Below are 72089 nucleotides of genomic sequence, written 5' to 3'. Positions count from 1 at the left end.
ATTAAAATTTTCCACTTTATAAAGAGGTATACCAATCTTATATTTTGTATTTAATATATATATATATATAAAATCCAGTTTCTTAATCCAACTTAGCTTTTGCCTGAGAAATTCCATGGAATTATTTTTCCGAAAAAAATAAAGGCATAAGTAGGTACATATTTACTTTCAATCTTATATATATTTCCCTTTCTTTTATGATCCATCTATAATTTCTAATAAAATTGATCACAACATAATTTTTCCTAAAATTATATAATTTAATAATAATTTTTATAAATATTTAACTGTTGATGAGTTGCCACTGCTAAATCAATAATACAAATTTAACAATTATTTAAGCAACCGTATTCATCAACCTGTTACTATAATAATAAAAAAGAAGCATCGTTATTTATCCCTATTGTTATACCAATATAATTGATATCAATGTATTTGCTGTAAAATGTTTACAGAAAAACACTGCAGCTTAGTTATTACAATATATTTAATTTTATTTTCAATGTATCATTTTTATGTTTAATTAAATTATGAAAAGGTAATTTTTATATGGAATAAAGTTAAATGAAGATTTATTATAATTTTAAATTAATATTTATAAGTATTTTTTTCCATTTACTATGTTAATGAATGAAAAAAATAATTTTTATTAAATATTTTCTTAAAATGATGTTTATAACAATTAAAATTTTAGATTTTAAAATTTATAAAATAGAAAAATAGTAATATATAATGAACTTTCATATGCTTAAATTCCCAAAAATATAATCATAATTAATGATAAACAAATTAATATTAATATTTAAAATTAAAAAGTATATTAATTGGTCTAATTAAAATGTAGAAAAGCAGAGAAAAATTTAAAAAAATTAATAATAATAAAATATTGAAAATGGAGAGATATTCAATATAATTAATTTAGTTATATTTTTAATGTCATAATTAATAATTATATAAAAATATTAAATTTAAATTTAAAAAATATATTAATTGGTTCAATTAAAATGTAAGAATATAGAGAAAAAAATTGAAAATTTTCTAAAAAAATAAATAGAAATACTCCCTCTTCACTTTATATATTGACCCACTGTACTCTCTCTCTCTCTCTCTCTCTCTCTCTCAATGTAATTAATATTATTAATATTTTATTAGATCTTAATTTCCGTGCATTGCATCAAACGACTGTCATGCCATTTGATTTAGCTTACTGACTATTTGTTTGATATGTTCCTTAAATAAAAAGCTTATTCGCAAAATAAATAAAAGCCAAATCTTATCATATTCTGATAATTTTATTTAATTTTTTTAATTTTATAAGAATTGATCAAAATTTTTAAAGTTATTAAAATTTTATTTAATTTTTATTAATTAAATTTTGAATTCTATTTCTTAACTTGTTTATAATTACTATTAAACATTATTGTATTTATCAACTATTTCATAATTTTATTTTGATAATTTATTTTTTTTCATCAATAAGCCTAAAAAAAGTATTAGTTGACATATAAATGGAGGCAATCAATGTATATATATATATATATATATATATATATATATATATATGGATCAAAAAACAGCTGTTGGGAAGACCAAAAAAAAAAAAAAAACAGCTGTTGGATTAAAATGGGCAGATGAGAAGAATTAAATTTGAAATTTCTCCACTTTCTTCGCTTTTAAACAACAGAAAAATTAATCAGACTATTTGTGATTGGTATTAATTGATACGAATGAATCATTCTTTTTGTTGATACTTCAACTTTTAAGAAGACTTTCGCTTAAAGTCAATTACATAAATTTTTAATTTTTTTTATATCATTTGATTCATTTTTCATAATAATTATGATATAGATTTTTTTTGTGTATTTTTTTAACAATTTTAAATGAGAATATCTTAAACACAGCAATAGACAAATAATAATATACATAAATAGAATTCAACATTGTCATAATTCAATTTCGAATGAAGTGGCATTAAGACTGATAAAAGTTTAATTAAGGATATTGAAATTCATAGTTAATCTATTTTTAGCACAAAATTTAATTGAAAGTTTCCTGTTCACAATGTCAAATAATAACAATAATAATATTTAAGTTAAGTAAGTACTCAATTCTCAAATCCATCACATCTAGGGGTGTGTTGCATTTATTTTGAATGTATCGGGTTAAAAGTTATTCTTGTAATGAGTTACCCTTTATTAACCTTATTTGATATGTCAAGATTAATTGTTAACTCTCATTAACTATTCACCTCACTTATACACAATTTTGTTAACCTAGGGAGGAGTGAGGCAATGGCCTGTAATAAAAAAAATCCCTTAAGGTTGTAACTGCTATAAATAATATATTATTTTAAAAAAACATATTATTATAAGCAATTATTATAATAAAAAATATTTTTTAAATGTTATTGTAAATAATTATTGTAATAAAAAAATTTTTATCAAGCTGTCAAAATTACAAATTTAATTTACATATTTAATTCATATAGGCATACAAACACATTAATTAAATATGATAAATACATTTCAAAATTGTTACCATCTTCAATGAAAGTGTATGTTTATTGAGCATATTTTTTTGGTTTTTGATGTGGTCCAACCGCAAGTGCACGGGTCGTACAAGTAATATAGAAAAGTTATCGTTCTCAGGAGGAGTTGTGTTAATGATTGAATTTTTGATATAAAAAGTTGACTAAATTGAACTATTTTTTGAAATTAAAATAATAAATTGATGGGTATTGGAGTATGAAATCTATATGTGCAAAAGTAATTCTCTATTCAACTATGTAATGATTTGACTAAATTTGCATCAGATTAAAATAAACAAATTCAAATATGGCAATATTCAAAATGGCAAGTAATTAAATTCGACTAGAAATTAACAATGATAAAAAGGCGATTCCGGAGTTTGGGATTTCATATTCAAGCTATTTTGGGATTTTTAAATTGGTTATCCAATCTTGCGGAACTTACGGGTTTTAAGGAGATTAATTCTTAAATCCTTTGAATACCCTTTCGAGTGAGACAAAGAGTGCCTTAATCAATCTAATCCTACTTTCGTGGAGTTAGAGTTAATTAAGACCCATTAGGTTCTTTAATTAATCTGTGAATCCTCTTAATCCTTAGTCTATTTCTAGATCTAAGTTAATTAAGTCCAATTTCTTGATTATCTATCACAAGGCCTTCTCCTTTCGGTGCCTCAACCATGGATTAAGAACATCACTTAATGGGATCCTACACTAAGCATGTCATTAAGCACACAAGAAATGAATAAAACTCATTAAGACCACAAAATATGGATTACCCAATCAAAATCCACAAAATATCTCAAATATTACATCCCTTACTCCAGAATCAAAATAAAACTACTCACTATCCATGATGTTTACAAGATATTCTGAGTTTATAAGGAAATAAAGCTTTAATCTAAGCTAAGAAACAAGAAACTAAATACTAGAAATGTAGGAAAAATGTAAGAAAAGAGAGAAATCTCCAAATCTGGTTGGAAATGGAGTGGAAAATGATTGTGATTCTTCAGCTGCTCCTGCTCCTCTTTTAATTCTTCCTCCTTGTCTCTTCCTCCCCTTCTAAAATGGGAAATGGGGCTATTTATAGCATTTTCTGACATGGAGCCCTAAAATGGTGTGTTTTATGAGGAATTTTCTGAGGGAATCTTCTGCCAGCTCATTAATGAAACCTTTGTGGGACTGCATAAGTGGACTGCATAAGTTATGCAGTCCCTTATGCAGTTTTCAGCTGTTTCTGGTTCACTTATGCGAAACTGCATGACTTGGCGCATAGGTTATGCACAATTCCGTAAGATTGCATAAGGGAGGCGTGAATCTGCATAAGCTATGCACTCTCCTTATGCACAATTCGGCAGGTGTTGGAACAGTGTTTCTTCTCCTTATGCAGATCTGCATAGCTTATGCGGCAAGTTATGCGCAATTTGGCCAATGCATATTTCAACTTTAAAACTTATTTTTGACATCTTTGGCTGTAGAAGTCACTCCTCAATGGCAAAATTTCTTTTTAGTCCTTTAGAAACACCATTTTTCCTACAAAACAAAGTAAAAATTATAAATTAATCCAAAATTGACAATTATGAAAAATTAACTAAATAACTAATGAAATTAGCTAAAAGTGACTAATAATCAAATAAAATGGCTATGAAATTAAACCTAAATGATTATGCAAAATGTATGCATCAAATACCCCCAAACTCAAGCTTTTGCTTGTCCTCAAGCAAACTTTAAATGGTAATGCAAAATTTTTTAGGGGTGCCTTATCCAAAGAGCTATGAAAATCACCTATTAAAGTAACTTAACACACCTTTAGCCATACCAGCAATCCATATACCCATCCTTCAAAATGCAAAGAATCTAATGCTTATCCAAGCTTTCACCGCTTAGCCATCAAGTCAATTATCAATCAAAATTCCCAAACCAACCAATCAAAAGAGAGAGTCATGCTCAAAAGGAATTCTAGGACAATCAATAGTCAAAGTGTCTCTATATAGAATGATGAAATTAAATGAATGAGTGGATAATTTTCCAATCCCATAGGCAAATTCCCTACTCCTATCTCCACTAATGTAGCAAATACTATCAAGAGATCAAAGGTCTTTTTAGGGATATAATGGGGCCATGGGGTTCAAAATGAGGCTAAGAAGAAAGATGGGTAAAAAGGATTCAAAGCATGAGAATATCTTCAATCTTGACAACATAAGGTACACTCCTTATTTTATTATACCTTTTTTTTTTTCTTTTTTTTATTTTATTATATATATATATATATATATATATATATATATATATATATATATATATGGAGGAGAGAAATACACAATGAGAATTGTCAAGTGCTAGCATAGTTTACAAAACACTTAAAAATGGAGGGACATTTTGATACTTTAAACTTGTATCTTGCATTTTCTTTTGATGATTGTCCCTAAAAATGCCACCCCCAAACTCATTCCTTTTAATACTTTGGGTGGATTCCTTTCAATTTGAATGACAATAATAAAAAGTACATATACTAGCACTTTTACAAGATGACAAGCATTTCTTCTCCCTTTTATTGTATTTTTTTTTCTTTTCTCTTTTTTTTTTATTTTATTTTTTATAAAGTGTACCTAATATTCAATTATCCTCATGAAAAGGGTTGGAGTGTTTGGTTCATTGGCTAGGTAGCAATAAGGATTTCAAGAAAAATTAGGGATAAAAAGGCTTAAAGGGGTTTGCAAGGGTCAATTTTAATTAGGAAAAAGGGCCAAAGGTTTAAAATGAGAAGGTTTAAATCAAAGAATGCCTAATCATCTCTCTTTTCAAGCACAAGCTAGTATTTCGCCTTGAAAGGTTTAGAAAATTTGTTCTAGGATTGGTGAGACATCATTTGACTACCTTATATCCAATAACTCCCTCTAAACATTCCAATCTCTAAAGGACTAGTTGGGTGGCTTTTTGGCTAAGAAGATATAGGCAAGGGATAAACACTTCAAAACCTTGCACCTCTTAGGAAACTTTCAATCCACAAACCCAACTAAAGGTAAGTCAAATCACTCTCATAGGTAACTTTTCAATACTCAAGGGATTTGGCAAAAGATTTTAATGCATGATGCATGATTCCTAAAAATGAGCAATGCATTAACTAGATGGAGGAAATCTATTTGTCTATTTGTGTGCAATGTGTACAATTTATAAGTGATGTATAATGTGTGTGTAAATGTGTTATGTATATGTATGTATGGATGTATATGTAAAATATTTACAATATATGTAAATGGAATGGGATGAGATGTTCCTATACTCAAAATGTGAAAAATGAAACAAAAATCAAAATGTGCACCCCCAAACTCAAAATTAGACATTGTCCTCAATGTCTCAAGCAGTGTATTATAAAAAAACTCAAAGCAAAGGGAATAACCAGGATTAGTGAAATTTAAGAGCAAAAAGAAAGAGTTACCTAGTATAGAGCAGATGAGAATTCAAGATATAATGGGGATGCATAAGAAGCTGCACAGGTTATGCAGAGTAAAGTGTTGTCCAGAACAGGTGCATAAGTAGGGTGCATAAGTAGGGTGCATAAGCCGTGCGATTCTGCATGAGTGGCAATAAGGACTGCACAGGCTATGCAGAACATTTGCATAAGGGGATTACAGCCTGTGCAGTTCTGCATGAGTGGCATAAAGGACTGCACAGGCTATGCAAAATATTTGCATAAGGGGATTCACAGCCTGTGCAGTATATTCAAAAGCTGCTGCATGATGATGAGCAAGGAAAATGTGCAAACACCAGTAGAAGTAAATATATACAGTGTATGGACAAGTGTGCACAAAAGGGCAAGGAATATCGGGAAGTGGAGGTGGGAAAATGGGTGCCGAAAATGAATTTTGATTTGAACAGGACTTGTGTAAAACTGCATAAGGGGAAAAGTAGGTGTGCATAACTTATGCACTCTCTTATGCAGGTTTCGGTGGAAGATAAAGGGTGTGAAAAACTGATTATGCAAGAGTGCATAGCTTATGCGCTGACTTATGCAAGTTTCGGCTAAAAATGGAAGTATAGGAATTGTAGTCATGCAAAAGTGCATAAGCCGTGCACTCTCCTTATGCACCTCTCAGCAGATTTTGGTTTTTGGAGAGTGTGGTCATGCGGAAGTGCATAAGTTATGCACTCCCCTTATGCACCTCTCGGCAGGTTTTGAAATTTGGAGAGTATGGTCATGCGGAAGTGCATAAGTTATGCACTCTCCTTATGCAGGTCTCGTTGGAAAGAGAAAATGCAGGATTTGGAGTCATGCAGAAGTGCATAAGTCATGCACTCCCTTATGCAGATTTCGGCAGAAAGAGAAAATGTAGGATTTGAAGTCATGCAGAAGTGCATAAGTCATGCACACACTTATGCAAGTTTCGGCAGATATGAAATTTGACAAAAATGTGGCTATGTAAGTTTGCAACAGAGGTGAAAAATGGCAAGAATTGTGGTTATGCAGGATTGCATAAGCTATGCAGTTACTTATGCACAATTCAACAAGATTGAGAGAACAATTGAAAATGATTTGCAAGTGTGAAAAATACCCTAGAATGAAGAAATATAATTCTATGAAGCATAAATCATAAGAAATTGTCACCAAAAACACATCAAGATATACAAAATCCATCAAAATTGCATCACACAAGCTTGTAGAATTGAATCCTGCATAAGAGGCATTTGTGAATCATGCCATTTCAACTCAAATTCTGCAAATCAACATTTAGCACATTAAAACTCAATAAAATCTGCATAAAGTTGCATTTATCCACAAATGAGAAATGACTCCCCAAATTATGCCAAGAAAATGCAGTGTGTCCACCTTGAATCTCACAACCCAAATAAGCTCAAAACTACAAAAATGACCCACTTACCATCATATTAACATGATAAGCACAAATACTTAAAAGTTACACACCCAACCTCACCAAGAAACATAAGCCATGTACTGCAGACCCTTGTTTGCTGCAAATTTCATTTTTCTGCATAAACCAAGAAACAGACCTGCACAGGTTATGCAGTAAAGATCAATCAATTGTGGGAGAGTTGAAGGACAAAATTTCAAATTAAGAGTCACTCCCCAGCAGTTCACCAACCTTCCTCCATTGAAATACATCTACAAGGGACAAGATTCAACAATGTCAAAAATTGAATTTGGGGGGATTTAAGATAAAAACAAAAACAATGTAAATAAAAGTAAATCAATAAAAAGGAAAATAAAAGAACTTGGGGTGCCTCCCAAGAGCGCTAATTTATAGTCCTTAGCTGGACTCTTTTCATGTTTCATGGTGGCTGAAATTGGAATTTATTGCCTCTGTTTCCAATAGGTTCTTCAATGAATCTATATTTCATTTTCTTTCCATCACATGAGAAGATCCTTGTTGCTTTATCTAAAAATCTGACCATTTCTTTCTTGACAACCTTTGGTGCATCTTTTTCTTTGAGAGATGGTTACTTTACTTCACTTTTCTCCACTTGCTCAACTTGAAAGATTGGTGCCATAGGACAAGGTGGATTACTATTCAAATGTTGTGCAAATGCAGCCTCTTTTGGATTTTCATCATTGATACTCCCTTCATGGATAAGACAACTTTCAAGAGAAGCCTTCGGATAGCTCTTTCTAAAGTGCTCTTTTACTAACTCATCAACTATATCAATTCTCAAACAAGAGTCTACATCTTCATGTTGCTTCTTCTTATCATTGCCAATGTTGAAGACTAAATGATCCTCTCCGACTCTGAGAGTAAGCTTTTCACCTTTCACGTCAATCAAAGCACCAGCTGTAGCTAGGAAAGGCCTCCCCAAAATGATTGGGATATTAGAATCCTCTTCCATGTCCAAGATGACAAAGTCAACAGGTATATAGAATTTCCCAACCTTCAGAGGCACATTCTCTAAAATCCCTTCAGGATACTTAATTGATCTATCAGCTAACTGAAGAGAAATGTGGGTTGGCTTAAGATCTCCCATGTTGAGCTTCTCATAGATGGAGAGGGGCATAAGGCTTACACTAGCCCCTAAATCACATAAAGCTTTTATAGAACATGATTCCCCAATGTGGCATGGAATTGAAAAACTCCCTGGATCCTTGAGCTTTGGAGGAAGTTTCCTTTGGAGGATAGCACTGCATTCCTCAGTTAAGGCTACAGTCTCATAATCTTCAAGTCTCCTCTTATTTGAGAGAATTTCTTTTAGAAACTTAGCATAAGAAGGCATTTGGGAAAGAGCATCAATAAAAGGCACATTTATATATAGCTTCTTCAAAACCTCTAAGAACTTCCCAAATTGCTTATCAAGCTTGGCTTTTTGAAATCTCTGTGGGAAGGGAAGCTGTGGCTTGTAAGGCTCTGGAGGTATGTATTTCTCTTCTTTCTCTTTTCTTGCACTCTCTTTCTTTTCACTCTCTTGTTTTTCATTTTCATCAACATCTTCCTCATTTTCTCTCTTCTCACTTTTTTCACTCTTCTCATTATGCACTATTTTACCACTTCTCAGTGTAATGGCATGACATTGCTCTCTTGGGTTTTCTGGTTGACTTGGAAGTTTTCCAAAAGACTTGGTACCTGAGGAAGATGCTTGTTGTGCGATCTGATTTTCCAGCATTCTGTTATGTGTTTGCATCTGTTCTAGCCTTACTTTCATCTCTCTCATCTCCTCATCATGCTTAGTTTGGTTAGCAAGAATCTGTTGTAATAAAGCTTCTGTGGTGGAACTTTGTTCTTGCTGTTTTGGTGGAGGATTCATATTTTTCTGCTGAAAATTAGGCAATGGTTGCCTATTTTGCTGATATGGGATTCCTTGTTGCTGTTGTGGTTGAAAATTCTGATTTGGAACTTGACTTTGCTGATTTCCCCATGAAAAGTTGGGATGATTCCTCCAAGTTGGATTATAAGTTTGAGAGTAAGGATTCCCCATTTGTTTGTTTCCATAATTACCAACATATGCAGCTTGCTCTCCATAGTTTACTCCACAGCTGGTAGTTCCCTCTGCATAAGCCACTTGTTGTGAACTTCCAGATGATGATGATGAACTAACCAACATACTTAAATCTTCCATCTTTTTAGCCAAAACATTTGTAAGTGCATCGAACTTTGCATTAATCATGTTGAATGGATCAAGGTCATACATTCCAGCAGCTTGCCTTTTTTGAGTTGGAGCTGGTCCTCTTGGACTACTCCAAAGATGAGTGTTCTTTGCAATTTTCTCCAATAGCTCATAAGCTTCATCTTCATGCTTCATAATAAATTCTCCTCCTGTTTGAGCATCAATAATCCCTCTAATTGCAGGAGTGACATTTGTGTAAAAATTCTGATTTATCATCCATTTTGGAATGGCATGATGTGGACATTGTCTCTCTAATTCCTTCCATCTCATCCATGATTCATAAAGAGTTTCATCTTCTCTTGGTCTGAAAGCTGTCATTTGATTCCTCAATTCTTGAGTTTTTCCAGGTGGAAAGTATTGTGCAAGAAATGCATTAGTGAGTTGCTCCCAATTTGTAATGGAGTTGTGAGGTAAAGAATCAAGCCAATCCAATGCTCTATCTTTCAAAGAGAATGGGAATAGCTTCAATCTTGCTGCATCATCAGACACTCCAGGTTGTTTTTGCATATCACAAATCATAGCAAACTTCTTCAGATGTGTGTGTGGATTTTCAGAAGGATGTCCCCCAAATTGAGAATTTTGAATCATTTGAAGAACTCCAAAATCCATCTTGTAGCTATTTGCATCAATTCTTGGTCTTGCTATGCTCTCTCTTAAGTCATCAAAACGAGGAAAAGCATGATCCATCATACTTCCCCTAGGCAGATTAGCATTTACAACTTCTTCACCTTGGGCTACATTTTCATTGTTTCGATAATTTCCAGCATTACCGCCACCAATTCTGATTCTTTCATCAGCCATGTCTGCTTCTAATTCAGTTTCTCTCAAAGCTTCTTTCCTTTTTCTGGTTTCTTTCTTGTTGGCTTTACAAAATTTCTCAATTTTAGGATTAAACAATAAGGATGTGTCACTTGTGCTTCTAGCTCTTCTCATAAAAGATTAAAAGTACCTGAAAAAGAATAAACAAACACAAAATGAAAAAAAAATAACAAAGATAAAACTATAAACAACTAAAATAATCAAGAATTCAATCTTAAACAAACAACTCCCCGGCAACGGCGCCAAAAACTTGATGTGGCCCAACCGCAAGTGCACGGGTCGTACAAGTAATATAGAAAAGTTATCGTTCCCACGAGGAGTTGTGTTAATGATTGAATTTTTGATATAAAAAGTTGACTAAATTGAACTATTTTTTGAAATTAAAATAATAAATTGATGGGTATTGGAGTATGAAATCTATATGTGCAAAAGTAATTCTCTATTCAACTATGTAATGATTTGACTAAATTTGCATCAGATTAAAATAAACAAATTCAAATATGGCAATATTCAAAATGGCAAGTAATTAAATTCGACTAGAAATTAACAATGATAAAAAGGCGATTCCGGAGTTCGGGATTTCACATTCAAGCTATTTTGGGATTTTTAAATTGGTTATCCAATCTTGCGGAACTTACGGGTTTTAAGGAGATTAATTCTTAAATCCTTTGAATACCCTTTCGAGTGAGACAAAGAGTGCCTTAATCAATCTAATCCTACTTTCGTGGAGTTAGAGTTAATTAAGACCCATTAGGTTCTTTAATTAATCTGTGAATCCTCTTAATCCTTAGTCTATTTCTAGATCTAAGTTAATTAAGTCCAATTTCTTGATTATCTATCACAAGGCCTTCTCCTTTCGGTGCCTCAACCATGGATTAAGAACATCACTTAATGGGATCCTACACTAAGCATGTCATTAAGCACACAAGAAATGAATAAAACTCATTAAGACCACAAAATATGGATTACCCAATCAAAATCCACAAAATATCTCAAATATTACATCCCTTACTCCAGAATCAAAATAAAACTACTCACTATCCATAATGTTTACAAGATATTCTGAGTTTATAAGGAAATAAAGCTTTAATCTAAGCTAAGAAACAAGAAACTAAACACTAGAAATGTAGGAAAAATGTAAGAAAAGAGAGAAATCTCCAAATCTGGTTGGAAATGGAGTGGAAAATGATTGTGACTCTTCAGCTGCTCCTGCTCCTCTTTTAATTCTTCCTCCTTGTCTCTTCCTCCCCTTCTAAAATGGGAAATGGGGCTATTTATAGCATTTTCTGACATGGAGCCCTAAAATGGTGTGTTTTAGGAGGAATTTTCTGAGGGAATCTTCTGCCAGCTCATTAATGAAACCTTTGTGGGACTGCATAAGTTATGCAGTCCCTTATGCAGTTTTCGGCTGTTTCTGGTTCACTTATGCGAAACTGCATGACTTGGCGCATAGGTTATGCACAATTCCGTGAGATTGCATAAGGGAGGCGTGAATCTGCATAAGCTATGCACTCTCCTTATGCACAATTCAATAGGTGTTGGAACAGTATTTCTTCTCCTTATGCAGATCTGTATAGCTTATGCGGCAAGTTATGCGCAATTTGGCCAATGCATATTTCAACTTTAAAACTTATTTTTGACATCTTTGGCTGTAGAAGTCACTCCTTAATGGCAAAATTTCTTTTTAGTCCTTTAGAAACACCATTTTTCCTACAAAACAAAGTAAAAATTACAAATTAATCCAAAATTGACAATTATGAAAAACTAACTAAATAACTAATGAAATTAGCTAAAAGTGACTAATAATCAAATAAAATGGCTATGAAATTAAACCTAAATGATTATGCAAAATGTATGCATCAGTTTTATAGCTATCATTTTGTGCCAAATATCTTTCTCTTCTTCTACTCTATATTTATTATCAAATGTTATTATTTTCTATAAAAAGCAACACTTCTCTTTTACTTTATATTAATATTATTGTCTTCTTCGATATCATCAGTGTATTTTTACAATTGTTAACTTCTTCAATGAAAGTCTGTCATTGATAGGCAAGAAAAATCTGTGGTGCATGTTGAGCGTGTTGTTTGGTTTCTATCACAAGTCTTCCTTTTTTTCAGTCTATATTCATATTATCAAATGCCATTATTTTCCACCACAAGCAAGACTTCTCCTTTATTTTATTATATCTTATTATTTAAGAAAACTGTTATGGGAGACCTTGAATTAAAAATCAATCCCATCATCAGTCATTTTAATAATAATAAAATATTAAAAATGGAAACATATACAATGAATATAGTTATATTTCTAATGTAATAATTAATAATTATATAAAAATATTAAATTAAAATTTCAAAAATATATTAATTGGTTCAATCAAAACATAAAAATATAGGGAAAAAATTTAAATTTAAAAAAAAATAGAAATACTAAATAAAGAGTGGTTCATGTCCCCTTTACTCCTATATATATATATATATATATATATATATATATATATATATATATATATATATATATATATATATATATAATTTTCTATTAATATTATTGATATTTTATTAGATCTTAGATTTTCGTGCATTGCATTAAATGACTGTCATGCTATTTGGCTTAGTTTACTTGACTATTAGTTTAATATGTTTCTTAAAAAAAAATCTACTACCAAATAAATAAATAAATAAAAATTAAATTTTATTTCATTTTATTTAATCCTTTTAATTTTATTAGAATTGGCTAAAATTTTTAAAGTAATTAAAATTTTATTCAATTTTCGTTATTTAAATTTAGAATTTTATTTTTTGACTTTTTTATAATTATCATTGAAAATCCAATATTATTGTATTTATCCTTCTTCCATAATTTTTATTTTGATAATTATCTTCTCAATAAGCCTAAAAAAATATTAGTTGACATAATGGAGGATATATATATTCAATGGAGGCATGATGGACCAAATAATAGCTGGTGGATTAAAATAGGTAAATGAGAATAATTAAGCTCAAGATTTCTTTACTTCTTTCACTTTTGAGGAGACTTTGGCTTTATGTCAATTATATAAAATTTAATTATTATTATTATTATTATTATTATGTAGAAATCTCAATATAATTAGACATAGGAAAAACTCTTTATTTTATATATATATAGAGGTTATATTTAATAATTATATTAATTAATATAATTAATTATTACCATTACCGTTACCATTAATTATTTTTATTATTATTATTATTATTATCACAATTTTTATAATTAACTAATTAAAAATTTTAGACATATTTTAATAATTTTATAAATTTCTCATTCAATGATTCTTAAATTTTTAATTATTTCATTTAATTATAAAAATTTAAGAATTATATATATCTTAAAATTAATAAAATAATTTAAAATTATGCTATGAAAGTAGCCACATAGAGTTAAATACTTTGCTTTCTTTCTCTCTCTTTTTTTATATATTTAATAGTTTTTAATTTACTTTAATGTTATTTTATTTTTATTTATCTTATTTTAGTATTCATTTAATAAAGACATATTTTTAATTATATATCAAATGCTATATAAAATGAATTGTGGAAAAATGAAATGAAATAAAAATTTATTTTCATAGTTATGGTAAACAATAAATTTATATTAATATTCAATTTTCATTATTTGTTGATATTTTTTATAGTATATTAATAAATAATTAATATTATTAATTTAGTTAATTGTCACGACCCAAAATTCTGTGTCGTGACCGACGCATAATTTAAGTATTCTTAAATCATGCAAGTCTTATCAGAGTATCTTGAATAAATATATTATCACTTACTAATCCCAAAAAAATAGACAAAATCCAAATAAACAAAATACTGAATAAACATAATAAATATCCCATAAGTAAACTGCGGAGTTTCTACAGATTTCAAATAAAAACTTAAACTGTTTAATAAACTTAACTAATTATTAGCCCGAGAAAACATGAATTCGGGTATACCATGAGAACAAATCAAAGATTGTTCCTCTCCAGAAAATGGACTGAATATTTGGATCAGCTGCAGAATTCTACTGATCTGAAACAGATAACAAACAGAGAAAACGTGGTTTGAGCTAAATGCTCAGTGAATGATAATTATAACACACAACGGAATAGGAACAGACAGACGCTTGATTAATTTCACAATAAATTTTCTATTCAATAAAATCATGCTCATGCTATCAAAATTATTATTAAAATAATTTCATAAAAGATATATATAAAAGAAATTCATTCAATAAAAATTTTATGGTACAATGCACCAGGGTGATAATACCCCACATCACCAAAGGCCAGATGGTAAGCGCGCTACCAGATATTAGATACCTTCCTCCTCCTTCACAAATATCAATACATATGATACTAGTGCAAACTATAAACTGCAATGATGCATGACTTGACAATGCAACCTAATACCGTGATAGTCCACACGGTGGGGCTAGATAACAGAAACGGATACTGGGCACAGGTACCAATTCAAAACAGAAAATCAATTTGTACAAATCAATCAAAATCAATAAAAAATTTCAGATAGCAAATAATAACGGATAGTGCAATTCCAATAGTTTATTTCAATAATTTCAGAGAGTCAATAAGATCAAATCAATCTCAAATCAATTCAGTGTGACACATCGGTAAATTTTATAGTTAAATATCAATCAATATAAATATATTAAAGGCCTATTCCCGGAATCTTAATGGCTCTAATGCAGAGATAGTTGACAAAATCAATTATTTAATCAAAATCAAAATAAAATTCAATAATAAAATAAAACTCTAGAAAATCACATGTAAAATAATTATTAAAATATTGATTTAAAATTTCATTTCATAACAAACTTAATGCTAAGAAATTTTAAAAGGGACTAAAACGATGCCATGTACTATAATTATCACTCACTTGAAACCTCCAAGACAATAGTTATTTTCAATGGAAGAGAGACAATTTTAACTGACAGATTAAATATTCGAATCTCATTGAAAATAGAATCGAATGTGATGAATAGAGAAGTAAAAATTTAGAGATTCTCTGTGCACATCAGATTATAAATGTAAATTTACATATATATATATATATATATATAAAAGATGATGAAAAATACCTGTTGAGAGTATTTGGTATACAAGGAGATGAAAAACAGGCTTTGAGAGCAAAATTTAGCAGAAAGAGATGACTATGATATATATATTTCAAGAGTTCTATTAGGTGTAGAATGGGATAAGAGTTATTATTGAACTAGGTTGTTCAGATTACAGATATATATTTAATTTCAAAAATAATATATATAAAAAAATAAATAAGCAGGCCATCCAATAAAATATTACTTTTTTTTAGATAAATATATTAAAATATTATTAGCTAATTAAAATAAATAAATAGATAAATATTGGGTTTCCACATACTTCCCCCCCTTAAAAGAAATTCGGTCCCCGAATTTAAACAGACAAAATTCTAACCTGAAGAATCAAATAAGTGGGGATATTTGGCTTGCATTTCAGATTCTGCCTCCCGTGTGGCCTCACTACTTGAGTGATTGTGCCACAAGACCTTGACCAAAGCCACTTCCTTAGACCGAAGTTTTCTAATTTATCGATCTAAAATCTTTACTGGTTGCTTCTCATATGACATATCATCCCTAAATTGTATGGTCTGAGGTTGCAAAACATGAGATGGATCTGATACATACTTCCTAAGCATAGAAATATGGAAAACTGGATGTACATGTGCAAAACCAGGTGGAAGGGCTAAACGATAAGCAACTGCTCCAATTCTCTCCAAAATTTCAAATGGACCAATAAAATGAGGGCTAAGCTTCCCTTTCTTCCCAAACCTCATGATTCCTTTCATAGGTGAAACTCTCAGAAATACATGATCACCAACCATAAACTCTACATCTTTATGCTTAGGGTCAACATAACTTCTCTGTCGACTTTGGATAGTCAAAAGTCTATCACGAATTAGTCGAACCTTCTCTGAAGTTAACTGTATCAACTCTAGTCTAGTAAGCCTTCTTTCTCCAACTTCATCCGAACAAATCGGTGACCTACACCTTTGACCATATAATGCCTCGTATGGAGCCATCTCTATACTTGCCTGATAACTATTATTATAAGCAAACTCCACTAAAGGCAAATAATGATCCCAACCGCCACCAAAATCCATAACGCATGCACGAATCATGTCCTCTGATGTCTGTATGGTCCTTTCTGACTATCCATCTGTCTGAGGGTGAAAAGCAGTACTAAAGTATACTCGTATTCCTAAAGCTTCTTGGAATTTCTTCCAAAATCGAGAAGTAAACTGAGTACCACGATCAGAGACAATAGAAACTGGAACTCCATGAAGACTAACAATCTTGTTTATATATAATTGTGCAAGTTTAGCAAAGTCATATGTAGTCTTCACAGGAAGAAAATGAGCAGATTTTGTCAATCTGTCTACTATCACCCAGATTGCATTGTAACCACCTCGTGTACTAGGTAGACCCATAACAAAGTCCATGGCAATATGCTCTCACTTCCACTCGGGAATAGGCAACGGCTGAAGTAACCCAGATGGTCTCTGATGTTCTGCCTTAACCTGTTGACAAGTTAAACATTTAGCAACAAAGTCTGCAACATCCCTCTTCATGCCACCCCACCAATAATGCTCCCTTAAATCACGGTACATCTTAGCTGAACTTGGGTGTATTGTGTAAGCAGAATGGTGTGCCTCCTCCATGATTTCTCTTTTTAACTCATCAACATTGGGGACACAAAGTCTAGTGCCATAACGAAGAACTCCATCATCATTTAACATGAACCCTTGAGCTTGGCATTGATGAATACTATCTATAATCTCACACAACTGAGAATCCCTCTTCTGAGCAGCCTTAATTCGATCAATCAAGATTGGCCTAACTCGAAAATGTGCTAAGAATGATCCAGCTATGATTTCAAACTCTACTTCCTGATCTAGCAACTCATGTGATTCACCAATCAGAAGCCTCCTCTTGGTAGATATATGGGCTAAACTACCAAAAGACTTCCTGCTTAGAGCATCAGCCACCACATTAGCTTTTCCAGGGTGATACTGTATGGTGCAATCATAATCCTTTAGCAATTCTACCTATCTCCTTTACCTAAGATTAAGATCACGTTGGTCAAAGATGTATTTGAGACTTTTATGGTCAGTGAAGATTTCACAAGTCTCACCATACAGATAGTGCCTCCAGATTTTTAAAGCAAAAATTACTGCAGCCATTTCCAAATCATGAGTTGGATAATTCTGCTCGTGCCTTTTCAACTGACGAGAAGCATATGCAATAACCTGTCCATGCTACATCAAAACACATCATAAACCAATCCTAGAAGCATCATAATACATTGCATAACCCCCTGATTCAGACAGAAGGGCTAACACTAGTGCTATAGTTAAACGAGTCTTAAGCTCCTGAAAACTTTTTTCACAAGCCTCAGAACACTAAAATTTTACATTCTTCTATATCAACTTAGTTAAAGGTGCTGCAATACGAGAGAAGTATTGAATAAACCATCTATAATACCTTGCTAAACCCAAGAAACTATGAATCTCTGACACATTTGTGGGTCTAGGCCAATGAAGCACTGCCTCAACTTTCTTCTTATCAACACACACCCCATCCTTAGATACTGTATGGCCTAGGAAAGCCACACTATTTAACCAGAACTCACATTTTGAGAACTTGGCATATAGCTTATGTTCCCGTAAGGTCTGAAGGACAATTCTCAAATGCTGCTCATGCTCCTCTTTACTCTTTGAGTACACTAGAATGTCATCGATGAACGCTATAACAAATTGATCTAAGAAAGACTTGAAAACTCTATTCATGAGATCCATAAAAGCTGCTGGAGCATTGGTAAGACCAAAAGACATTACAAGAAATTTATAGTGTCCATAACTCATCCTAAAGGCCGTCTTGAGTATGTCTTCTTTCTTGACCCTCAATTGATGATACCTAGATCGAAGATCAATCTTGGAAAAATACTTTGCACCTTGAAGTTGGTCAACCAGGTCATTTATGCGTGGGAGAGGATACTTATTATGCACAGTCACCTTATTCAATTGCCTATAATCAATGCACATTCTCAAAGACCCATCCTTCTTCCGCACAAATAACACAGGAGCACCTCATAGAGAAACACTAGGGCGAATAAACCCCTTATCTAGTAGGTCCTGTAGTTGTTCCTTCAACTCCTTAAGTTCTGTGGGTGCCATACGATAAGGTGGCATAGATATGGGCTCAATTCCAGGAACTAAGTCTATACTAAACTCTGTCTCTCGCTCTGGGGGTAAACTTGATAAATCTTCTAGAAACACAGCAGGAAACTCCTTAACCACTGCAACATTCTCCAAACTTGCACCTTCTACCTGAATGTCTCTAACATAAGCTAGATACCCCTTACACCTCTTTTGCAATAATCAGCTAGCACTCACTGCTGAGATAAGATAACTAGAGGCTATACTACGATCTCCCTGAAATTGAAATTCTGTTTCTCGAGGAATTTAAAAGAGTATAACTTTATTATGACAATCCAATGAAATGTGATAAGTGGCTAACCAATCCATGCCTAAAATCATATCAAACTCAAACATATCCAAAGAAACAAGATCTGCAGCTAATTCTCTATCTCCAATGTGAACTATACATCCCCTATACACCATATTAGTGTCTATAGCATGCCCCATAGGTGTTGATACAGATAAAGGATACTCTAACAAAATAGGTGGTATACTAAATATCATGGAAATGTATGGAGAAACAAAGGAATGGTTGTGCCCCAGTCTTAGCCATAGGCGTCTGTTCAGATGTCTGATTAATAGTTTAAGGTGGTACCTCCCTTGTTGGATCAAGGTTTGCACCATTAAGACCTTTGGCCCTAGCTCTCCTCTTACGTTTAACAGACTCAGGCACCTATTCATTTTAATAAACAAGTATTAAATCTGAAAATGTGAGCCAAATTAAGATAGGTGAAAAAGTACGAAGGACACAGATATCTAAAGCAATGATAAAATGAAAAGACGTTAAGGATCCTATGCTCCGCAAGTTTACTAGACCTCAACCGAGCTCTGATACCAACTTTGTCACGACCCAAAATTCTGAGTCGTGACCGGCGCATAATTTAAGTATTCTTAAATCATGCAAGCTTTATCAGAGTATCTTGAATAAATATATTATTACTTACTAATCCCAAAAAAAAAGGACAAAATCCAAATAAACAAAATACTGAATAAACATCATAAATATCCCATAAGTAAACTGCGGAGTCTCTACAGATTTCAAATAAAAACTTAAACTGTTCAATAAACTTAACTAATTATTAGCCCGAGAAAACATGAATTCGGATATACCATGAGAACAAATCAAAGATTGACCCTCTCCAGAAAATGGACTGAATATTTGGATCAGCTGCAGAATTCTACTGATCTGAAATAGATAACAGACAGAGAAAATGTGGTTTGAGCTAAATGCTTAGTGAATGATAATTATAGCACACAACGGAATAGGAACAGGCCGACGCTTGATTAATTTCACAATAAATTTTCTATTCAATAAAATCATGCTCATGCTATCAAAATCATTAATAAAATAATTTCATAAAAGATATATATATATAAAATTAATTCAATAAAAATTTTATGGTACAGTGCACCAGGGTGATGATACCCCACATCACCAAAGGCCAGATGGTAAGCGCGCTACCAGATATTAGATACCTTCCTCCTCCTTCAAAGATATTAATGCATATGATACTAATGCAAACCATAAACTGCAATGATGCATAACTCGAAAATGCAACCTAATACCGTGATAGTCCACACGGTGGAGCCAGATAACAGAAACAGATACTGGGCATAGGTACCAATTCAAAACAGAAAATCAATTTGTACAAATCAATCAAAATCAATAAAAAATTTCAGATAGCAAATAATAACTGATAGTGCAATTTCAATAGTTTATTTCAATAATTTCAGAGAGTCAATAAGATCAAATTAATCTCAAATCAATTCAGTGTAACACATCGGTAAATTTTATAGTCAAATATCAATCAATATAAATACATTAAAGGCTTGTTCCCGGAATCCTAATGGCTTTAATGCAGAGATAGTTGACAAAATCAATTATTTAATCAAAATCAAAATAAAATTCAATAATAAAATAAAACTCTAGAAAATCACATGTAAAATAATTGTTAAAATATTGATTTAAAATTTCATTTAATAACAAACTTAATGCTAAGAAATTTTAAAAGGGACTAAAACGGTGCCATGTACTATAATTACCACTCACCTGAAACCTCCAAGACAATAGTTATTTTCAATGGAAGAGAGATAATTTTAACTGACAGATTGAATATTTGAATCTCCTTGAAAATAGAATCGAAGGTGATGAATAGAGAAGTAAAAATTTAGAGATTCTCTGCGCACATCAGATTATAAATTGTAAATTTATATATATATATATTTATAACAATAAATAAAAGATGATGAAAAATACCTATTGAGAGTATTTGGTATACAAGGAGATGAAAAATAGGCTTTGAGAGCAAAATTTAGCAGAAAGAGATGACTATGGTATATATATTTCTAGAGTTCTACTAGGTGTAGAATGGGATAAGAGTTATTATTGAACTGGGTTGTTCATATATTACAGATATATATTTAATTTCAAAAATAATATATATAAAAAAATAAATAAGCAGACTATCTAATAAAATATTACTTTTTTTTAGATAAATATATTAAACTATTATTAGCTAATTAAAATAAATAAATAAATAAATAGATAAATATTGGGTTTCCACATACATCAAATGTAATGGCCCGGCCCACTAGTGATATTGTCCACTCTGGGCCGAAGCCCTCACGGTTTTAAAACGCATCATTAGGTGTTACGAACCGCCAACTTATAAACCCAGCATCTCTCCCGTGTTTTGCCGATGTGGGATTTGCCTAGGGTGTTACAATCTACCCCCCTTATGGAACTCAACGTCCTCGCTGAGGTTTGCCCCACCATCGCCCAAGGTTGCACGCGGAGCGGCTCTGATACCACAAATGTAATGGCCCGGCCCACTAGTGATATTGTCCGCTCTGGGCCGAAGCCCTCATGGTTTTAAAACGCGTCATTGGGGGTTATGAACCGCCAACTTATAAACCCAGCATCTCTCCTGTGTTTTGCCGATGTGGGGTTTGCCTAGGGTGTTACATTAATATTAATCATGTTATGTTATATTATTTTATTATTATTTAGAAAAATTAATTAATTATACAATTTCTATAAATTATGATTAAGTTATTAATTCCCTAATTATGTATATGTAAGTTACAAATTATATAATTATTACATTTTAATATTATAATAAGTAGCTATTATTATTATTATTATTGTTATTATTATTATTATTATTACAAATGTCTAGAAAAGCTTAATTTAATTAAAAATAGGAAAAACTAAAAGTTAATTATATCAATTTATTAATTATATTCAGTTTTCAAATCTATCTCAAATATTATTGTCTTCTTCGATATCATCAGTGCATTTTTACAATTGTTAACTTCTTCAATGAAAGTCTGCCATTGATAGGCAAGAAAAATCTGTGGTGCATGTTGAGCGTGTTGTTTGGTTTTAACTTTTATAATCAATTAAAATTGTCATTTTCTATCACAAGTCTTCCTTTTTTTCACTCTATATTCATTATCAAATGCCATTGTTATGAAAACTGTTATGAGAGACCTTGAATTGAAAGTCAATCCTATCATCAATCACTTTAAATTACCAGTCACGTTAAATTTTATAAAATAAATTATCAATATTAAATTAAAATTTTCCATTTTATAAACAGGTCGACTAATCTTATATTTGGTATTTAATATATATATATATATATATATATATATATATATATATATATATATATATATATATATATAATTCAACATAGCCTTTTGCCTAAGAAATTATATATCAAAGGCATAAGTTGGTAGATATTTGCTTTCAATCTTATATATTTTTCCCCTTCTTTTATGATCCATCTATAATTTCGAATAAAAAAAGTAATATGTAATGAACTTTCATATGGTTAAATTTCCCAAAATATAATCATAATTAATGATAAACAAATTAATATTAATTTTTAAAGTAAAAAAAGTACAGTAGTTGGTCGAATTAAAATGTAGAAAAATAGAAAATATTTTAAAATTTTAAAAAATTAATAATAATAATAAAATATTAAAAATGGAGACATATACAATGAATATAATTAATATAGTTATATTTCTAATGTCATAATTAACAATTATATAAAAATATTAAATTAAAATTTAAAAAATATATTAATTGGTTCAATCAAAATATAAAAATATAGAGAAAAAATCTAAATTAAAAAAAAAATAAATAGAAATACTAAATAAAGATTGGTTCAAGTCCTCTTTATATATATATATATATATATATATATATATATATATATATATATATATATATATATATATATATATTAAATGACTGTCATGCCGTTTGGTTTAGTTTACTTGTCTACTAGTTTAATATGTTTCGTAAAAAAAATCTATTAACAAAATAAATAAATAAATAAAAATTAAATCTTACCGTGTTTTGATCATTTTATTTAATCCTTTTAATTTTATTAAAATTGGCCAAAATTTCTAAACTAATTAAAATTCTATCCAATTTTCATTAATTGTATTTGGAATTTCATTTTTCAACTTATTTATAATTACCATTGAAAATCCAACATTATTGTTTTTATCCTTCTTTCATAATTTCTATTTTGATAATTATCTTTTCAATAAGCCTAAAAAAATATTAGTTCACATAATGGACGATATATATATATTCAATGGAGGCATGATGAACCAAATAATAGTTGGTGGATTAAAATAGGTAAATGTGAAGAATTAAACTTGAGATTTCTCTACTTTCTTCAGTTTTAAAGTAGAGTAAAATCAATTAAACTATATCTGATTGGCATTAATTGATATGAATGGATCATTCCTTTTGTTGATACTTCAACATTTAAGGAGACTTTGGCTTTAAGTCAATTATATAAAATTTAAATTTTTTTCATATCATTTGATTTATTTTCCATAATATTATGATATAGATTTTTTGTGTATTTTTTTAACAATTTTAAATGAGGATATCCTAAACATAGTAATAGACAAATAATAATATAAATAAATAAAATCCAATATTTTCATAATTCATTTTCAAATCGAATTGGCATTAAGACTTGGAAAAGTTTAATTAAGGTTATTGAAATTCATAGTAAATTTATATTTATCATAAAATTTAATCAAAAATTTTCTGTTCATAATGTTAAATAATAACAATAATAATATTTAAGTTAAATAAGTACTCAATTCTCAAACCAATCACATCTAGGGGTGTGTTGCTTTTATTTTGAGGGTAAAAATTACTCATATAATGAGTTGCCCCTTATTAACCTTATTTGATATGTCAAGGTTAACTGTTAACTCCCATTAACCATTCACCCACTTATACACAAATATTAACACCTAGGGAGGGGTGAAGTAATGGCCTGTAATTATAAATAAATCGCTTAAGGAGATGTTACTTTTATAACTGCTATAAATAATATATTATTTTAATAAACATATAATTATAAACATAGACCTTGAATTTAAGTTAATCCAATTATCAATCACTTTAAATTAAACTCATTTGGTTCGTTAAAAATTGATACAGAAATAAAAATAAATAGATTTCATTTAGAAGCTCATTTTTCTTTTATTATTTTAATAAACATATTATTATAAAAAATTATTATAATAAAAAATATTTTTTAAATATTATTGTAATAAAAAAATTTTATCAAGCTGTCAAAATTACAAATTTAATTTACATCTTTAATTCATATAGGCATACAAACACATTAATTAAATATGATAAATACATTTCAAAATTGTTACCATCTTCAATGAAAGTGTATGTTTATTGAGCGTATTTTTTTGGTTTTATAGCTATCATTTTGTGCCAATATCTTTCTCTTCTTCTACTCTATATTTACTATCAAATGTCATTATTTTCTACAAAAAGCAACACTTCTCTTTTACTTTATTTTTATATTATTTATGAAATTAATTATAATTTTTTCCCTTTTATGGGAGACCTTGACTTGAAGTTTATCAATTCACAATATATATTTTCTGCGTGTAAATTAACATATAAATTACTTCTTAATTAAAAAAAGAATTAAAAAAGAAATAGACTATTCACTAAAATTCTCTTAAACAATTTTATATAAGTTAGTTCTTTGCCTTGAGATTTTGAGGGTATAAATTCAGTTGTAAAGAAAATTAATGATGGTCAATTGTATTAAATTGTGATACCACAAATTGAATTTTTTTAAAATAAAAAAAATTCATAATAAAAAATTATATAAACTCTCATTAAAAATTAACTGAATAATGCGTGCTAGATGGTTTTGGTAGTCCATTCCACAAAGTTATTCTTTCTTCTTCCCTAATAATCACAATGCAAGAAAAGTCTTCACGCGCCAAGATGACATTTCTGAATCACAAATCATATTCATCATTTTAAGGGAGACTTGACTTGCCATTGTGTTGTTTGTTTTTCACTCATAACTATCATAATCAAAACCTATAATTTTCTAATATTCATAATCATGTATTTCATTATTTACCACAAGTTGCAAGACTTCTCTTCCGCGTAAATGAAATAATTTCATATCATGAATCGTGTTATTTGGTTTTGAAAGCTATAAAATATTAATCAAATGGCATACTTTCTCTTTCTTGTTCCCATGTCAAAAGTTGGAGTAGTCTTTATAACATTCATACTTTATTTCCTAACGGACTACTTGAATTTATGCAATAAGAAAATAACTATCACCAAATAATAAAGAAAATTTACCAAACAAATAACATCTCCTTAGAATACAATATTGAGCTGCAACTTCTCTTCTACTCAGATTAACATGATACATTAAGTAATCATGCCAATTAGAGCTATAATGAATTATCCTATTCATTTACATTTTTAAGCTTCTATTGGCCAAATTGTATGTGTTGGTCGAGCCTAAGGGCTGTAAGTGTACCATTTGACCCAGTTCACTATATGGCTTTTGTAGTTTTCAGGCTATTGCGGGGTCTAAGGGGTTATTAGTTTGGTTAACTAACAGCTGTGATACATCTCCTAATGACAAAAAAAAAAAAAGAAAAAAAAACTGTATGTGTTGGATCTAAACTCTCTTCCTAGACTTTATCATTTCTTTTTAGGAATTCAAAAAGGAGGCTATTGCTACATATATAAATAATAAATTACATGTTATGCTTTATTGTACAACGAAGCATTAAGACAGAACCTGATGATAGCATTAAAACTTTGAATAATTATGTGCATATAAATTTAAATTAAAATTTTAATTTTTAAATAATTATTAACTAGGATTTTAAATTTTTTTATAAGAATATAACAATATATTATCTTATATTTTTAATAATAACTTATATAATTTTATATTTGATAAATAATATAAAAATATGTATTATTTAATTTTAAATTTTGAAATAAATTGATTAATATAAAAAATGTACCATTTTATTATTTTTCAGGTGGGTGTGAGCCATGTCATTTTGAATTGCATTTTGCTTAAGAATTTCATGTCATATTTAGATGAATTTATAAATTAACTCTATTTTGTTAACTTTGAGTAAAAATGTTAACTTTATTCAGAAAAATTAACTCTTAATTTTGTTTTCGAGCCTAAATTCAGATTGATCAAATCAAATTAGAGCGGTTGGATTAACCTTTCAATTTTATTAATCATTTGAATTTAAGACATTTTAAATTAAGTGTAAATTTAAAAGGGTTACTAATTATCTCGAGTTAGATAGAATCTAAGAAGTTGTCAATTGCATGTATAAATTTAATTTTTCTTTCTTCTCAAATAGAGACTGACCTAAAATTTAAAATTGATTCAATGCAATTGATTTAATTATTTCCGCATATGAAATAATTGTGAATTACATTTTTTATGGTTAAAAACTGTGAAAGAAATTAAATTATATTTTTATAAAACGTCATTTATTAGATTGATTATTCAAAATCATAAATTAACAGATTAAATAAAGTGAATTTGTAAAATTTGAGAAATTTAATATATAAAACCCTATTTGAAATTTAAAATAATGAATAGAGATTTGAGATTTTTGATCGACATTTTACTAATATTTTATATTTTAATTTATTAATTAAATTTTATTTTAATTTTTTAATTAATATTCTAATTTTGTTGAAATTAATATTATTAATATTCAAGCGGCTGTCGTGCTGTTAATTTGGTTCAGTTTACATTTCATCATATTAGTGATATGAATTAGCTAATCATTCCATTTATTGATACAAACCTGTAAGCAGACTTTAGCTTTAAATTTTCATAATTCATTTTGAAATCGATTTGGCATTAAGACTTAGAAAAGTTTAAGTTAATAGAGATATAAAACACCCTCACCTATAAGCAATATTTTTATTGGGCTTGGCTCTCTCTTTTTTTTACCCGCCTTTGTCGTATGCATAGTTATAATTATAATTTTTTTTTAATTTTTATTATTTTAAATTTTCCAGTAATATTTTTAATTTTTCACTACAGGCAAAACTTCTCTTTTACTTTATTATATCTTTTCACTAAATTTTGAACAAAATTTTATAGTTTATAATTGTTTTTTTAATATTTTAAATAAACACATTTTTATGGTTAAAAATTGTGAAAGAAATTAAATTATATATTTATGAAACGTCATTTTATTAGATGGATTATTTAAAATCATAAATTAACAGATAAAATAAAGTGAATTTATAAAATTTGAGAAATTTATTATATAAAACTCTATTTGAAATTTAAAATGAACAGAGAGATTTTAGTTACTAATATTTTATATTTTAATTTATTAATTAAGTATTTTTTTAATTTTTAATTTATATTATTTTTAATGTTCTATTGGATGTTGGCTTTTTCCATGCATTGCATCAAGTGGCTGCCGTGCTGTTTGGTTCAGTTTACATATCATCATATTATCGATATGGATTGATCATTTCCTCTATTGATACAAAATACAAACCTAAAAGGAGACTTTGACTTTAAGTCAACTATATAAATTTTTAAATTTTTTATATCATTTTCCATAATAATTATGATATAATTTTTTTTTCTATTTTTTTTCATAATTCATTTTTATATCATTTTCCATAATAATCATGGGCTTCCTGCTTAGGGCGTCAGCCACTATATTTGCTTTCCCAGGATGGTAGTCGATCACACAGTCATAGTCTTTAAGGAATTCAATCCATCTCCTCTGTCTCAGATTGAGTTCCTTCTGAGTTGGCAAGTACTTTAGACTCTTGTGATCAGTGTAGATGTAACACTTCTCACCATATAGGTAATGCCTCCATATCTTCAATGCAAATATTATTGCCGCCAATTTCAGATCATGAGTTGGGTAGTTCTTTTCATGTGGCCTTAGGTATGCCAGAAGCATAGGCAACTACTTTCCCTTCTGCATTAGAACTCACCCATGACCATTGTGAGAGGAATCACTATATATCACATAGTCTTTCTCTCGACTCTGCCGTGTCAACACCGGAGCTTACGTAAGCATAGCCTTGACTTCTCAAAACGGTTTGACATTTTTCATTCTAGTCAAACTTTGCATTCTTATGCAGAGAACTTAGTCGATGGGCTGCTATAAGGAAAATCCTTCACAAATCTCTGTAGTATCTAGCTAACCCCAAAAAGCTTCGATTTACATTTTGGGAGGCTTCCATTCAACTATTGCTTCAATCTTCCTTGGATCTACCCTGATTCCATCTGCTGACACAATGTGTCCAAGAAAGGATATCTCATCCAACCAGAAGTCACACTTGGATAACTTGGCATACAACTGCTTTTCTTACAGTGTCTGTAGTACTACTCTCAGGTGTTCATCATGCTCTTCCCGGTTCTTAGAATACACCAAGATATCATCTATAAAGACCACAACAAACCGATCCAAGTAGGGATGAAAGATGCGGTTCATTAGGTCCATGAAAGCTGCTGGTGCATTTGTTAGCCCAAATGGCATCACTAGGAACTCATAGTGTCCATACCGGGTCCTGAAAGCAGTTTTAGGAACATCTGTCTCCTTCACTCTCAACTGGTGATAGCCTGATCTAAGATCTATCTTGGAGAATACTCCAGCTCCCCTCAACTGATCAAACAGGTCATCTACCCTAGGTAAAGGGTATTTGTTTTTCACAGTCACCTTATTCAGCTGCCGGTAGTCTATACATAGCCGAAGGGTACCGTCCTTCTTCTTCACAAATAGCACTGGTGCTCCCCAGGGTGACACACTAGGGCGTATGAAGCCCTTGTCTAGTAGCTCCTGTAACTGAACTTTCAACTCTCTCAGTTCAGTAGGTGCCATCCTATATGGAGCAATGGACATTGGTGCAGTACCAGGCATAACCTCTATAGCAAACTCCACTTCTCTATCGGGTGGCAAACCCGGCAACTCTTCCGGAAACACATCCGGAAAATCACATACAGTGGGGATCTCCTGCATGCTTGGGCTAGTCTTCCTGGTATCAACCACATGTGCTAAGAAAGCCTCACAGCCCTTTCTTATCAATCTCCTGGCTGTTGTGGCTGATATGATGGTGGAAAGACAACCCGTTCCTTCACCCACAACTGTAATCACATCCCCATCTACTGTCTGTAGTGACATCCTCTTTAGCCGACAATCTACCATCGCCTGATGACGTGATAACCAGTCCATACCTAATATCACATCGAACTCATGGAATGGTAGCTCAATCAAGTCAGCTAAAAACTCATACCCTTGTATTTTCAGAGGACAACCCTTGTAGACCTTTTTCACCATGACACTATGGCCTAAAGGGTTTGTGACTTGTATGTCCTCCTCTAGCTCCTCTACTTGTACCCCTCTATCAACTGGTGGTGTGATGCACACATATGAATGTGTGGAACCCGGATCAATCAATGCACATACTAGCAGGTCATAAAAAGAAAATGTACCTCTAATGACATCAGCTGGCTCTGGCTCATCTCGAGCTCTCATGGCATAAGCACGAGGTGCTACCTAATCTCTGCCTCGACTGCTCTGCGGTAGGCCTGCGTGATGTGCCACGGTGTCGGGCCTCGCAGATCTCCTACCCTACTGTCTTCTTTGGGCGGACCTCTCGATCGAGGTGGAGCAGTGGGAGCACTAGTGTTCCTCTGTGGACAATCCTTCAGGAAGTGATCCGTAGACCCACATCTGAAACATCCACTGTCAACAATGCACTCTCCTCTGTGGGGTCTACCACAATGTACGCAAGTAGGTGGTGGGGCTGATCCCCGTGTAGCTGCACCAGGTGAACTACCCACTGATGCACCAGATTGTCCTCCTCCTCTCCTTGGAGCAAATCGAGACTTCTGTTTCTTGCCCGACCTTGGGTCTAACCCTGAGACTCCTTGGGTCTCTTACTACCCGTGTCTGTGAACCGGGACTGCCGGACCAGAACCCCTCTTGCGTTGCCTATCCTTTCGGATTGCTCTTCATTTCGACTCTCCACATCAAGGGTGATGCTATCAACAGAGAGAAATGCGTGAAGTGGTGAGATGTCACTATCAACTTTGATGTTGTCATTCGATCCATCCTCAAATCTTACGCATTTATCAACCTCTGTTGGCATCAACTCCAATGCATATTCGCTAAGTCTCACGAATTCGCTCATATTCGAGATATCATTGCCTCTGTCTCGGTGCGAGAATTCTCTTCTTCTGGCCTCCAAGTACACATGACTGATGTATTTCTTTCTGAATTCAGCCAGAAAGAACTCCCAGGTGATCTGTGCAGGCTGTACTACTCTAGATACTGTCACCCACCATCTATATGCATCCTCCTGTAGCAGTGATAGAGCACACTCCAACTGCTGCTCTGGGGTGCAGTGCAACTGCTGCAATACCCTCTCTGTCCTCTCCAGCCAATACTCTGCTGTGGCTGGATCATCATCCCTCTTACCTCTGAAGTCAATTGCCCCATACTTTCGCAGTCTCTCTAGTGGAGATCTGTGTATAGGTTGCGGCTGTGGGGGTGGAGGTGGCTGTACAGGTGGTGGTGGTGGTGGTGGCTGTGGCTGTGGCTGTGGAGGTGGAGGTGGCTGTGGCTGTGGCTGTGGAGGTGGAGGTGGCTGTGGCTGTGGCTGTGGAGGTGGAGGTGGCTGTGGCTGGGGAATGGCTCCGGCGAACTGACGGAACAGCTGTGTCATCTGTTCATAGAAGGCCTGCTGTGCCCTACTCACAGTACCTCGAGATGACTCTGCTCTACTACCACTTCTCCCCCGACTAGGAGCAGGTGCGTGACTCTCTACTTCCTCCTCTATCGGTCTCGGAGGTCCGTGCTCTGAAGGATCAGATGCCATCGATCCTATAAAACAGACAAAGAACAGATCTGCATTAGTGTCACCTCGACTCTATTTAAAGGCCCATGCAAGTGATGCAACTATTTCTTTCTATCTATCTAGGTCTAGGACCGCCTAAACCTCTGCTCTGATACCACTAAATGTGACGCCCCTTACCCGTCTACCGTATAGCCGAGCAAGAAGTGCCACATTCGGTGCCGAAGCACCCTATCTTGTTTTATCATATCTATTGTAAACTTTTGATGTCATTTAAAACATGTATTCTATGTGTAGAAATTTTTTTTTTATATATCTTATTTCTGTGGAGACCCGGACAGAGCCTCCCTTATTTTATTAGCATCTGGCGGATTCCACTAATCACCTGTTAACATGTCCATATTCATTTTACACATTTCCATATCATATTCTCATGTATCATATCATTTACAATTATTTATGAGATCTCAAAATGAAGTATTATCTATTGCATTCATATAGAAATTCATAGATAATAAATTACAAGTTTTCATTTCAATCTCAAAGTTTAATTACAAGTCCAAAATGAAATACATCATAAACTAGTAATTACATCATGACTAAACATAATGAACCAAAATACTAGTCTATATATGGGCCCTACCAAAATATAATAGACCGGTGAGGTGACTCTGGACAATGGCAGATCTGATCAAAGCTCATAGTGCACTCATCGTGCTATCACGCTGCGATCTCCAATTACACGCGATGGAAAACCAACGCGCTAAGCATAACGCTTAGTGGTGCATAATTTATAATAACAATAATTTAATAATTTGAAATAATATATGCAACTCATAATTTCTGGGTATTTTACATTTTTATTGCTCTTTGGAAATAATTAACATTATTGGGATCTTTTATGATTACTTATTGTATTTTAAGTCTTAATTAATTATTTTTTGATTGCCCAAGAAAACCTATAACAAATTATAAAAGCTGGATGTACGGGTGTATCTTTGGCTGACAGACCATATGTCTATCTAGTATACGTCTCGTCAGCACGAGGCGGTATTGCACGAGGCACGAGGCATTGGCGAGCTTGTAAAGCCAGAAATAAAGTAGGCATATATTGTAGAACAATCATACCGACATATATTGTCGGTTCATCATGATTTTCTCGTTGGCGATCGCTATCTGTAGTCCCTAATTGGTATACCAATTTATCCAAGTAAATAAATAAGTCTAGGTATACTATGGGCAATTAAATATTTTTAATTAATTTAGCACTATTCACTATTACTATTATCTAGTACTGTTCATTGGTACCCTAAATTTCATATTAATAGGACATTAGTCCTAATTTACATATTCATATCATTTTTAATATTAAATTTTCCTTATGAGTATTTTAATTATCCTATATAGCATTTTTCCCATGAACCTTTCTTTAGGTTCATGTTGATGTGTTATCTTTATCTAGGAATTTGACTAGGTTGGGATGTCTATTTAGTCACAATTCCTTCATAACAATTGCTCCTCTATGTTTAAACTTGAATTTCAGTTTTTGAATCATTGAGTTTGGGGTTATAGAACTCAAGTTATGGTCAAAATACCAAAGGAATAGTATTTTGGGACATTTTCTGGGTTGGCAGTTTCAGTGACCCAACTTTTGCTAACAATTTGAATTGGTTAAAGGCAAAACTGGGTTAAGTGGTCTTCATGAAAAGTGTAGCCCTATGTCTAAACTTTCCATGGTTAAAATTTTAGGTTATTTGGACTAGTATAGAGAGAGTTATGACCAAATGAACACGTCTTTATTCATTTGGTCATTTTCTGGGTTGGCAGTTTCAGTGACCCAAATTGTGCTAACAATTTGAATTTGTTAAAGGCAAAACTGGGTTAAGTGGTCTTCATGAAAAGTGTAGCCCTATGTCTAAACTTTCCATGGTTAAAATTTTAGGTCATTTGGACCAGTATAGAGAGAGTTATGACCAAATGAACACGTACTGTTCATTTGGTCATTTTCTGGGTTGGCAGTTTCAGTGACCCAAATTGTGCTAACAATTTGAATTTGTTAAAGGCAAAACTGGGTTAAGTGGTCTTCATACGTATTCATTTGGTCATTTTCTGGGTTGGCAGTTTCAGTGACCCAAATTGTGCTAACAATTTGAATTTGTTAAAGGCAAAACTGTGTTAAGTGGTCTTCATAAAAAGTGTAGCCCTATGTCTAAACTTTCCATGGTTAAAATTTTAGGTCATTTGGACCAGTATAGAGAGAGTTATGACCAAATGAACACGTACTGTTCATTTGGTCATTTTCTGGGTTGGCAGTTTCAGTGACCCAACTTGTGCTAACAATTTGAATTGGTTAAAGGAAAAACTGGGTTAAGTGGTCTTCATAAAAAGTGTAGCCCTATGTCTAAACTTTCCATGGTTAAAATTTTAGGTCATTTGGACCAGTATAGAGAGAGTTATAACCAAATGAACACGTATTGTTTATTTGGTCATTTTCTGGGTTGGGTTGCAAGGAAATCCGAATTTGGGCAGTATTTAGGTCAAGTTTTGGACAGAATTTGGGCATGGTTTCTTCATGGAAAATGGGCTATTTTGGGTCTATTTTCACCTCCAATTGGCCTCATACCAATTGGAGTCACACAATTTTATTTATGGCCTAAAATGTACACTGCCCTCAACAAACACAACCTGCAGAAAATTGACACTTCCAAAACTCAATCTCCTCCAACTTCCTTACTTCAATTTGCATGTAATACACTTCTATAAGCAACAATCTCATCCCAATAGATCAATTTCAACATTTTACACAAAGTCCTCAACATTTACACAAACCCTAGTTTTCAAAGTTTCAAATTTACACAACACTACACAATCAAACACCCAAACATTTCAACTAATTACACATTCTCATGGAACCATTTTTCATCACTTAAAAGCAATAAACTTCAAGTTCCATGGCTGCCAAAAATTCAAGGGTTCTTTCCTCTAGATTTTCGTTTTGTTTTAATGGTATTTATGCTTAGCTAAACATGCTTTTCATGTTTAATAAAGAGAAGAAGAGGGATTAGTGCACTAACCTCTTGTGACCCACTTCAAACTTTAATCTTTCTTCTTCTTATGGGTATCTAAAGCTTCCTTATGGTGTGGGCTAAATTTTTTGTGAAGGGGTCTATGGGTTTTGGTGAGTAAAAGCTTGGGAAATCAAGCTTTAAGCTTGATAACAATGGTGGGGAGGGAGAGAGCAAGGGAGACGGCAAGGAGAGAGAGAGAAGAGGAAGAAGAAGATGGTTGGTGGGGGGTTTTGTCTCTTGTGGTTATTTATATATATATATATATATATATATATATATGTACTTTATTGTTTTTAAATTTCATAAATCTATTTCCTTTCTTTTCTTTTCTTTCCTTTTCTTTTCTTTTCTTTTCTTCTTCTTTCTCTTCTTATTTTTCAAATTTAAATTCATAAAATTAATTTATGTTAATTATTCTATTTCCAAATTTTAATTTGACATTTAAGTCAAAATTCACCTCTAGGGGTGAAATGACCAAAATGCCTTTCATGGTGCTCATCGGATTATTTTTATTTTTTTTTATACCATTTAATAAATTCTTTAAATTTTATTTTATTTCTCAAAATTTTTCCTATATTTTTTTTAATATTTATTTCATTAATTTATGCCTCCTCATTATAGTTTAAGTGTAGTTCCAGACATTTTGACTGTCCGAACAGATATGAGTTGTCGGAACAGTAAATTGTACGGACTACCTATGTTACATTTTTAAGTTAAGGGACTGTAATGTTACAACTAAATAAGTTCATGGACAATTATCTAAATTTATCCGTATTTTTACAATCATTAACTTCTTCGATGAAAGTCTATCATTGATCGGCAAGAAAAATCGACCATGCATCTGCAGGTTCTAAGATTTTTATTATTATTATTTTAATATTTTTTGTGTTTTTTACGCAAAATTATATATGACTTAAAATTTTAAATTTGTAACTATAATTATTTAATTTATTAATTAAGTATTTTTTTAATTTTTAATTTATATTATTTTTAATGTTCTATTGGATGTTGGCTTTTTCCATGCATTGCATCAAGTGGCTGCCGTGCTGTTTGGTTCAGTTTACATATCATCATATTATCGATATGGATTTGATCATTTCCTCTATTGATACAAAATACAAACCTAAAAGGAGACTTTGACTTTAAGTCAACTATATAAATTTTTAAATTTTTTATATCATTTTCCATAATAATTATGATATAATTTTTTTTTCTATTTTTTAGCAATTTAAAATGAAGATCTCTTAAACGCAGTTATATATATTTTTTAGCAATTTCTGTTGAGCGTGTTGTTTGGTTTCTATCACAAGTCTTCCAATTATTTTCTCTATATGTGAAAAATTATTCTATCTACAGGGAGAAGAATGATTCAATTTACATATGACTTGAAAGAGAAAAGAGAAATACTGACTAAGCTCCATGCTAGAACTGTCAAGGTCAGCGTTTAACTGAAAAACCAGTAATTAGAGGTTAGAGGGATTTTATTATATAAAATTTGAAAGTTGATGGAGTTTTATGTTACATTTTTAAGTTAATGAATTGTAATGTTATAATTAAATAAGTTCATAGACAATTACCTAAATTTATCAGCATTTTTTACAATTGTTAACTTCTTCAATGAAAGTCTATCATTGGTCGGCAAGAAAAATGACCATGCATCTGCAGTTTCTAAGATTTTTATTATTATTATTATTTTAATATTTTTTTGTGTTTTTTATGCAAAATTATATATGACTTAAAATTTTAAATTTGTAACTATAATTATTTAATTTTTAACAAAATTTTATAGTTTATAATTACTTTTTTTTTTAATTTTTTTAAATAAGCGCATATGAAATAATTGTGAATTACATTTTTTATGGTTAAAAACAGTGAAAGAAATTAAATTATATTTTTATAAAACGTCATTTATTAGATTGATTATTCAAAATCATAAATTAAGAGATTAAATAAAGTGAATTTGTAAAATTTGAGAAATTTAATATATAAAACCCTATTTGAAATTTAAAATAATGAATAGAGATTTGAGATTTTTGATCGACATTTTACTAATATTTTATATTTTAATTTATTAATTAAATTTTATTTTAATTTTTTAATTAATATTCTAATTTTGTTGAAATTAATATTATTAATATTCAAGCGGCTGTCGTGCTGTTTGGTTCAGTTTACATTTCATCATATTAGTGATATGAATTAGCTAATCATTCCATTTATTGATACAAACCTGTAAGCAGACTTTAGCTTTAAATTTTCATAATTCATTTTGAAATCGATTTGGCATTAAGACTTAGAAAAGTTTAAGTTAATAGAGATATAAAACACCCTCACCTATAAGCTTAACTTTTTAGGTTGATTAAGGATATTGAAATTCATAGTAAATTTATTTTTAACACAAAAAAAAATTGAAAATTTTTTGTTCATAATAATAAAATGATATAAATTAAGTTAAATAATTACTCAGTTCTCAAATCAATCATTCCAGATATTAATGTCTTCTTAATTAAATGATGAGTACATTTCGTCATTAACATCCTCAATAGAAGTCTATATCATTAATGTGGTATATGTTTGTAAGCGTGCTATTTGATTTTAAAGAATATTATTTTTTCTTTGTCAAAAGTCTCCCCCTTCTTTCACTCCATGTTCAATGAAGCAATATTTTTATTGGGCTTGGCCCTCTCTTTTTTTTACCCGCCTTTGTCGTATGCATAGTTATAATTATAATTTTTTTTATTTTTATTATTTTAAAATTTCCAGTAATATTTTTAATTTTTTTTGAACCTTGACGTTGTGTGCATCGCATCAAACATATGCCGTGCTGTTTGGTTCAGTATACTAAACTATTAATGTTGAGATATGGATTGAAAATTAATCCATTATTGACCCTTTTAAGGAAAGCTAAACTTTAGCGAAAAGCTGAGTCCACACCTACAAAAGCTAAACCTTAAACAATGGCTTGCAAAAATAATTTAATTTAGTTTCTTTAAAAGTCATGAGGTACGTAGTAAAAGATGTGTGTGGTGGCTTATTTTTATAATTTGAATCCAGATGATTCAAATCAGCACTTGCCCAGTTTGTTTGCTACTCTAATTTGTTCTTTTTTTTCTTTTTTTTTTTCAATTTATAGGAATGCTACTCTAATTTTGTTATTATCATTTTTTTCATCAAAGACATATAGAAAAGACAATCAAAGTGGCAATCTGGTTGGCCTTGCACAATGGAGCCGGAATCCATCTTCACCCAAACAAAGCTCTATTCTCGTGTGGAAGGATCAAGGGAGTAACTAAACGGGGCTTGTTATCAGCTTACTGAAAGCAATTCAATTCCCCAATACATACTGGGGGGTTTCATGTTTCCCTTGGTTGCCGTGGCTATTAACTCCTTTTATTAGGCCCAATGAGGAGGATAGTTTCGGTTCAGCAGAAAGGGAGTTCAATGATGCACATGGCAGAGCAATGGGATTGGTTGGCAATGCGTTTGGGAGAGTTAAAGCTCGCTGGCAGCTGTTGGCGAGGAGGTGGAAAGAGGACTGCGTTGAAAATTTCCCATTTGTGATTGTGATGGGTTGTTTGCTGCATAATTTTCTAATAAAGTATAGTGAGCCATTGCCAGAGGAGAGCGTAGGACGCATTCTACGGGAGGAGGAACTGCCTATTTTCGAAGGAGAGGCAGATGGGAGAGGGGAGAGGACCAGGTATGCGCTTGCTAAGCACTTGAGTTGGGTAAGCATTAGAAAGTAAATAATGCTAGTAACTATACTGGTCTTAGCAGTAGTAGTATAGGTAGTTTGCTCTGCTTTCTTTTCTGTAAATAAAAGGCAGCTGTTGGCTTGTTGCTGGAATTATAAATTTGATGTTGTAGGAACAATTATCTGTGATTCTGGATTCTGCCTTGTTTAGATGTTCACTTAGGAAAGGTACCCAACTACGGGTGTTGGTAAATGTCAGGGAGTTTTACAGGAGGATCTCTCAGATTAAATTCATTTCACTGAAGGTCACAACTTCAGTTTCGGTGCTTCCTACGAATCACTTGCCTGACACGGCAGGATAGGAAGTTTTAGAACCCTGAAGTTAGCAAATGGAAAAAGTTAAACCAGGGATCATTATTCAGGGCCAACAACTTGATTGATTATGGTTGGGCCAACTAATTGTTCTATTTTCATAAGCCATAGATAGATGGAAACAAACTGATGGATAAGTGTAAAAGTTTAGGCCCTCAAGAGTATAGCAGCCCACCTGGGGCTGGAACTGACAGATTTAAATTGCGACAAAGGATGAATCGAAACTGGATTAGTTTAAGTTGTTTCAGTCGGTTTCAGTTCAAGATGGTTTAATCATGGTTTTGGCTTTTGAGCGTTTTAGTCTAATTTAGTTCACGTGACGCCCAGGTGGAAACCATTACAATTCAGAGGTTGAATTAGTCCGAATGGGTCTACTCTAAAAGACGTATGATGCAAATTTAAGTGTTTGTTTGGATGGGGTGAAGGAAAGTTCAGTAAAATAATGCAAGGTTAGGTAAAGGAAGATATGGTATAATAAGATAAAATAATAGTTTTATTCAATTTTTTTAACCAATATTATTATTTTATTGGACCCTTACTTGTGTTACATTTAGCATTTAGCACTTAATGATTAATAGTAAGCAGTTGAATGATTGCCTGATAAATTATGGCATTTCCAATATATATATATAAACAATTGTGTAAATTTCTTAAAACAGTTTAAGTTGTTCTTCTTTTTTCTTTGAGATTATTTTTTGGGAGAAAATTAGCTCTTCTCGGATTGTACAAATTTGGATTAGGCATAATAATTAGCCATCTATCGAACAAACCAGAAAGAATTGCTTTGCTCAGTCCTTTCTTTGATAGTATTTGCATAAAATTAATCTAATTTAGATATTAATAAGTTCAATCATATTGTTAAAGAAATAAAATAATAGACCATGTAGCAGCTTTCTTAAGCATAGGCTTAAAAAAAATTCAATGCTAGGAGCAAATATAGTATTCTAAACACAGGTTTTACATCACTGGTTGAGATTCAATCTCTTGGTTAATTGAAGTAAATTAAAAAAAAAAAAAAAGAACCTACATAATATTTGCATAATAAATTTCATTTACAAAAGTTACAAAATCTAAACTTGGACAAAAAAGCAAGATTGTCTATAATAAAATAGTAGCAATTGTTTGTACTCACCTCAATGTAGTAAAACCATACTTGTCGCCAATATGGATTTATGTACAAAACTGCAGCTATTACCAACAACACCATAATGTAAGTCACCCCAAAACTCGCATGGAAAGCATCCTTATCGATGAAGCAACTGCTTTCTTTATTCTCAATTGAAGTTCTTGATTTTGATGGAGGTAATGATATTTCAGTACAATTTTTCATCAATGGACATCCATAGAGAAAAAGGTTTCCTCGATAGCTGCTTTCATCAAATGTTGCAAATTGTTTAACATCGGGTATCTTGCCAGATAAATTATTGTATGACACATTAAAAACAGCCAAAAAATTTAACTCAGTAAGCTGAGAAGGAATGCTTCCTTTCAAGTTGTTGTATGAAAGATCCAAACTCTCAATTTGGTGTAAGTTGGAAAATGATGCTGGAATTTCTCCTGTCAAACTGTTATGAGACAAATTTAGAACATGGATCTCATTGAGGTTTCCAATTTCAGTAGGAATTCGGCCTGTCAAATGGTTGCATGAGAGATCAATTCCAGAGAAGTAAGATAGCATGCTTCCTTGGTAAGAATAGGATATACTCTTTGTTGTAAACTCTAAAGGTTCATCCATAGAAACAGGAGCAGAAGCATTATATGAACCATCTTGTTGCCTATATGAGTTGCTTGTAGATCTTAAGCAAGGGAGAATAGGACCAGAAAGATGATTATGAGAAAGATCAATCAAACTTAATTGAGTCAAATTGCACAACTGAATTGGGATTTTCGCTTCAATATTGTTGTGACCCAAGATTAGATAGCTCAATTGAGAAAATTTTCCAATCCAAGGCGGAATGCTTCCAGTCACATTATTATGGCTAAGATCTAACACAATCAGCTCAAAGCAACCATAAAATGCATCCTTCAAAGATCCTTGCAGCCCATTTCTAGACAAATAAAGTTTTTGTATGTTTGTATGGCAAAAGTTAGATGGTAGATTTCCAGAGATATTATTCATTGAAAGATCCAAAATCTCAAGATAAGACATGTCCCCCAACCACCATGGAATTTTACCGGATATGTCGTTATGACTAAGATCCAACACTCGTAAAAAAGTGCAGTTAAACAAGCTATGTGGAATGCTGCCAGTGAATTGATTGCCATCCAATTGTAACTCTCCCAAAAATCTTAAGTTAAAGGTTCTAGAAAATATTTGGCCTTGTAAACTGTTGTTTGAAAGTATGAGCTCAACTAATGAGATACAACCAATGGTTAAATACTCTGGTATACTACCTGACAATTTATTGTTGGATAAGTCTAAGGTTTGCAGTAAGCTCATATTTCCAAATGAAGAGGGAATACTACCTCTAAAACCATTTCCCGACATGTTTACATATCTTACTCTTGGCAGATATGTTCCTATCATTGGTGCAATATAACCTTGGAAGCAATTGTCTGAGATATCTAAGTTTGACAAATTCGTATGAAAATAAAGTGGTAATTGGAGAGGCCCTGAGAGAGAATTGTTGATCAAGTAAAGGAATTCTAATTTTGTGTTGTTATGTAACAACCAAGATGGAAACCCTTCTTTGATTTGAATATGTGATAGATCAACAAGTTGTAGGTTATATTGATGATAGAGGAATTTGGGGAATGCTCCACAATATACACGGCCAGATAAAATAAGCATCTCTAACTGAAACATTGGGTTCAAATTCTGATGATTGGGTTCAAATTCTGCATATATTTTGTTACCCCAAGCATCCAAGTTCTTGAGTTTTGAATGGTTGAAAAATGAACTTAATGAGATTGGGATTTGGAAAAGATTGTTTGAGAGTGATAAATGTTCCAGATTTTTTAGACCCATAAGTGGAGATGAAGAGATGTTCCCAATAAAGTGATTGGAAGAGAGATCTAGCCATTGAAGGGATGTCAAATTCACTAGACACAAAGGCAAGCTGCCACTGAAATCATTGTAGCTAATATCTAGCATTTGGAGATGTATTAATTCGCACAAACCTGAAAATAATTCATTTATTAAAACCTTTAGCTAAAATCTTTAATTAAGATGAAAGAGATCTCAAATTGAGAAATGCCATATTCAGTTTACCTTGGTTTAGAAACGTTGCACTATTAAGTCCACAATTGTGCAATGATAATGTTTGAAGGGAGGACAACTCTCCAATTGATTGTAGAAAATTACTGTTGACAATAGAGTAATTCAAATACAAATGCTCCAAATCCTTCAGATGTGGCAAGCCTACAATAATAATAATAATAATAATAATAATAATAATAATAATAATAATCAATTAAATAATAATAAATTCAAATATATATTAGGAAAGGATAATGTTATATTAGTCTTTAATGTGAAGTTTAACCTTGTATTATCTACCAAATTAAGATGGAATCATTTTTCTTTGTAAAAGAGCGATATTAGAAAACAAATTTACCTTGGATTGGTAGGGTGCAATTCAATTCAACTAAAGACAAAAGCCTAAGAGAAGATAATACTTCAAGACTTTGGAGAAGGTTTTCATCCAGGGAAGACCCGTCTAAATATAGCTCTTTCACATTTATCACTTTAGAACCTGTTTAAAAGAAGCAGCAAATTTTAATTTTTCGTGAAAGTAGTGCAATTGTTATATGCATATTTAATTACGTACTAACCTTGATCAAATATTGTCCCTTTGAAATTACTCCATCTCATATATAGGGTCTTGAGTTGGGCCAATGCTCCCAATGACAATATTGTCCCTTTGAAATTACTCCCACTCATATCTAGGGTCTTGAGTTGGGCCAATGCTCCCAATGACAATATTGTCCCTTTGAAATTACTCCATCTCACATATAGGGTCCTGAGATGGGTCAATGCTCCCAATGATTCTAATAGCATGCTTCTTCCTTCTACGGTGATGTCATCTAAATAAAGGATGCTCAAATTTTTTGGACTTCTGATTTCTACAAGTGAGAATAAAGTTAAAATAAAACAAATTTCATAACATATTCAATATTTATTTTATGAAAAAAAATCATTGATTAAAAAAAATTCAATCTAGTGGTGCAATTTGGACAAAAATTAAAACAAATTTCAAAAATGGGGTAGATCCACACACTAGCCACATATTAAACACGCAAATAATAATATATATTTTTATGAATATTATGGATTTGTTATATAAATAATTGCATGAAAAGTATGATATAGAACATAAAAATAATGAATTATTAGCATAACACTATTAAACTAAAATGTATTTTCAGTGGTATTGGAGTATTTTCCAAATTGTGCAATCTCGAGTTTGAGTTCCAATTAGAGTTAATTGTATAAAAAATATTAAAATATATTAATATTATAAATGATATTTAACTATAATAAATAACCATTTACAATATTATAATGGAATTATAATTTATATAGTAAAAAAAATTAATAAGACAAATACACACTAGTAAAAAAAAAAAATTTCACAGCCCATCATCAGTTGATGAAGTTTGAAGGAGGGATGAGAGCTTAGGGGAAAACATTCAGAGACAGAGAGTTTGCATATTAAAAAAAAAAAAAAAGCTTTTATTTTTCTTAATTTTCTTTAAAATAAATCTTTTTTTCAGTCAAAAATTTTAGGCGCGCAGTGGACAACGCTTTTTTTTTTTTTAACTCATTTGTGGCAAAAGCACCCATTTCCCCATAAATCAGAGGCGATATTTGAAGTCACGAGATAAAAAATTTGAGTAACTTTAAAAAAGTGCACAATACTGATACAAGGTATAAAGTAAATTAATCCAAATATTTACTGTATGTATTTATTTTTTAGATCCATTAATATGAATATTGGACTATTCATTAATTTTTTAGAATCATTTAAATGTAGATTATTTTAAATTTTGTATAGATTGAAACAAGTTATTGATTACATTGTGTTGAGATTATTTTTAATTTTAAATCGAATTGATAAATCAAATTAAAATGTATTATCATTAAAAATAATTAAAAAAATATATACAATAAAGGTGTTATGGTTGGGGACACATTCAGAAAATTTTATTAGAAAAAAAAATATCATATAAATGTAAATATGAGTTCTCGCAAACTAACAAATTTATATTTAAAAAATAAAAATAAATTATTCAGATTTAATTTTAATGTTAAAAAGTACAAAGTAAATTAACTCAAATATTTACCATATGTGTATTTAGTCACGTTCCCTTTCTTATATAAGGAAAGTTTTTAGACAGTAAGTTAAGAAAAATCTCCGAATGTATAATTGTGGAAATAGTTTTTAATAATATTTTAAAATATTATTGTACGTTTAACTAAATACCAATGGTTTCAAAAAGGAAAGAACTAAATATCAATTTTAAATTTCTGTTTTTAAAATAATAAAAAATAAAAAAAGTTAAATTAGTATGTAATCAATACCTCTTGAGCTGATAAATTTTGTAATGTTATTTCCGCTCAAGTCCAACTCCTCTAGATTGCTCATCGCATCCAATTCTGATTAGTAAAAAAAGCTCAAAATAATTAAATGATTATGAATACTGAGCAATTGAATCAATTAGTAACTTCATCAAAAGGGAGGAAAAATATCTAACCTGTCAAATTGAATGGTCCTTTCAATAGATTATATCCTATCCATAGAGTTTTGAGAGATTAGAGCCCCTTAATGGATGATAAAATATCATTACCAAAGTTATTGTAACTCAAATAAAGATATTCTAGATTGCTCATATTTGGTAATTTTTCAGCACCTGCATATATAAAAACAGTTATACATTAATTTTTTTTTTTTTACTTATTTAACAAAACGAAATAAATGCTCTATAGAAATAATTATTCATACCGTGTAAAGAATTAAAGCCTTCAATTTCATTGGCCATTAGATCCAACTCTTTTAGATTTGTTAGATTATTCAATTCTACACGCATTAGTAATAATAAGCGTTAAATGTGAAATAGGGATAATGGTGTGATTTGTGTGTTGTGTGAGACACATAAAGATAGAGAAGGATAGTAATACTCACCTTGAATATCAATTCTTCCTTTCATTGCATTTTCATATAGATATAAATATTTCAAAGATGAGAGATGACTTAGAGATGATAAAATGTTAGTGTTGAAGTTATTAACACCTAAATTAAGAAACTCCAAATTCTCAAGCGTTGATAACTTTTCAAAACCTGCATAAAGAGAAGAAAAAAAAATTAATAAATAAAAAAGTAGATAAAAAAAAAAAGAAAAAGATAGTATAAAGTGCACTTTGATGGATTTCCAAATACTGATTTAATTGGGATTATTATTAATTTTAGTAATGAAATAGACAGACAGACCTTCATTCTTCAGGCAACCAGCTATGTTGTTATCGGATAAGTCAAGCTGCTTCAGCTGTTGGAAGGGAAGAAACAAAGAGGCATTTAGATACCAATGTTCGAAGGAATTCCAACCTCTTATTTCCCCAAGTAAGAGTTGGGTAACATGCCCTGTAGCGGCACTGCACCTGACTCTTTCCCAGTTACAGCACCTGACATCGTCAGCATTGTCAGAATAATAGTTGTAATACGACCAATAATAATAATTGTCAAACTGAGGAGAATAATTGAAATGATCCTGGAGTTGCAAGAGAGCAATTCTCTCATGCTCCCAACAACCATTAGAGCGTCGACTCCCATACAATGATAAAATCATCATCACTAGTAATACCCAAAAGCACTCCTTAATTACCTCCATTTGAATATTGCTATTTGCTATGTATCTCTTGCTGTGATCTTAGAATGCATAAGCTTTAGCCTTTTATAGATATAGGGTCATGGCTTTATGCATTTGTAATTAAATTAAACTATCTCATGAAAAATAATGTCTAATTAAAGTCTTCTTAATTAAATGATGATTTCATTTTCATAATTGTTAACATCATTGATGTGATGTATATTTAATGAGCGTATTATTTGGTTTTAAAAGGTATCATTTTGAACCACAAAGTCTTCCTCTTGTTCCATTCTATATTTTTCCATTATATATTCATTATCAAATGTAATTATTTTCCACAAGAAGCATCACTTCTCTTTTAATTAGTTTATATTGTTTTATGTAAATTAAATAATTTCATATAGATTACTTTTAAAAGAAGAATTAAGAAAAGAAATAATATAAATTATCGCTAAATATCTCTTAATAAAAATATCTTGATTCCTACTTTAATTTTTTATAAAATAAAAAAAAAATACAAGGAAAAAAAACCTGAATTAAGTTACGTAACAGTATTGCATACAAATCAAATAAAAAAATAATATTGTATACATTTATCTTAAACACAATTATATATATATATTTACCTATAAGTTTAAACTTTTAAATTGAGTAGTTCTTTGATATAATTAAGATTGCTGTAATCCATAACAAATTTGTTTTTAATGTAAAATTTAATTAAATTTTTTTTACAATGTTAAATAATAAAATAATAATATAATATAAATTAAATTAAATAATTACTCAATTCTCAAATCAATCACTCCAGATATTAATGTCTTCTTAATTAAATGGTAAGGACATTTCATCATTGTTAACATCTTCGATAAAAGTCTATATCATTGTGGTAGTGTATGTTTGTGAGCGTGTCATTTGGTTTAAAGAATATCATTTTGCGCCAAAAGTCTTCCTTGTTTTCCACTCTATAAAAATTTATTTTATTAAATTTATTTAATAAAATAAATTAATGATGATAAACTATTGGTTCTATTATTTTATTTTTATTATTTTAAGTTTTATATTATTATTTTTATTATTTTAAAATTTCAAGTAAAAGTTTTAATATTTGTTTGGATCTTGGCGTTGCATGAAACATTTGCAGTGCTGTTTGGTTCAGTAGACTAAACTACTAATGTTGAGATATGGATTCATTCCATTATTGATCCTTTTAACTTTTAAGGAGACTTTGACTTAACTATATAAATTTTTAGATTTCTTATATCATTTCATTCATTTGCTTATGTATTTTCCAAAATAATTATGATATATATATTTTTTAATCTATTTTTTAACAATAATGATGAATTAACTTTGAATTCAATATAACACAAAATTTAACTGAATTTTTAAATAATAATAATAATAATAATATGCAAATTCAGCTAAATAATTATTCAGTTTTCAAATCTATCTCGAGATATTATTGTCTTCTTCGATATCATCAGTGCATTTTTACAATTGTTAACTTCTTCAATGAAAGTCTGTCATTGATAGGCAAGAAAAATCTGTGGTGCATGTTGAGCGTGTTGTTTGGTTTCTATCACAAGTCTTCCTTTTTTTCAGTCTATATTCATTATCAAATGCCATTATTTTCCACCACAAGCAAGACTTCTCTTTTATTTTATTATATCTTATTATTTAAGAAAACTGTTATGGGAGACCTTGAATTAAAAGTCAATCCCATCATCAATCACTTTAAATTACCAATCACGTTAAATTTTATAAAATAAATTATCAATATTTAATTAAAATTTTCCATTTTATAAAGAGGTCGACTAATCTTATTTTCGGTATATATATATAATTCAACATAGCCTTTTGCCTAAGAAATTATTTTCCCGATAAAAATAAAGGCATAAGTAGGTAGAAATTTACTTTCAATCTTATATATTTTTCCCTTTCTTTTATGATCCGTCTATAATTTCTAATAAAAAAAGTAATATGTAATGAACTTTCATATGGTTAAATTCCCAAAAATATAATCATAGTTAATGATAAACAAATTAATATTAATTTTTAAAGTTAAAAAGTACATTAGTTGGTGGAATTAAAATGTAGAAAAATAGGGAAAAATTTTAAAAAATTAATAATAATAAAATATTAAAAATGGAAACATATACAATGAATATAGTTATATTTCTAATGTAATAATTAATAATTATATAAAAATATTAAATTAAAATTTCAAAAATATGTTAATTGGTTCAATCAAAACATAAAAATATAGGGAAAAAAATTTAAATTTTTTTAAAAAATAATAATAATAATAAATAGAAATACTAAATAAAGAGTGGTTCATGTCCCCTTTAACTGAAATTTTTTTGGTTTTAAAGAATATCATTGTTGTAGTGTATGTTTGTGAGTGTGTCATTTGGTTTTAAAGAATATCATTTTGTGCCAAAAGTCTTCCTTGTTTTCCACTCTATAAAAATTTATTTTATTAAATTTATTTAATAAAATAAATTAATGATGATAAACTATTGGTTCTATTATTTTATTTTTATTATTTTAAGTTTTATATTATTATTTTTATTATTTTAAAATTTCAAGTAAAAGTTTTAATATTTGTTTGGATCTTGGCGTTGCATGAAACATTTGCAGTGCTGTTTGGTTCAGTAGACTAAACTACTAATGTTGAGATATGGATTCATTCCATTATTGATCCTTTTAACTTTTAAGGAGACTTTGACTTAACTATATAAATTTTTAGATTTCTTATATCATTTCATTCATTTGCTTATGTATTTTCCAAAATAATTATGATATGTATATTTTTTAAATCTATTTTTTAACAATAATGATGAATTAACTTTGAATTCAATATAACACAAAATTTAACTGAATTTTTAAATAATAATAATAATAATAATAATAATAATATGCAAATTCAGCTAAATAATTATTCAGTTTTCAAATTTATCTCGAGATATTATTGTCTTCTTCGATATCATCAATGCATTTTTATGGATAAATTTTAACAACTGTCCTTAAATTTATATAGTTGTAATACTACAATCCTTCAACTTTAAAATGTAACATAAAACCCCCTCAATTTTTAAATTTTACACAGTAAAATCTCTTTAACTTTTAATTACTGATTTTTCAGTTGGAAACTGACGTGAACAGCTCTCGTATAGCGCTTAGTCAACATTTCTCTCTCCTCTATTATGCAAAGTGTAAAATTATTTTCTCTATATGTGAAAAATTATTCTGTCTACAGGGAGAAGAATGATTCAATTTACATATGACTTGAGAGAGAAAAGAGAAATACTGACTAAGCTCCATGCTAGAACTGTCAAGGTCAGCGTCTAACTGAAAAACCAGTAATTGGAGGTTAGAGAGATTTTACTGTATAAAATTTGAAAGTTGATGGAGTTTTATGTTACATTTTTAAGTTAATGGACTGTAATGTTATAACTAAATAAGTTCATGGACAATTATCTAAATTTATCCGCATTTTTACAATTGTTAACTTCTTCAATGAAAGTCTATCATTGATCGGCAAGAAAAATCGACCATGCATCTGCAGGTTCTAAGATTTTTATTATTATTATTTTAATATTTTTTGTGTTTTTTACGCAAAATTATATATGACTTAAAATTTTAAATTTGTAACTATAATTATTTAAATTTTAACAAAATTTTATAGTTTATAATTACTTTTTTAAAATTTTTTTTAAATAAGCGCATATGAAATAATTGTGAATTACATTTTTTATGGTTAAAAACTGTGAAAGAAATTAAATTATATTTTTATAAAACGTCATTTATTAGATTGATTATTCAAAATCATAAATCAACAGATTAAATAAAGTGAATTTGTAAAATTTGAGAAATTTAATATATAAAACCCTATTTGAAATTTAAAATAATGAATAGAGATTTGAGATTTTTGATCGACATTTTACTAATATTTTATATTTTAATTTATTAATTAAATTTTATTTTAATTTTTTAATTAATATTCTAATTTTTTTGAAATTAATATTATTAATATTCAAGCGGCTGTCGTGCTGTTTGGTTCAGTTTACATTTCATCATATTAGTGATATGAATTAGCTAATCATTCCATATATTGATACAAACCTGTAAGCAGACTTTAGCTTTAAATTTTCATAATTCATTTTGAAATCGATTTGGCATTAAGACTTAGAAAAGTTTAAGTTAATAGAGATATAAAACACCCTCACCTATAAGCAATATTTTTATTGGGCTTGGCTCTCTCTTTTTTTTACCCGCCTTTGTCGTATGCATAGTTATAATTATAATTTTTTTTTATTTTTATTATTTTAAATTTTCCAGTAATATTTTTAATTTTTTTTGAACCTTGACGTTGCGTGCATCGCATCAAACATATGCCGTGCTGTTTGGTTCAGTATACTAAACTATTAATGTTGAGATATGGATTGAAAATTAATCCATTATTGATCCTTTTAAGGAGACCTTGACTCAACTATATAAATTTTTAGATATCTTGGCTCAATTTGCTTATGCATAGGAAATAATTATGCTATAGATTTTTTTTAATCTATTTTTTTAACAATAGTAATGCATTAACTTTGAATTCAATATAACACAAAATTTAACTGAATTTTTTAATAATAATAATAATAATAATAATGAAATGCAAACCCAGTGACATAATTATTCAGTTCTTAAATCTATCTCGAGATATTAATGTCTTCTTTGATATTATCAGTACATTTTTATAATTATTGACTTATTCAATGAAAGTCTGTCATTGATAGAATAAAAATAAATCCGTTATATATATTGAGCGTGTTATTTGGTTTTAACTTTTATAATAAATTAAAACTATCATTTTCTATTACAAGTCTTCCACTCTATATTCATTATCAAATGCCATTATTTTCCACTACAAGCAAAACTTCTCTTTTACTTTATTATATCTTATTATTTATGAAAACTATTATAAGAGACCTTGAATTGAAGTCAATCCTATTATCAATCACTCTAAATTACCAATTACTTTAAATTTTATAAAATAAATTATCAATATTGAATTAAAATTTTCCACTTTATAAAGAGGTATACCAATCTTATATTTTGTATTTAATATATATATATATATATATATATATATATATATATATATATATATAAAATCCAGTTTCTTAATCCAACATAGCTTTTGCCTAAGAAATTCCATGGAATTATTTTTCCGATAAAAATAAAGGCATAAGTAGGTACTTTCAATCTTATATATATTTCCCTTTCTTTTATGATCCATCTATAATTTCTAATAAAATTGATCACAACATAATTTTTCCTAAAATTATATAATTTAATAATAATTTTTATAAATATTTAACTGTTGATGAGTTGCCACTGCTAAAGCAATAATACAAATTTAACAATTATTTAAGCAACCGTATTCATCAACCTGTTACTATAATAATAAAAAAGAAGCATCGTTATTTATCCCTATTGTTATACCAATATAATTGATATCAATGTATTTGCTGTAAAATGTTTAGAGAAAAACACTGCAGCTTAGTTATTACAATATATTTAATTTTATTTTCAATGTATCATTTTTATGTTTAATTAAATTATGAAAAGGTACAATAAAGTTAATTTTTATATGGAATAAAGTTAAATGAAGATTTATTATAATTTTAAATTAATATTTATAAGTATTTTTTCCATTTACTATGTTAATGAATGAAAAAATAATTTTTATTAAATATTTTCTTAAAATGATGTTTATAACAATTAAAATTTTAGATATTAAAATTTATAAAATAGAAAAATAGTAATATATAATGAACTTTCATATGCTTAAATTCCCAAAAATATAATCATAATTAATGATAAACAAATTAATATTAATATTTAAAATTAAAAAGTATATTAATTGGTCTAATTAAAATGTAGAAAAGCATATAAAAAATTTAAAAATTTTAAAAAATTAATAATAATAAAATATTGAAAATGGAGAGATATTCAATATAATTAATTTAGTTATATTTTTAATGTGATAATTAATAATTATATAAAAATATTAAATTTAAATTTAAAAAATATATTAATTGGTTCAATTAAAATGTAAGAATATAGAGAAAAAAATTGAAAATTTTCTAAAAAAATAAATAGAAATACTAAATGAAGAGTGGGTCACGCCCTCTTCACTTTATATATTGACCCACTTTACTCTCTCTCTCTCTCAATGTAATTAATATTATTAATATTTTATTAGATCTTGATTTCCGTGCATTGCATCAAACGACTGTCATGCCATTTGATTTAGCTTACTGACTATTTGTTTGATATGTTCCTTAAATAAAAAGCTTATTCGCAAAATAAATAAAAGCTAAATCTTATCATATTCTGATAATTTTATTTAATTTTTTTAATTTTATAAGAATTGATCAAAATTTTTAAAGTTATTAAAATTTTATTTAATTTTTATTAATTAAATTTTGAATTTCATTTCTTAACTTGTTTATAATTACTATTGAACATTATTGTATTTATCAACTATTCCATAATTTTATTTTGATAATTTTTTTTTTTTCATCAATAAGCCTAAAAAAAGTATTAGTTGACATATAAATGGAGGCAATCAATGTGTATATATATATATATATATATGGATCAAAAAACAGCTGTTGGGAAGACCAAAAAAAAAAAAAAAACAGCTGTTGGATTAAAATGGGCAAATGAGAAGAATTAAATTTGAAATTTCTCCACTTTCTTCGCTTTTAAACAACAGAAAAATTAATCAGACTATTTGTGATTGGTATTAATTGATACGAATGAATCATTCTTTTTGTTGATACTTCAACTTTTAAGAAGACTTTCGCTTAAAGTCAATTACATAAATTTTTAATTTTTTTTATATCATTTGATTCATTTTTCATAATAATTATGATATAGATTTTTTTTGTGTATTTTTTTAACAATTTTAAATGAGAATATCTTAAACACAGCAATAGACAAATAATAATATACATAAATAGAATTCAACATTGTCATAATTCAGTTTCGAATGAAGTGGCATTAAGACTGATAAAAGTTTAATTAAGGATATTGAAATTCATAGTTAATCTATTTTTAGCACAAAATTTAATTGAAAGTTTCCTGTTCACAATGTCAAATAATAACAATAATAATATTTAAGTTAAGTAAGTACTCAATTCTCAAATCCATCACATCTAGGGGTGTGTTGCATTTATTTTGAATGTATCGGGTTAAAAGTTATTCTTGTAATGAGTTACCCTTTATTAACCTTATTTGATATGTCAAGATTAATTGTTAACTCTCATTAACTATTCACCTCACTTATACACAATTTTGTTAACCTAGGGAGGAGTGAGGCAATGGCCTGTAATAAAAAAAATCCCTTAAGGTTGTAACTGCTATAAATAATATATTATTTTAAAAAACATATTATTATAAGCAATTATTATAATAAAAAATATTTTTTAAATGTTATTGTAAATAATTATTGTAATAAAAAAAATTTTATCAAGCTGTCAAAATTACAAATTTAATTTACATATTTAATTCATATAGGCATACAAACACATTAATTAAATATGATAAATACATTTCAAAATTGTTACCATCTTCAATGAAAGTGTATGTTTATTGAGCATATTTTTTTGGTTTTTGATGTGGTCCAACCGCAAGTGCACGGGTCGTACAAGTAATATAGAAAAGTTATCGTTCTCACGAGGAGTTGTGTTAATGATTGAATTTTTGATATAAAAAGTTGACTAAATTGAACTATTTTTTGAAATTAAAATAATAAATTGAAGGGTATTGGAGTATGAAATCTATATATGCAAAAGTAATTCTCTATTCAACTATGTAATGATTTGACTAAATTTGCATCAGATTAAAATAAACAAATTCAAATATGGCAATATTCAAAATGGCAAGTAATTAAATTCGACTATAAATTAACAATGATAAAAAGGCGATTCCGGAGTTCGGGATTTCATATTCAAGCTATTTTGGGATTTTTAAATTGGTTATCCAATCTTGCGGAACTTACGGGTTTTAAGGAGATTAATTCTTAAATCCTTTGAATACCCTTTCGAGTGAGACAAAGAGTACCTTAATCAATCTAATCCTACTTTCGTGGAGTTAGAGTTAATTAAGACCCATTAGGTTCTTTAATTAATCTATGAATCCTCTTAATCCTTAGTCTATTTCTAGATCTAAGTTAATTAAGTCCAATTTCTTGATTATCTATCACAAGGCCTTCTCCTTTCGGTGCCTCAACCATGGATTAAGAACATCACTTAATGGGATCCTACACTAAGCATGTCATTAAGCACACAAGAAATGAATAAAACTCATTAAGACCACAAAATATGGATTACCCAATCAAAATCCACAAAATATCTCAAATATTACATCCCTTACTCCAGAATCAAAATAAAACTACTCACTATCCATAATGTTTATAAGATATTCTGAGTTTATAAGGAAATAAAGCTTTAATCTAAGCTAAGAAACAAGAAACTAAACACTAGAAATGTAGGAAAAATGTAAGAAAAGAGAGAAATCTCCAAATCTGGTTGGAAATGGAGTGGAAAATGATTGTGATTCTTCAGCTGCTCCTGCTCCTCTTTTAATTCTTCCTCCTTGTCTCTTCCTCCCCTTCTAAAATGGGAAATGGGGCTATTTATAGCATTTTCTGACATGGAGCCCTAAAATGGTGTGTTTTAGGAGGAATTTTCTAAGGGAATCTTACACGACTCATTAATGAAACCTTTGTGGAATGCATAAATTAAGTGGATGCATAACTTATGCGTTTAAGTATCGTTCACTTATGCGAAACTGCATGACTTGGCGCATAGGTTATGCACAATTCCGTAAGATTGCATAAGGGAGGCGTGAATCTGCATAAGCTATGCACTCTCCTTATGCACAATTCGGTAGGTGTTGGAACAGTGTTTCTTCTCCTTATGCAGATCTGCATAGCTTATGCGGCAAGTTATGCGCAATTTGGCCAATGCATATTTCAACTTTAAAACTTATTTTTGACATCTTTGGCTGTAGAAGTCACTCCTCAATGGAAAAATTTCTTTTTAGTCCTTTAGAAACACCATTTTTCCTACAAAACAAAGTAAAAATTCTAAATTAATTCAAAATTGATAATTATGAAAAATTAACTAAATAACTAATGAAATTAGCTAAAAGTGACTAATAATCAAATAAAATGGCTATGAAATTAAACCTAAATGATTATGCAAAATGTATGCATCAAATACCCCCAAACTCAAGCTTTTGCTTGTCCTCAAGCAAACTTTAAATGGTAATGAAAAATTTTTTAGGGGTGCCTTATCCAAAGAGCTATGAAAATCACCTATTAAAGTAACTTAACACACCTTTAGCCATACTAGCAATCCATATACCCATCCTTCAAAATGCAAAGAATCTAATGCTTATCCAAGCTTTCACCGCTTAGCCATCAAGTCAATTATCAATCAAAATTCCCAAACCAACCAATCAAAAGAGAGAGTCATGCTCAAAAGGAATTCTAGGACAATCAATAGTCAAAGTGTCTCTATATAGAATGATGAAATTAAATGAATGAGTGGATAATTTTCCAATCCCATAGGCAAATTCCCTACTCCTATCTCCACTAATGTAGCAAATACTATCAAGAGATCAAAGGTCTTTTTAGGGATATAATGGGGCCATGGAATTCAAAATGAGGCTAAGAAGAAAGATGGGTAAAAAGGATTCAAAGCATGAGAATATCTTCAATCTTGACAACATAAGGTACACTCCTTATTTTATTATACCTTTTTTTTTCTTTTTTTTTTCTTTTTTTTTATTTTATTTTTTTTTATATATATATATATGGAGGAGAGAAATACACAATGAGAATTGTCAAGTGCTAGCATAGTTTACAAAACACTTAAAAATGGAGGGACATTTTGATACTTTAAACTTGTATCTTGCATTTTCTTTTGATGATTGTCCCTAAAAATGCCACCCCCAAACTCATTCCTTTTAATACTTTGGGTGGATTCCTTTCAATTTGAATGACAATAATAAAAAGTACATATACTAGCACTTTTACAAGATGACAAGCATTTCTTCTCCCTTTTATTGTATTTTTTTTTCTTTTCTCTTTTTTTTTATTTTATTTTTTATAAAGTGTACCTAATATTCAATTATCCTCATGAAAAGGGTTGGAGTGTTTGGTTCATTGGCTAGGTAGCAATAAGGATTTCAAGAAAAATTAGGGATAAAAAGGCTTAAAGGAGTTTGCAAGGGTCAATTTTAATTAGGAAAAAGGGCCAAAGGTTTAAAATGAGAAGGTTTAAATCAAAGAATGCCTAATCATCTCTCTTTTCAAGCACAAGCTAGTATTTCGCCTTGAAAGGTTTAGAAAATTTGTTCTAGGATTGGTGAGACATCATTTGACTACCTTATATCCAATAACTCCCTCTAAACATTCCAATCTCTAAAGGACTAGTTGGGTGGCTTTTTGGCTAAGAAGATATAGGCAAGGGATAAACACTTCAAAACCTTGCACCTCTTAGGAAACTTTCAATCCACAAACCCAACTAAAGGTAAGTCAAATCACTCTCATAGGTAACTTTTCAATACTCAAGGGATTTGGCAAAAGATTTTAATGCATGATGCATGATTCCTAAAAATGAGCAATGCATTAACTAGATGGAGGAAATCTATTTGTCTATTTGTGTGCAATGTGTACAATTTATAAGTGATGTATAATGTGTGTGTAAATGTGTTATGTATATGTATGTATGGATGTATATGTAAAATATTTACAATATATGTAAATGGAATGGGATGAGATGTTCCTATACTCAAAATGTGAAAAATGAAACAAAAATCAAAATGTGCACCCCCAAACTCAAAATTAGACATTGTCCTCAATGTCTCAAGCAGTGTATTATAAAAAACTCAAAGCAAAGGGAATAACCAGGATTAGTGAAATTTAAGAGCAAAAAGAAAGAGTTACCTAGTATAGAGCAGATGAGAATTCAAGATATAATGGGGATGCATAAGAAGCTGCACAGGTTATGCAGAGTAAAGTGCTGTCCAGAACAGGTGCATAAGTAGGGTGCATAAGCCGTGCGGTTCTGCATGAGTGGCAATAAGGACTGCACAGGCTATGCAGAACATTTGCATAAGGGGATTACAGCCTGTGCAGTTCTGCATGAGTGGCATAAAGGACTGCACAGGCTATGCAAAATATTTGCATAAGGGGATTCACAGCCTGTGCAGTATATTCAAAAGCTGCTGCATGATGATGAGCAAGGAAAATGTGCAAACACCAGTAGAAGCAAATATATACAGTGTATGGACAAGTGTGCACAAAAGGGCAAGGAATATCGGGAAGTGGAGGTGGGAAAATGGGTGCCGAAAACGAATTTTGATTTGAACAGGACTTGTGTAAAACTGCATAAGGGGAAAAGTAGGTGTGCATAACTTATGCACTCTCTTATCTGAGTTTCGTGGAAGATAAAGGGTGTGAAAAACTGATTATGCAAGAGTGCATAGCTTATGCGCTGACTTATGCAAGTTTCGGCTAAAAATGGAAGTATAGGAATTGTAGTCATGCAAAAGTGCATAAGCCGTGCACTCTCCTTATGCACCTCTCAGCAGGTTTTGGTTTTTGGAGAGTGTGGTCATGCGGAAGTGCATAAGTTATGCACTCCCCTTATGCACGTCTCGGCAGGTTTTGAAATTCAGGGTTGGCGGTTATGCGGAAGTGCATAAGCTACGCACTCTCCTTATGCACGTCTCGGCAGGTTTTGGAATTCAGAGTTGGTGGTCATGCGGAAGTGCATAAGTCATGCACTCTGCTTATGCACCTCTCGGCAGGTTTTGATTTTTGGAGAGTGTGGTCATGCGGAAGTGCATAAGTTATGCACTCCCCTTATGCACCTCTCGGCAGGTTTTGAAATTCAGGGTTGGTGGTTATGCGGAAGTGCATAAGCTATGCACTCTCCTTATGCACCTCTCGGCAGGTTTTGAAATTTGGAGAGTATGGTCATGCGGAAGTGCATAAGTTATGCACTCTCCTTATGCAGGTCTCGTTGGAAAGAGAAAATGCAAGATTTGGAGTCATGCAGAAGTGCATAAGTCATGCACTTCCTTATGCAGATTTCGGCAGAAAGAGAAAATGTAGGATTTGAAGTCATGCAGAAGTGCATAAGTCATGCACACACTTATGCAAGTTTCGGCAGATATGAAATTTGACAAAAATGTGGCTATGCAGGTTTGCATAAGCTATGCACTCTCCTTATGCAGTTTGCAACAGAGGTGAAAAATGGCAAGAATTGTGGTTATGCAGGATTGCATAAGCTATGCAGTTACTTATGCACAATTCAACAAGATTGAGAGAACAATTGAAAATGATTTACAAGTGTGAAAAATACCCTAGAATGAAGAAATATAATTCTATGAAGCATAAATCATAAGAAATTGTCACCAAAAACACATCAAGATATACAAAATCCATCAAAATTGCATCACACAAGCTTGTAGAATTGAATCCTGCATAAGAGGCATTTGTGAATCATGCCATTTCAACTCAAATTCTGCAAATCAACATTTAGCACATTAAAACTCAATAAAATCTGCATAAAGTTGCATAAAGTTGGATTAACCTTTCAATCTTTTGAATTTAAGTCATTTTAAATTAAGTGTAAATTTAAAAGGTTACTAATTATCTCAAGTTAGATAGATTCCAATTAACATGTTGGATAAAAAGTTGTCAAATATATGTACAAATTTAAATTTTCATTCTTCTCAAATACAATTTTAAATTGATTCTTTTATATTTTTCAGATATTAAGGTATTAAATTTTATTCAAATTTTTTAACCAATATTATTATTTTATTGGACCCTTACTTGTGTTACATTCAGCATTTAACACTTAATGATTAATAGTAAGCAGTTGAATGATTGCCTGGAAAATTATGGCATTTCCAATATATATGTATAAACAAATTGCATCTAATAACAATCGTGTAAATTTCTTAAAACAGTTTAAGTTATTCTTCTTTTTTCTTTGAGATTATTTTTTGGGAGAAAATTAGCTCTTCCCGGATTGTACAAATTTGGATTGGGCATAATAATTAGCCATCTATCGAACAAACCAGAAAGAATTGCTTTGCTCAGTCCTTTCTATGATAGCATTTGCATAAAATTAATCTAATTTAGATATTAAGAGGATTTTATACAAGTTCATAAAGACACTAAAACACCTTTATTTAGTTTTTTTATGAATAGAAAATATTTGAATCCAATTTAAAATAGCTATCTATCAATAGCCTATATTATCTCTTAATTTTTATTTTTAGATAAAAGAATAAAATAAAAAATAATAATTTTCTCCTTTATTTAAGTTTTTCAAATTAATAATTTTTTCCTTTATGCAATTTCTCTCCTATTTTCTACAAAAAAAAAGGTTTTTAAAAAAGTCTGCACATTATAACCTTTTAAAAATAATTTTTTATTAATGTGTATTATTTTATGTTGAAATTTATATACATGTGAAAAAAAAATTGATATGAATATGTTAATTTCTTCAACCAATCGTGTAATTGATAGTTGTATATATTTCATTAAATATTTAAATTTTCATTATTTATAAAAATTGTTTTTAAAATAGTATTTTAAAAAATTGTCGCCAATGAATAATTAGATATTTACTAAATATTAGTAAGTTATTTAACAATAGAGGATAGCGATAATTTAAATAAAAATTCATTTTGTTTCAAGCATTATTAAAAATTAAAAATAAAGGTGTGAAATTCTTATTCTATTATAGGCTGAAAAGCTTTTTTAATTTAAATAAAATATTTTCAAATTTTTACTATCTTTTAAAATTGACTAATAAATATGGTAGCATTTTTAAATGAGATTGTCATAAAATTTTCTACTTTATTTATAAATAATTAATAGTTAAGGATGTTTTAGTCCTTTTTTTATTTTAGTTGTAACCCTAGCATGTTATGTTATGGTAATGGGCACTCAATAATAATAATAATAATAATAATAATAATAATAATAATGCGGTTTTTTTTTTGAAAGAATAATTATATAGGTTATTCACTAAATTTCTCTTAAATAATTTCATATAGATTAATTATTAACAACAATTCGTCCTATAACATTTCAATAATTTAAATTTAGTTGATAAAATAGATTAATGATAATAAATTGTATATACAATAATTAATTTGTTCTTCAAAATAAATAATTTTCATAATAAATAAAAACTCTTATATAAAGTTTCATTAATAAGAGAGATAAAAATAAAAAATAAAAATTTTACAAAATAGAGAAAAAAATATATAAAAAATGCTTCACCTCTCAAAGATACAAAAGCATACCATGCATCTACAGTTCTAAGATTTTTTTTTATTATTATTTTAATATTTTTTTATGTTTGTTGTATTATTTAAAATTTTAAATTTGCAGCTACCATTACTTAATTTTTAACAAAATTGTATAGCTTATAGTTGAATTTTTTTAAAAAGAATATTTTAATTAAACACACATGTAATTGTGAATTATATTTTTCATAGTTAAAAATTGTGAAATAAATTAAATTTTATATTTATTCAAAATCATAAATTATCAGATTAAATAAAGTTAATTTGTAAAATTTGAAAAATTTATTATATAAAGCACTATATGAAATTTAAAATGAACGCAGATTTGAGATTTATGATTGACATTCTTCAAATATTTTATATTTTAATTTATTAATTAAGTTTTATTTTAATTTTTCAATTAATATTATTTTTAATTTTCTATTGGATCTTGCCTTTTCGTGCATTGCGTCAAGTGGTTGCCGTGCTATTCGGTTCAGTTTACAATTAGTCCATCTTTAAGGTAACTATTGATCATTATTAACATCTTGACTTAGTCCATATCATTTTGTGCTAAAAGTTTTCCTTTTCTTTCACTCTGAATTCATTATCAAATGCCATTATTTTTTACACGAAATATTACTTTATTGGGCTTAACTCTCCTTTTATCACTTGAACTACGTGGTGGCCCATCTAGAATTTCTCCCTTTTTTATATAGTTTGATTTTATGGGTTTAGTTTTTTTTTTTTTACTTGTCTATGAACTACGTGGTGGCCCATCATACTTTTTTTTTAATCCTAGATTATGAAATTTTTTTAGTCCCGAATCACTGCCTACTCTGATTCCATTTGAAATTCTTTAATTTGGATAATATTGAAAAATTATGAATAAAGTCAAGTTATTGAGCTTTAAACCTATTAGTCTTGACTCCCCTTACTTATATTATCTTTTAATTTTTTATAATTATCTGATGCGAGACTCCAACACACTTCTCTTTTATTTCATTTTCTTATTATTTATAAAAACTGTTATATATATATATATATATATATATATATATATATATATATATATATATATATTCCTTTTATGAGAGACCTTGACTATATAAATTTCATATAGATTACTTCTTAATTAAAAAAAAAAAAGGTTATTCACTATATTGCTCTTATAAAAAAATCTCTTAATAATAATATAGATTCTTCACTAAATTTCTCTAAAATAATTTCATATATATAAGTTAATTCATAATAGTTTGTCCTATAATATTTTGAGAGTTTAAATTTCTTTAATAAAATAAAATAATGATGATAAATTACGTCAAATTGTGATACCACAATTGATTTATTTTTTAAAGTAAAAAATTTTGATAATAAAAAAAACTTTTATAAAACCTGACTAAGAAAGATAAAAAAATAAAAAGAAATTATGACTTAATTAAAATTATAAATTTTTCTTATTACTATTTTAACATTTTGTTTGTGTTTTTTGTATGTATAACTATAATTATGGCTTGATTAAAATTATAAATTTGCAACTATAATTACTTTTTAACAAAATTTTATAGTTTAATTACTTTTATTTTCTTAAAAAAATAATAATTGTGAATTATATTTTATAAGATCAAAAAAATTGTGAAAGAAACTAAATTGTAAACTTATAAAAATTATATTGATTATTCAAAATCATAAATTAACATATTAAATGAGTCCATAAAATTTGAGAAATTTATAATATAAAACTAGTTCGAAATTTAAAATGAAAGGATATTTAATATTCACATTATATTAATATTTTTATATTTTAATTTATCAATTAAATTTCATTTTAATTTTTCAACTAATATTATTAATATTTTATCGGACCTTTGCCTAAGAAATTTACGGCAGACATCTCTCTTCTCTCTCTGTCTCTTTTCCTCTCGAAGTGTTTCATTTTTCTCCTCACGAGTATTCAAAAAACCTTCCTTTGATAACTCACAAGTCCCTTAAGAAGAAAGCTCGACCGGATCATTTAAAGTTTCACATTATAATGATTCAACTGAATTTTTTTAAAATCTAATTGATACTCTAAAGTGAATTAGATTGAATTTTGTTGCTTTAAAATTAAAAAAAAAAAAAAAGATTGTTTAGAGGTTTAGAGGTTTCCAAATACAGCTGGGATGATAAGATTATTGCTCAATCTGAGCAGGCAAATGATAAAACATGTGAAAGGAATAAATTGTATGGAGTTCAGATGAGCTAGTTGAGAAATGCAGATTATCGAGCTTAAAGCTTTTAGATCAACAAAGTACCTTCCATATTACTAGAGAGATGCATAACAAATTAAATCGAGATACAGGCATCTTCTATCAATCATGTAGGGAGAATAATTTATATTACTGCAAGGCAAGTTTGCAACAATAGCAGTGTCTTTCGAACTACAAGAATCAAATTTTCTTTTTGAATATGATTCTTTTATATTTTTTTAGATATTAAGAAATTAAATTTTATTATAATTAATTTTTCAACCATTATTATTATTTTTTTGACCCCTTACTTTGTTACATTTATCAGTAAGTGGCTGAATGGTTGCCTGGTAAATTATGGCATTTCCAATATAAATATTAACAAATTGCATCTAATAATCCCTTCTCTTTGTGAGATTATTTTTCAGGAGAAAATTGGCTCTTTACAGATTCCACAAATTCTGGTTGGGGCATAGCTATCCAAAGAACAAACCAAAAAGAACTATTGTTCTCAATCCTATCTATGATAGTATTTGGATAAAATTATTCTAAATTTAGATATAAAAGAAGAGGATTTTATGTAAGTTCATTTATATTGTTAAAAAAATAAAATAATAGGATTTTATGTGTCAGCTTCTTAAGCATATGATTAAGCAAATTCAATGCTGGGAGCAAATATAGTATTCTAAACATCACTAATTGAGATTCAATCTCAAAGTTAATTGAAATAAATAAATAGAAAAGAAGAACCTACATAATATTTGTAGACTAAATTTCATTTACAAAAGTTATAAAATCCAAACTTGGACAACAAAGCAAGATTATCAATTATAAAATAATAGCAATTATCTGTACTCATCTCAATGTAGTAAAACCATACTTGTCACCAATATGGATTTATGTACAAAACTGCAGCTATTACTAACAACACCATAATGTAAGCCACCCCAAAAAGTCACATAGAAAACACCGATGTCGATGAGGCAATTGCTTTCTTTATTCTCAATTAAAGTTCTTGATTTTGATGGAGGTGATACCATTTCAGTATAATTTTTTGACAATGGCCATCCACAAAGAAAAGGGTTTCCTCAATAGCTGCTTTCATCAAATGTTGCAAATTGTGCAACCTTTTCAGGTGTTATGCCGGATAAATTATTCTATGAAACATTGAAAACTGCCAAAAAATATAACTTAGTAAGCTGAGAAGGGATGTTTTCTTCTAAGTTGTTGTATGAAAGATCAAAGCTCTCAATTTGGCATAAGTTAGAAAATGATGTAGGGATTTTTCCTATCCGACTATTATGAGACAAATTCAATACATGGATCTCGTTGAGGTTTCTAATTTCAATAGGAATTTGGCTTGTCAAAGGGTTGCATGAGAGATCAATTCCAAAGATGTAAGATAGTATGCTTCCTTTGTAAGAGTAGGATATATGCTTTGTTGTGAACTCTAAAGGTTCATCCATAGAAACAGGAGCAGAAGCATTATATGAACCTTCTTGTTGCCTGTATGAGTTGCTTGTAGATCTTAGGCAAGGAAGAATAGGACCAGAAAGATGGTTATGAGAAAGAACAATCAAATTTAATTGAGTCATTGCATTGGAATTTCCTCTTCAATATTGTTATGAGCCAAGATTAGATAGCTCAAGTAAGAAAATTTTCCAATCCATGATGGAATGCTTCCAGTCATATTATTATGGCTAAGATCTAACACAATCAGCTCATAGCAATCATAAAATGCATCCTTCGAAGATCCTTATAGCCCATTTCTAGACAAATAAAGTTCTCGTATGTTTGAAGGGCAAAAGTTAGCTGGTAGATTTTCAAAGATAATATTCATTGAAAGATCCAAAATAAGAAGATAAGACATGCTCCCCAACCACCTTGGGATTATACCAGATATGTTGTTATGACTAAGATCCAACACTTCTAAAAAAGAGCAGTTAGACAAGTTATGTGGAATGTTGCTTGTGAATTGATTGCCCTTCCAATTATAACTCCTACAGATTTCTTAAGTTAAAGGTTCCAGAAAATATTTGGCCTTGCAAACCGTTGTTTGAAAGTATGAGTTGATATAATGAGACACAACCATGGTTAAGTGCTCTAGTATATGACCTAATAATCTATTATTGGATAAGTTTAAGCTTTCCAATAAGCTCATATTTCCAAATGAAGAGGGAATATTACCTCTGAAACCATTTTCTGACGTGTTTACATATCTTAATCTCTGCAAATATGTTTCTATCTCTAGTGCAATATAACCATGAAAGCAATTGTCTGAGATATCTAAGTATGACAAATTCATATGAGGATGAAGTGATAATTGGAGAGGCCTTGAGAGAGAATTATTGATTAGGTAAAGTTCTTCTAATTTTGTGTTGTTCTGTAACAACCAAGATGGAAATCCTTCTCTCATTTGAATATGCAATAGATCAACAAATTGTAGGTTATACTGATGATAGAGGAATTTGGGGAATGCTGCGCTATATCCACAACCAGCTAAATCAAGCCACTCTAACTGAAACCTTGGGTTCGAATATTGATGATTTGTTTCTGCATATATTTGATTACCCCCACTTTCCAAGACCTGTGCTTTGAATGGTTGAAAAATGGACTTAATGAGATTGGGATTTGGAAAAGATTATTTGAGACTGACAGATCTTCGAGATTTGTTAAACCCCTAAGTGGCTTATGAAGTGATTGAAAGAGAGATCTAGCTGTTGAAGGGATGTCAAATTCACTAGACACAAAGGCAAGTTACCACTGAAATCATTGTAGCTAATATCTATCATCTGGAAATGTATTAATTCGCACAAACCTGAAAATTATACATTTATTAAAAGCTTTAGCTAAAATCTCTAATTAATGTGAAAGAGATCTCAATTGGGAAATGTCATATCCAGTTTACCTTGGTTTACAAACATTGTACTATTAAGTCCAAAATTCGGCAATGATAATGTTTTAAGGGAGGACAAACACTCCAACTGATCGTTGAAATAATAAAATCATTTAAATATAAATATTTTAAAGATGAGAAATTATTTAGAGATAATAAAATATTAGTGTTAAAAGTTATTATAACCTAAATCAAGAAACTCTAAATTCTCAAGTCTTTCAAAATCTGTTCCTTTTTGAAATTACTCTAAGATCTTGAGGTGGGCAATACTCTCAATGATTCTATACACGATTCTTCCTTTTACAGTGATGCCATTTGGATAAAAGATGCTTAAATTTTTTAGACATGATAATTAATGTCTCCCAGTGAAAATAGAGTAAAAGTAAAACAATTTTCATAATATATTCAACATTTACTTTATGAAAAATTCATCGATTTGAAATAAATATTTGAAACCAGTGATGCAATTGTTGGCTACAATGAAAATAAATTTTTAAACATTAGGAGAACTATGCAGTTTATTTTGCGGTATATCCACGTATATACAAAACATACGAACCACATATTTTGTGACTTTTGACTTATTATTTTTATCCAGTTAAAAATATTAATTTTATTAAATTTTTTATTAATTTAATTTTAAAATTAAAATACAAATTAATTGAGTCAACTCAAAATATTAGCTTTAGATCCATTAATATGAATGTTGGACTAATCATTAATTTTTGAGAATCATTTAAATTCAGATTATTTTAAATTTTGTATGGATTGAAACAAGTTATTGATTACATTGAGTTGAGATTATTTTTATTTTTAAATCGAATTGATGATTCAAATTAAAATTTATTATCTTTATAAATAGTTAAAAAATATACAATAAAGGTGTTATGATCAGGGACACATTTAGAAAATTTTACTAGAAAAAAAATGTGTATCATATGATAAATATAAATATGAGTTCTTGCACACACATATAATTATAATTTTATTTGAAATATTAAACTAACAAATTTATATTTAAAAAAATTAAAATATGTTGGGTGTGGCTGGGTGGATAGGTTTGAGTTATTACAAGTTCATATTATCTGGTGCCTCATCTTTTTCATATCATTTTAAATTGCATTTTAATTCCAAATTATTATGTAAAAAAAAAAAAATTCCATGTCGTATTTAGATACACTTATAAATTAAAGACCACTTTGAGTGAAAATGTTAGCTTTATTCAAAAAAATTATTTCTTAATTTAATTTTCAAGCCTAAGTTCGGATTTATCGAATCAATTTTAGAGTAGCTTTAGATTGGGTCATACGGGAAATTTTTGCCTAGACCCAGTCTACTAGGGCTCAAGACACAAACATGTGGTGTAACGCCCCTGCTCTAACCACTAGAGGAATTGTCCGCTTTGGCCCATCCCATCCTGAGCCTCACGATTTTGTCTCATACATGGAATGTAGAACTTCCCAGGAGGTCATCCATCCTAGGATTTCTCTCAAGCGAGCACTCTTAATCTCGGAGTTCTTCCAATTCTCCAGGCTATTCTACCAAAAGGCACCTCTAGTGATTAGTTTTCCCTATTTCAATGTATGATTTAGTTCATTCCTGTCCCCCATTTGGACAAGGGCACCAGCGAGCCTTGCCTTCCCAAAGGACCGCTCCAGCGGAGACCTTCCATTTCCGCACGGGATATTACAAGCCCACTAGCTTTCGCCTGGTTCATCCCCAAACCACACATCTACTAGAGGGGTCCAACTCTAATACCATCTGTAACCCCCCTACTCTAACCACTAGAGGAATTGTCTGCTTTGGCCCATCCCATTGATGTGGCGAATCCGCAAGTATACGGGTCGTCTCAAGTAATAAAGTGATGAATCAAGTATCGTTCCCACGAGGATTTGCTGTTTGATTACTAAACTATGAATGAAGCGATTATTTGGGCTAATGATTAATGAATAAATGGTAAATGTAAATGAGCAAGGTAAATTGATTAATCCAATTGAAATGGGTAAAGAGCAAATAAATAAATTCTAATTCTAGCTCGCAATTAAACTAAAATTAACAATGGGTAATTTAAGCAAAAGTCTAATTATGGTAAAAGTGATTCCAGAGTTGGGGGTTTATGCATAAATTAGTTGGGATTTGTCTTGGGCATTCCAATTTTTTAGGGAAAAATAGAGTTTGAAGGAAATTGATTCTAAATCCCTTTGATATCTTTTTCAAGCAAATCAAAGCGTATTCTAAAATAACCAAACCTACTTTCGTATGTATTTGATTATTTTAAAACCAATTAAGTTTTGTAACCAATAATTAATTCCTCTTAAAGTCCTAGTTTATTTCTAAATCTAGGTGGTTTTAAGTTCCAATCCATTATTACCCATCAATGACTTTCACCTTTCGGTCCTTCAATCAAAGATTAACACAATACCCAATGGGTACCAACATTAGGCAAGTAAATCAAGCACACAAGGAAGGAATCAAAACTCATATTCATATAAAATAAGGAAATACCCAATCCAAATCCACAAATTAATCTAAAACATATTTCCCAACTCTGAAATCTAAAGAAATTACTCACTCATGATGGTATTTACAAGAAATATTGATGGAAGAATATAGAAAAACATGATAAAAGGACTGAAATGGGAAAACCTGTGGAAGAACCAAGGTCTCTGGTTTATGGAGCTCCAAACTCGTGCAGCAGCTCCTCTTCCTAGAGAGAGTGGCGTCTTCTCTCCCTCTTTCTATATAATTTTCTTTCCTTTTTGTTTTTCCTCCTCTTCCTCTTATGGCAAAAATAAGGAAATGATGAATTTATATGGTCCCTAAAAGTTACCCTAAAAGTAAATAAAAGACAAGGAGTGGATAGGAAATGAGGTGTAAAATTATCCAAGTCAGCAGCACTACTCACGATCTGGGCATTCTGCTTAGGGTTCGGCTTAACCCTAAGCAGCTTCTTAGCAAATTTAGCCTCTGGTCACACTGTCTGCTTAAGGTTAAGCAGACCTTCAGCAAATCTCGGCAGACTTATAGTAAAATGGACTTTTCTGCTCATGCTTGACTTGTGTTGCACCTTAAGCATTGCCGTTTTACCCTAAGCATGACCTTAAGCAAAGCCTCAAGCAAATTTCGGCTGGTTTGCTTTTTCAAGGTTTGATTTCTTTAACTTTCCTCCATGCTTAAAAAACTCCAAATTTCTTCAAATCACTTCCTATTGCACTCATTGATCTTCGATTTGCCACAAAATCCTATCAAAAACAACAAAATTACAAAAATCACATATAAAGTATTTAAATTTAACAAATAAGCTAAAATAAAGCTAAAAACATAAAATATACTAAAATATAAGGGCAAAATGGATGCAAAACTACCCTAAAATGCCTATATGAAATGAGTGTAACACCCATCCCGAGCCTCATGATTTTGTCCCATACGTGGAATGGAGAACTTCCCAAGAGGCCATCCATCATAGGATTTCTCTCAAGCAAGAGCGCTTAACCTAGGAGTTCTTCTAACTCTCCAAGCCATTCCACCAAAAGGCACCTCTAGTGATTAGTTTCCCCCATTTCAATGTATGATTCAGTTCATTCCTATCCCCCATTTGGACAAGGGCACTAGTGAGCCTTGCCCTCCTAGAGGACCGCTCCAGCCGAGACCTTCCCTTTCCGCACGGGATGTTACATGTGGGATTCGTGTATTTAATAGATGGGTCTAACCATACATCTTGTGTTTTGGGTCCATAGTGAATCGAGTTTAGACAAAAAAAATAATCCTAAGTCATACATATTGTTGAATCAACCTTTCAATATTATTAATCATTTGAATTTAAGTAATTTGCATTAAGTGTAAATTTAATAGGGTTACTAATTATATCGGGTTAGATAGATTCCAATTAATGTATTAGATAAAAAGTTGTCAACTATATGCATAAGTTTAAATTTTTATTCTTCTTAAATACACACCTATCTAAACTTTTAAATTGAATCTTTTATATTTTTAAGATATTAAATTTTATTCTGATTTTTTAACCAATATTACTATTTTGTTGGACCCCTACTTGTGTTACATTTGGCAATTAGCACTAAATTTAATAGTAAGTGACTAAATGGTTGCCTGGTGAATTATGGTATTTAGTATCAACCATGTAAATTTCTAAAAGAAGTTCAGGTTATTCCTCTTTTATCTTTGAGATTATTTTTCATGAGAAAATTGGCTCTTTATAGAGATTCTGCTATTCTAGATTGGGCATAGTGGGCATAGTGCCTTTGTTGCAATGAGGTTGGAAGGCCAAACTATTTTTTAGGAAAAAAAAGTATTATTTTAGATGCTGTAAAAAAAACAGTTTAGAAAAAGTTTCTTTTTTATTTTAGTGTTCTTATAACTAAAACTTATCAAATTTAATTTTAAATTATTTTTTAATACTAACTAGTATATTTAAAAAATTATTTTTCTCAATAGCAGTTTAACAGTAATGCCAAACAAGCCCATAGTAATTAGCCATCCAAAGAACAAACCAAAGAGAATTGTTTTGCTCAGTCCTTCCTATGATAATATTTACATAAAATTATTCTAAATTGAAATATAAAGGAAGAGGATTTTATGTAAGCTCAATCATATTGTTAAAGAAATAAAGTAATAAACCATGTAGCAGCTTTCTTAAGCATAGGCTTAAGCAAATTTAATGTTGGGAGCAAATATAGTATTCCAAACACACATTTTATATCACTTGTTGAAATTCAACTCAAGGTTAATTGAAATAAATAAACAAAAAAAAAGAGCCTACATAATATTTGCAAGCTAAACTTTATTTACAAAAGTTACAAAATCTAAACTTGGAGAACAAAGCAAGATTGTCTATTATAAAATAGTAACAATTGTTTGTAGTTACCTCAATGTAGTAAAACCATGCTCGTCTCCAATATGGATTTATGTATAGAACTGCAGTTATTACCAATAACACCATAATGTAAGCCACCCCAAAACTCACATAAAAAACACCTATGTTGATGAACCAATTGCTTTCTTTATTCTTGATAAGTGCATAATTTATTAATTTTACTCTCATCACATTTAGTGTTTTTAGTGTGTTTTTATATTTAATTTAGTTGGTTAAAATATATTTATCATTTAGGCATATTTTTAGATAGTTGTGGAATAATTGTGTTAAATAGAGAAATTTTCATCGTTTGACCTTTGCTGAATTTTTCAGGTGTTTCTAAAGTTGTGGGTCTCCAAATTGAATGTTGTTTAATCCATTGAAAAGCTAAGATAGAGCACTACAAAAGATAAAGAGGGACCAAAGCCCAAATTAGTCTCCAAGGTTGACAAAATGAGTTATAAATCTATTGAAAAAGCCCAGACTTGATGTGCCACAGCTAGTTTCGGTATTTATTTTGTATCTAGATTTTCAGATGTCCAAATGAAGCAAGCCCAAGCCCAATTGAACCTTAAGAGCCACCTCTACAACTTATATGAAGGGCTGGACGTGAGATGAGGCTATTTTAATCGTCAAAAATGGCAATGAATTCGTCACAATGGGCTGGACCGTCTGTCTGAACTAGTCCCGGTTTTTGGGCCATAACTTGGGCTGTAGACCTCAGATTTGGGCGAATTAGTACCCGTTGGAAAGATAAGAAATAGGGCTACAACTTTCTTGAAGAGGATAGAGGCAAATTCGGAAAGAAAGTTGCTGAAAATGGGCCTTGATTCCAGAGATGTGAATGCAGGCTGAAAATCTGCATTTTGAATTTCAAAACTTTTCCTAGTTTGGTTCTTATCTTTAGGGTTAGGTTTTTTACTATAAATACGTCTTTGGGCAGCAGCTAAGATCATCCCAATTCAGACCTTCGTTCTCCATAGAACACCTTCATTCTCTATTCTTTCTTTTTTATATTTCTTCTTTATCTTTTTTTATTTTTTTTCTATAAGCCATGAACATGAGTGGCTAAGTTTTTAATTCAGTTCAAGGGATTCAAGTTCTTATGTATGATTTGTGAGACCAGGTTCTTAATTTAATTTATGTCTTTTTGAATATCTATTGTTTTCTGATTTAATTATTTTTTATCTGTTGAATGATTTGCTAAAAAGGCCTATTAGTTAATTGTTTGATTTGATCAATTGCTAGTTCATCTTCATAATCCGTAATTGTTGTGTAAGATTGAACATGAGTAGCAATTAGGTTTTATTGATTATGATCCAAGTTTTCGATAATAACCTAAGGAAACAATAGGGTGGATTAAATGATTTATGCTTCATAAATTGTTGTTCAGCTTAACTACTTCCTTTTCTTAAAGCAGTTATTAATTTGATGAGGATTGCTTAATACCAACTCAGTTAATAATTAGAGTCAATAAGAGTGCTGGGCTCGAATTGATGAGTATAGGGAAGTCAGGGGTTTACCTCGCTGTTTGGTAAATCTACGTTAAGTATTCAATAAGATATAATTGTATTTCTTTTGTCTATGATCAAATCAATGCATTGGAATGCGAATTACCTTGGACTGAAGTTTGTTTAATTGGAGAGTTTCTTATTTTTAAATCTTAATTTTGGATTTTTGATTTCTTCTTTGGATTGTGAATTAAACCCCCTAACCTTTGTTTCTTTTTCATTACACAAGCGCACGAAATTTAATAATTCAGTCTCTAGGGTTCGACCTAGATTCACCACTTACTGCAAAAAATATTTTATACTTAGTGATTTCAGTTAATTTAATTTCTGGTGGATTCGATACCCATCAGGAATTTTGACGCTGTTGCCGGGGAATGAAATTTATTGAATTTCGTGTTTTCTGTGTTAGAATATTCTATTATTAATTTTTTTTGTGAGCTGTTGCTATTTTCAGGTTTTTGAAGAAAAAAAAAATATTACGGCATTACACAAGCGCACGAAATTTAATAATTCAGTTTCTAGGGTTCGACCTGAATTTACCACTTGTTGCAGAAAATATTTCATACTTGGTGATTTCAGTTAATTTAATTTTGGTGGATTCGACACCCATCAATTCTTAATCGAAGTTCTTGATTTTGATGGAGGTGATACCATTTTAGTATAATTTTTTGGTAGTGGCTATCCATAGAAAAAAGGGTTCCTTGATAGTTGCTTTCATCAAATGTTGCAAATTGTGCAACATTTTCAGGTGTCCTACCAGATAAATTATTGTATGACACATTAAAAACTACCAAAAAATATAACTCAGTAAACTGAGATGGGATGTTTCCTTCCAAGCTGTTGTTTGAAAAATCCAAGCTCTCAATTTGGCGTAAGTTGGAAAATGATGCAGGGATTTTTCCTGTCAGACTGTTATGAAACAAATTTAGTACATGGATCTCATTGAGGTTTTCAATTTCAATAGGTATTTGGCCTATCAAATGGTTACATGAGAGATCAATTCCAGAAATATAAGATAATATGCTTCCTTTGTAAGAGTAGGATATACTCTTTATTGTGAACTCTAAAGGTTTATCCATAGAAATAAAAGCAGAAGCATTATATGAACCTTCTTGTTCTTGTATGAGTTGCTTGTAGATCTTTGACAAGGGAGAATCGGACCAGAAAGATGATTATGAGAAAGATCCATCAAACTTAATTGAATCAAATTGCACAATTGAATTGGAATTTCCTCTTCAATATTGTTATGGCCCAAGATTAGATAGCTCAAGTGAGAAAATTTCCCAATCCATTATGGAATGCTTCTAGTCATATTATTATGGCTAAG

General features: G+C 30.0%; 1 protein-coding gene, 1 non-coding gene and 1 pseudogene across 2 annotated transcripts; 2 read left to right on the top strand and 1 right to left on the bottom strand.

Annotated features, from left to right (window-relative positions):
• The first annotated feature begins 9860 nt into the window (after positions 1-9860).
• LOC131177258 (small nucleolar RNA R71) lies at positions 9861-9967 on the top strand. The gene has a single exon (XR_009146845.1). It is a non-coding gene; the product is annotated as a small nucleolar RNA R71 (small nucleolar RNA).
• Positions 9968-36997: 27030 nt separating this feature from the next.
• Positions 36998-37815, top strand: LOC131177257 (protein ANTAGONIST OF LIKE HETEROCHROMATIN PROTEIN 1-like; annotated as a pseudogene).
• A 1157-nt stretch (positions 37816-38972) lies between these two features.
• Positions 38973-44909, bottom strand: LOC110645571 (cuscuta receptor 1-like). Its single transcript, XM_058142225.1, has 9 exons — positions 44497-44909; positions 44191-44346; positions 44011-44085; positions 43856-43918; positions 43590-43664; positions 41840-42130; positions 41623-41760; positions 41277-41426; positions 38973-41185 (listed from the first exon to the last, which is right to left on the bottom strand). Exons 1-9 carry the CDS (start codon positions 44891-44893, stop codon positions 39114-39116), a joined length of 3417 nt encoding a protein of 1138 aa, XP_057998208.1. The 5' UTR covers positions 44894-44909; the 3' UTR covers positions 38973-39113.
• Positions 44910-72089: the final 27180 nt, after the last annotated feature.

Source organism: Hevea brasiliensis, unplaced genomic scaffold, assembly GCF_030052815.1.
Source record: "Hevea brasiliensis isolate MT/VB/25A 57/8 unplaced genomic scaffold, ASM3005281v1 Scaf382, whole genome shotgun sequence".
Classification (NCBI taxonomy): Eukaryota; Viridiplantae; Streptophyta; class Magnoliopsida; order Malpighiales; family Euphorbiaceae; genus Hevea; species Hevea brasiliensis.
Note: the sequence above shows the minus strand (reverse complement) of the source record. Positions and strands in the feature narration are given on the sequence as shown.

Coding starts and splice junctions, on each gene's coding strand:
- LOC110645571 (XM_058142225.1), bottom strand. CDS start 44,893: ATGGAGGTAATTAAGGAGTGCTTTTGGGTATTACTAGTGATGATGATT. Junction 44,086..44,190: donor AGGAAGAATTGATATTCAAG/GTGAGTATTACT, acceptor TAATGCGTGTAG/AATTGAATAATCTAACAAAT. Junction 43,665..43,855: donor TTTGAGTTACAATAACTTTG/GTAATGATATTT, acceptor TTTACTAATCAG/AATTGGATGCGATGAGCAAT.